This window comes from Phocoena phocoena, chromosome 8 (assembly GCF_963924675.1).
Source record: "Phocoena phocoena chromosome 8, mPhoPho1.1, whole genome shotgun sequence".
Taxonomy (NCBI): domain Eukaryota; kingdom Metazoa; phylum Chordata; class Mammalia; order Artiodactyla; family Phocoenidae; genus Phocoena; species Phocoena phocoena.
This window is the reverse complement of record NC_089226.1, coordinates 18,142,409-18,214,497: the sequence shown is the minus strand read 5'-3', so window position 1 is coordinate 18,214,497 and position 72,089 is coordinate 18,142,409. Positions and strand designations below refer to the sequence as shown.

At 37.3% G+C, this 72,089-nt stretch overlaps 1 protein-coding gene and 1 non-coding gene across 2 annotated transcripts; both read left to right on the top strand.

Moving 5' to 3' along the window:
- The first annotated feature begins 39,457 nt into the window (after positions 1-39,457).
- LOC136127094 (NXPE family member 2-like) lies at positions 39,458-47,937 on the top strand. The gene is given in 5 exon segments (XM_065882509.1): positions 39,458-39,558; positions 39,560-39,862; positions 45,164-45,233; positions 46,820-47,033; positions 47,411-47,937. Coding segments are annotated over 5 exon segments (1,215 nt in total).
- Positions 47,938-53,448: 5,511 nt separating this feature from the next.
- LOC136127674 (small nucleolar RNA SNORA3/SNORA45 family) lies at positions 53,449-53,578 on the top strand. Its single transcript, XR_010656134.1, has one exon. It is a non-coding gene; the product is annotated as a small nucleolar RNA SNORA3/SNORA45 family (small nucleolar RNA).
- The last annotated feature ends 18,511 nt before the right edge of the window (positions 53,579-72,089 follow it).

Below are 72,089 nucleotides of genomic sequence, written 5' to 3'. Positions count from 1 at the left end.
CTGGGGGAGACAAGCTGAGAGGATCTGTGTGCAGAGCTAGCATGTCACTCTGAGAAAAGTGGGCCACTGTCCCTGCCTCAGTTCTGGAGCAATTGCAGAGGTTTTGGAAAGGCAGGACATAGAACAGAATGCTTCAAAGGTCTCCCTGAGAGAACTGACTTTATTTGGGAAGTTCAAGCCTTAGGCCACTCTCAAAAACCAGTGGAGATATTGGAGGTAGGCAATTAAGAGGAGGCTGGTAGTTACTTGAGAGCAGCAAGCTAAACCACAGACTGACTAGTTTGCCAGAGAGAACCCACAGAAAGAGGAAGCTAAGAGCCCTCTGGAGTTGGAACAAACCTCAACGACTCATCTCAAAGATTGCCCATGCAAAGTGGCCCACATTTAATTGGATTGGTCAAAAATAATGGAGCAATCAGTCAGCAATTACTGGAACCTAACAGCTGGATGTTATACCAATAGATGCAGACAGCTTAACAGAGAGATCAGGATAAAAGATGGTCAAAGAGAGCCTTGATAAAACCACGGTCAACTCAGGGTGATTGTGTGCACGCCCAAGGTTACACCTTCTGAGGAGTAACACTAAAGGCTGCATACTCCAGGAGAAATAGACTTTACTAAAATAGTCAAGCAAAAAACTAAACAATAAACAAGCAAACAACAACAACATCCAGCTCCAGATGGGGAGATCAGTGTATACAGTTACTACAATATATTATCTGAATTTTTCAGTTTTCAACAACACCAACAAAAAAGAGACATGCAAGGAAACAGGAAATTATGACCCCAAAACAGGAAAAAAAAATAAAAGCAAACAACAGAAATTGCCCTAGAGAGGACCAAGGTGTCAGATCTAGTAGGCAAAAACTTAAAAACAACAATTATAAATACAGGCATACCTTGGAGATATTGTGGGTTTAGTTCCAGACCACTGCAATAAAGTGCATATCACAATAAAGTGAGTCAAATGATTTTTTTTTGGTTTCCCAGGGCACATAAAGATTATGTTTACACCATACCAAAATCTATTAGGGGTGCAATAGCATTATGTCTAAAATATGTACATACCTTAGTTTAAAAATACTTTATTGTTAAAAAATGCTAACCATCAACTAAGTCTTCAGCGAGTCATAATCTTTCTGCTGGTGAGGGGTCTTGCCTTGATAGATATTGACCGAGCAGGGTTGCTGAAGCTTGAAATGGCTGTTGCAACTTAAAATAAGACAACAGTAATGTTTGTCACATTAATTGACTCTTCCTTTCATGTACGATTTCTCTGTACCATGCAATGTTGTTTGGTAGAATTTTACCAACAGTGGAACTTCTTTCAAAATTGGAGTCAATCCTCTCAAACTTTGCTGCTGCTTTATCAACTAAGTTTATGTAATATTCTAAAACTTTTGCTGTTATTTCAACAATCTTCAAGCATCTTCACCAGAAGTGGATTCCATCTCAGGTAACCACTTTCTTTGCTGGCCTATAGGAAGCAACTCTTCATCTGTGGAAGTATTATCATGAGATTATAGCAATTCAGTCACATCTTCAGGCTCCACTTCTAAATCTAGTTCTCTTGCTATTTCCACCACATCTGCAGTTGCTTCCTCCATTGAAGTCTTGAACCCCCCAAAGTCATTCATTTGGGTTGGAATCAACTTCTTCCAAACTCCTGTTAATGTTGATATTTTGACCTTTTCCCATGAATCACCAATGTTCTTAATGGCATCTAGAATGGTGAACCTTTTCCAGAGATTTTTAATCTGTCAGAGGAATCATTATCTATGGCAGCTATTGCCCTACAAAATGTATTTCTTAAATAATGAGACCTGAAAGTCAAAATTACTCCTTGATCCATGGGCTGCAGAATTGATGCTGTCTTAGCAGGCATGAAAACATTAATAATTTTGTTCAGCTGCACCAGAGCCCTTGGGTGACCAGGTGCATTGTCAGTGAGCAGTGATGTTTTGAAAGGAACCTTTTTTTTTTTCCTGGACAGTAGTTCTCAACAGTGTGCTTAAAATATTTCGTAAACCATGTTGTAAACAGATGAGCTGTCATCCAGGCTTTGTTATTCCATTTATAAAGTACAGGCAGAGTAGACTTAACATAATTCGTAATGGCCTTAGGACTTGGGGAATGGTAAATGAGCATTGGCTTCAACTTAATGCCACCAGCTGCATTAGCCCCTAACAAGAGAGTCAGCCTGTTCTTTGAAGCTAGACATTGGCTTCTCCTCTCCAGCTACAGAAATCTTAGATGGCATTTTCTTCCACTATAAGGCTGTTATGTCTACACTGAAATCTTTTGTTTAGTATAGCAACCTTCATTGATTAAGCTAGATCTTCTGGATAACTTGCTGCAGCTTCTACATCAGCACTTACTGCTTCATGTTGCACTTTTATGTTACGGAGATGGTTTCTTTATTTAAACCTCATGAACCAACCTCTGCTAGCTTCAAACTTTTTTTTCTGTAGCCGTCTCACCTCTCTTAGCCTTCATAGAATTGAAGAGAGTTAAGGCCTTTCTCTGGATTAGGCTTTGGCTTAAGGAAATGTTGTGGCTGGTTTGATCTTCTATCCAGACTATTAAAACTTATGCCATATCAGCAATAAGGCTGTTTCATTTTCTTATCATCTCTGTGTTCACTGGAGGAGCACTTTTGATCTCCTTCACGAAGTTTTCCTTTGTATTCACAGCTTGGATAACTGTTTGGTGCAAGAGGCCTAGCTTTCGGCCTGTCTCAGCTTTTGGCATGCCTTCCTCACTAAGTTTAATCATTTCCACCTTTTGATTTAAAGTGAGAGACATGCAAATTTTCCTTTCACTTAGAAGCCATTGTAGGTTATTGACTAGCCTAATTTCAATATAGCTGTGTCTCAGGGAATAGGGAGGCTTGAGGAGAAAAAGAGAGAGAGCAGTATGGTGGAGCAGTCAAAACACACACATTTATCAATGGAGTTCACTATGTTAAATGAGTATGGCTCTTGGTGACCCAAAATAATTAAAATAGTAACATCAAAGATCACTGATCACAAATCACCATAACAAATATAACAATGTTGAAAAAGTTTGAAATATTGCAGGAATTACCAAAATGTGACACAGAGACACGAAGTGAGAAAATGTTATTGGAGAAATTGTGCTGATAAACTTGCTTGATACAGAGTTGCCACAAACCTTCAATTTGTAAAAAGCACAATATCTACAAAATGCAAAAAGTGAAGTGCAATAAATGGGGTATGCCGGTATATTCAAAGAACTGAAGGAAATTCTGCTTAAAGATGTTAAAGAAAGGTATTATGACAATATCTCATCAAAGAGATCATCAATAAAGAGAAATTATTAAAAAATAAAGAAACAAATAGCAAAATAGAAATTTTAGAGTTGAAAAATACAATAGTAGAGTTGAAAAGAAAAACTCAATAGTATATTTGAATTGACAAATTACTATATTTGAAGATAATAGAGATAATAGAGGAATAGGGAGAAATATCATGAGAAAAATAGATAGATCCTCATAGACATGTGGCACAGTTTAAGCACACTGACATACACATTCTGGGAGAGCAATAGGAAAGGAGAGAGAGAGAAAAGAGTAGGAAAAGTATTTGAAGAAATAATCATTGAAAATTTCTCAAATTTAATGAAAAACACTAACCTACACATGCAAAATGCTCAACCAACTCCAACTAGGATAGTATAGAGATCCACATCCAGACATATCAGTGAAAGTGCTGAAAAACAAAGTGAAAATCTGTAAATCACAAAGATAAAAATGAAAAGAAAAAGGTGGAAGATTTTTAATCACAGTTTCAATTTCAGTGCTTGTGATTGGTCTGTTCATATTTTCTATTTCTTCCTGGTTCAGTCTCAGAAGGTTGTGCATTTCTAAGAATTTTTCCATTTCTTCCAGGTTGTCCATTTTATTAGCATATAGTTGCTTGTAGTAATCTCTCATGATCCTTTGTATTTCTGCAGTGTCAGTTGCTACTTCAACTTTTTCATTTCTAATTCTATTAATTTGAGTCCTCTCCCTTTTCTTCTTGATAAGTCTGGCTAATGGTTAATCAAGTTTGTTTATCTTCTCAAAGAACCAGCTTTTAGTTTTATTGATCTTTGCTATCGTTCCCTTCATTTCTTTTTCATTTATTTCTGATCTGATCTTTATGATTTCTTTCCTTCTGCTAACTTTGGGGTTTGCTTGTTCCTCTTTCTCTAATTGCTTTAGGAGTAAGGTTAGGTTGTTTACTTGAGGTGTTTCTTATTTCTTTTTCTTTTTTTTTTTGTTGTATGCGGGCATCTCACTGTTGTGGCCTCTCCCGTTGCAGAGCACAGGCTCTGGACGTGCAGGCTCAGCAGCCATGGCTCACGGGCCCAGCCGCTCTGTAGCATGTGGGATCTTCCCGGACCAGGACACGAACCCATGTCCCCTGCATCGGCAGGCGGACTCTCAACCACTGCGCCACCAGGGAAGCCCGTTTCTTAAGGTAGGATTGTATTGCTATAAACTTCCCTTTTAGAACTGCTTTTGCTGATCTCATAGGTTTTGGGCCATTGTATTTTCATTGTCATTTGTTTCTAGGTATTTTTTTATTTCCTCTTTGATTTCTTCAGTGATCTCTTAGTTATTAAGTAGTGTGCTGTTTAGCCTCCATGTGTTTGTATTTTTTACAGATTTTTTTCCTGTAATAGATATCTAGTCTCATAGTGTTGTGGTTGGAAAAGATACTTGATATGATTTCAATTTTCTTAAATTTACCAAGGCTTGATTTGTGACCCAAGATATGATCTATCCTGGAGAATGTTCCATGAGCACTTGAGAAGAATGTGTATTCTGTTGTTTTTGGATGGAATGTCCTATAAATACCAATTAAGTCCATCTTGTTTAATGTATCATTTAAAGAATGAAATTAGAACACTCCCTAACACCATACACAAAAATAAACTCAAAATGGATTAAAGACCTAAATGTAAGGCCAGACACCACCAAACTCTTAGAGGAAAACATAGGCAGAACACTCTATGACATAAATCACAGCAAGATCCTTTTTGACCTACTTCCTAGAGAAATGGAAATAAAAACAAAAATAAACAAATGAGACCTAATGAAACTTAAATGCTTTTCCACAGCAAAGGAAACCATGATCAAGATGAAAAGACAACCCTCAGAATGGGATGAAATATTTGCAAATGAAGCAACTGACAAAGGATTAATCTCCAAAATATACAAGCAACTCATGCAGCTCAATATCAAAAGAACAAACAACCCAATCCAAAAATGGGTAGAAGACCTAAGTAGACATTTCTCCAAAGAAGATATACAGATTGCCAACAAACACATGAAAGAATGCTCAGCATCATTAATCATTAGAGAAATGCAGATCAAAACTACAATGAGATATCATCTCACACCGGTCAGAATGGCCATCATCAAAAAATCTAGAAACAATAAATGCTGGGTAGGGTGTGGAGAAAAGGGAACCCTCTTGCCCTGTTGGTGGGAATGTAAATTGATATACCCACTATGGAGAATAGTATGGAGGTTCCTTAAAAAACTACAAATAGAACTACCATACGACCCAGAAATCCCACTATGGGGCATATACCCTGAGAAAACCATAATTCAAAAAGAGTCATGTACCAAAATGTTCATTTCAGCTCTATTTGCAATAGCCAGGACATGGAAGCAACCTAAGTGTCCATCAACAAATGAATGGATAAAGACGATGTGGCACATGTATATAATGGAATATTACTCAGCCATAAAAAGGAATGAAACTGAATTATTTGTAGTGAGGTGGATGGACCTAGAGACTTTCATACAGAATGAAGTAAGTCAGAAAGAGAAGAACAAATACTGTATGCTATCACATATATATGGAATCTAAAAAAAAAGAGGGCTTCCCTGGTGGCATAGTGGTTGGGAGTCCGCCTGCCGATGCAGGGGACATGGATTCATGCCCTGGTCTGGGAAGATCCCACATGCCATGGAGCAGCTGGGCCCGTGAGCGATGGCCGCTGAGCCTGCATGTCCGGAGCCTGTGTTCCGCAATTGGAGAGGCCACAACAGTGAGAGGCCTGCAAACCACAAAAAACAAAAACAAAAACAAAACAAAAAATAAAAATTAAAAATAAAAGAAAAAATCATGGTCAGAAGAACCTAGGGGCAAGACGGGAATAAAGATGCAGACCTACGAGAGAATGGACTTGAGGATACAGGGAGGGGGAAGGGTAAGCTGGGACAAAGTGAGAGAGTGGCTTGGACATATATACACTACAAAACTTAAAATAGATAGCTAGTGGGAGGCAGCCACATAGCACAGGGAGATCAGCTTGGTGCTTTGTGACCACCTAGAGAGGTGGGATAGGGAGGTTGGGAGGGAGGGAGATGCAGGAGGGAAGAGATATGGGGACATATGTATATGTGTGACTGATTCACTTTGTTATGAAGCAGAGGCTGACACCCATTGTAAAGCAATTATACTTCAATAAAGATGTTTAAAAAAAAAAGAAATAAGTGAAGGAGATTAAGAGGTACAAACTTCCAGTTGCAAAATAGATGAGTCATGAGTATGAAATGTAGAGTGTGGGGAATATAGTCAATAGCTATGTAATATATTTTTATGGTGACAATTTGTAACTAGACCTGTCATGGTGATAATTTTGATATGTATAGAAATATTGAATCATTGTGCTGTGCAACAGTAACTAACATAGTGTTTTAGGTCAATTATACTTCAAAAATAAAGTCATAGCAGAAGAGATCAGATTTGTGCTTACCAGAATCGGCGGTGGTGGTGGGGGGTGGAGAGTGAACTGGATGAAGGCAGTCAAAAGGTACAAACTCCCAGTCAAAAAATAAATTAATGCTAGGGATGTAATGTACAACATGATAAATATAATTAACACTGCTGTTCATTATATATGAAAGTTGTTAAGAGAGTAAATCCTAAGAGTTCTCATCACAGGAAAAATATTTTATTTTTTACATTTCTTTAATTTTGTATCTATATGAGATGGTGGATGTTCACTAAACTTTTTGTGGTAATCATTTCATGATGTATGTAAGTCAAATCATTATGCTGTTCACCTTAAACTTAAACAATGCCGTACATCAATTATATCAATAAAACTGGAGGGAAAAAAAGAAAAAGAAAAATGACTAGTCATGTGCAAGGAAGCCACAGTAAGATTAACAGTCAACTTCTCACTAGAAACAATGGATCCAGAAGACAGTAGGATAAATATTTAAAGTGCTAAGAGGAAGAGAAAAAAAAAACCCCAAAACTCATCAACCAAGACTTTTATCCAGCAAAACTATTTTTCACAAATCAAGGTTGAGAAAAAAAAAGACATTCCCAGATGAACAAAAATGGAGAGAATTCATTGCTAAGGGGAATTCTTCAGGCTAAAAGTAGGTGACCCAGAGAATAATTTGAATTGATACACACTCATAAAAGGTGACTATAGAACTTAACTACCATGAATATTGAGAATCTACTGTATATGGTAATTGCTAGAACAACAATTAAAATTTTTTATATAGTCAAGATACCATCAAGAGAATTAAGAGTTATACTAGAAAATATTCATTTAATACAAACAAAGCAGTAAAGAAGGAACAGAGGAACAAAAAGATATGGGACACACTGAAAACAAAACAAAACAAAAAAGCAACTATCTCAATGATAACATTAAATGTGAGTGGATTAATCAGTCCAATCAAAAGACAGAGACTGCCAGATTGGTTAATAAGACAACATCCAAATATGTGCTGACAAAGTAGCTACACTACACTTAATGATTCAAACAGAATGAAAGTAAAATGATGGCAAAAGACATATCATTCATATAGCAGTGATAAGAAAGCTAGAGTTGCTATACCAATACTAGACAAAATAGATTTTAAAACAAATAATGTTAATGGAGATAAATAGGAACATTTTCTAATGATAAAAGGGTCAATCCATCATGCATATATAACAATTAGAAAAATACATGCATCTAATAATAGAGCTCCAAAATACATGGAACAATAACTGACAGAATTAAAGGGAGAAATAGACAATTCAACAATAATGGAGACTTCAATATCCCACTTTAACAATGGTTAGAACAACTAGGCAGAAGACTGACAAGGAAATATAAGACTTCAATGTTATAAACCAACTAGACCTCACAGATATCTATAGAATGTTTCAACCAACAAAGGAAATCACACATACTTTTTAAGAGCATGGGTAGTATTTTCCAGGAAAGAACAGGTACTATGCCATAAAAACAAGCATATCTATCTATCTATCTATCTATCTATCATCTATCTAATGTCATACAGGTGGCCATGGGTTTACATTTGCAGATATGGAGGGCTGACTGTACAAGACTTGAGCATCTGTGGATTTTGGTATTCGTGGGAAGTGGGGGATGAGGGGGTGCTGAAACCAATACTGATACTGAGGGATGACTGTAATTAGTGGTTTAAGATTGAAAGCTTCCCCTAAGATAAAGAAAAAGGAAAAGATACATGCTTTCAACACTGTTATTCAGCATCGTACTGGAGGTTCTATGCAGGGCAATTAGGCAAGGAAAAATAAGAGACATTCAGATTGGAAAGGAAGAAGTAAAACAATATTTGCAGGTGATACGACACTTCATATAGAAAATCCTAAGCAATTCACTAAAAACTATTAGAAAAAATAAATGAGTTCAGCAAAGTTGCAGAGTATAAGTTCAATATGCCCAAACCAATAGTATTTCTATAAATTATCAATGAAAAATTTGAAAATGAAATTAACAAAACAATTCTATTTACAGTAGCATCAAAAGAATACTTAGGGATCAATTTAATAAAATAAGTGAAATTCTTATATTCTGAAAACTACAAAACATTGTTGCAAGTAATTATATAACTCCTAAAAAAAAAAATGGAAAGACATCCTATGTTCATGGATCCGAGGACTTAATATTGTTAGGATGACAGTTCTTTCCAAATTGATCTGCAGATTCAACACAATTGCTATCAAATAGCTTTTTTGCAGAAATTAACAAGCTGATCCCACAATTCATATGAAAATGCAAGGGACCCAGAATAGCCAAAACAATTTTGAATAAGAATAACTTCAGATAATCCATACTTCCCAGTTTGAATCGTTCTGAAAAGTAACAGTAATCAAGCCTGTGTGGTATTGGTATAAGAGTAAACTCATAGATCAATGGAATGAATTCAAAGTTCAGAAATAAACGCTTACAAATATAATCAATTGCTTTTTGGCAAGAGTGCTGAGACAATTCAGTGGGGAAAGAATTGTTTGAATAGTCTATTTGACAAATGATGCTGGGACAACTGGATATCCACTTGCAAAACAATGAAGTTGGAACACTTCCTCACACCATATACAAAGATTAACTCAAAATGGATTATAGACCTACATGTTACAACAAATCTACAAACCTCTTAAAAAGAAAACATATAATTGAAAAGAATCTGCAAAGAAATACATATATATGAATCATTCTTTTGTACACCTGAAACAAACACAACATTGTAAATCAACTATAGTTCAATAATAAAAAAAGAAAATATATGATTAAATTTTTGTGACCTTAGGTTAGACAAAGCCTTCTTAGATTTGACCAAAAGTACAAGTAACAAAAGAAAAAAGAAGATACATTCAAATTCATTGAAATTAAAATGTTTTGTGTTTCAAAGGACACTATTTAAAAATGAAAAGACAATCTACAGAATGGGAGAAAACATTTGCAAATCATATAGACAATCAGGGGCTTGTACATAGAATAGATAAAGAACTTTTACAATTCAATAATAAAAAGACAAGTGACCTAATTAAAAAATAGACAATAGATATGAATAAACATTTCTCCAAAGAAGATACATAAAAAACCAATCAGCGCATGAAAAGATGCTCAACAGCATTAGTCATGAGGGAAATGCAAATTAAAATGACAGTGAGATACCACTTCAGATACACTAGAATGGCTATAATGAAAAAGATAGATAATACCAAGGGTTCATGAAGATGTGGAGAAATTGGGATCCTCATCCATTGCTAGTGAGACTATAAAGTGGTGCATTTCCTGACAGTTCCTCCAAATGTTAAACACAGAGTAACCATATACCCAGAAATTCCACTTCTGGTATATACCAAGAAAAATGAAAACATATGTCCACACAAAAACTTTTACATAAATGTTTACAGCAGCATTATTTCATAAGAGCCCCAAAGGGGAAACAACTTGAATGTCCATAAACTGATGAATGGATAAATAAAATGTGGTCTATCCAGACAGTGGTATATTGTCCAGAAATAAAAATGAATGAAGTACTGATTCATGCTACTACATAGAAAAAACCTCCAAAATCTTATGCTAAGCAAAAAAAAAAAAAAAAAAAGCCTGACATAAAAGACCATATATTGAATGATTACATTTATATGAAATGTCCAGAAAAGACCAAGTGACTGAAAGCAGATTAATGGTCACCTGAAGTTGGAGGTGGGAATAAGAAGGGACTGAATATGGAGACAAGGGATCTTTTGGGGATGATAAAAATGTTCTAAAATTGATTTTAGGTAATTGTTTCATAATTAGGTAAATTTATTAAAAGTCAGTGAATGGGTTTTATGGTATGGATATTATAGCTTAATAAAGCTGTTAAAACTAAATACAGTTATGTGGGATATATGTTCAAATACTGGAATGCATCACATACTAGAAACATATTGAGGGAAAATCAGTGCACTCTGTTTGGGGTTGAAGGGTACTAAACATGAAGCATAGAATGAAAACCATTCTTGGTTTTGTTTATACCTGAACAACCCCAAAATCCACTAAATACAATTACTTGTAGTCTTTCTAAAGTTAGAGTTTAAGCCAGTCCACCATGAGGTTGGTGCAGAGAAGGGGTTCACATAAATGCTGATGGTAGGAGCCAAGGGTGCAGAATCCACATTTTGGCACTGCTTTGTTATTTTCTCCTAGTGTTATGTGAATATTTTATGTGGAAAGCTGTATGCGACAATAGCATTTGGAAATGGGGAGATTCTCAAATGCCATCTCAAAGGTCTCCTTCCTATACGTTCCCTTTAACAACAATTTTTTTTTGGCCAGACACATGCTTTTTTATTTGCTTGCAGATTCTCACTGAAGTTTGTGCAGGTGGAGCAGCAGATGCTGTGATGCTTGGTAAATGCCTTTTTGTTGTTATTGTTAAAATTTTAATTTTATGAGAGTATAATTGATTTACAATGTGTTAGTTTCAGGTGTACAATAAAGTGATTCAGTTATAAATATACATTTATTCATTTTTTAAGATTCTTTTCCCTTATAGATTATCACAGAATATTGAGTAGAGTTCCCTGTGCTATACAGTATGTCCTTGTTAGTTATCTATCTTGTACACAGCAGTGTGTGCATGTTCATCCCTTGCTCCTGATTTATCCCTCCCCACCACGTTTCCCCTTTGGTAACCAGAAGTTTGTTTTTGATATCTGTAAGTCTGTTTCTGTTTCGTAAATAAGTTCATTTGTATCATTTAAAAAATTATGTTCCACATATGAGTAATATCATATGATATTTGTCTTTCTCTGTCTGACTTACTTCATTTAGTATAATAATCTCTAAGTCCATCCATATTGCTGCAAATGGCATTATTTCATTCTTTTTTTTTTTTTTTTTTTGTGGTACACGGCCTCTCACTGCTGTGGCCTCTCCCGTTGCGGAACACAGGCTCCGGACGCGCAGGCTCAGCGGCCATGGCTCACGGGCACAGCCGCTCCGGGGCATGTGGGATCTTCCCGGACCGGAGCACGAACCCGTGTCCCCTGCATCGGCAGGCGGATTCTCAAACACTGCACCACCAGGGAAGCCCTATTTCATTCATTTTTATAGCTGAGTGATATTACATTGTATATATATACCATATCTTCTTTATCCATTCCTCTGTCAATGGACATTTAGGTTGTTTCCATGTCTTGACTATTGTAAATAATGCTTCAATGTTCATCGTTCATTGCAGCACTGTTTAGAATAGTCAAGACATGGAAGCAACTTTTAACAACAGTTTAAATAAAAATGCCTAGAAATTTGTTAGTGATACCAAAGGACATGTCAGCTAGTAGGTCACTATGACCTCTGATGGCCTAACGTGGGTACTGAGTATCAGGTATTTCAATATAAGTGGCAAGGATCCAGCGGACAATGAGGGTTGCCATCAACAGAGCTGCTTTCAAATAATTAAATCTCCACCTTCCTCTGTAGAGTTCCTCCTCTTTTTGAGGATCATTCTCTTCTGCTAATACCCATCACCACTCTTTTTTATTTGCCATCTATCAATCTTTCCCTTACATTGTAAAAGATTTTAGTATTGAGTTCATGACCCTCTTTCCCACCCCAAATCCTGCTCTGATTCTGTGTGTTTTTAAAAGTCACATGGATGACACCTCTGACATCTAAATCCTCATAGTTTCTTGTCTTTTCAATCCAGTGATCTTCCTCTTTACACCACTGTAATAACAGCTCGTCATTAGCCATAATTTCTCTGCCACTTCACTACTCCCGTTAGTGAGTACATCCTCCTTTTCTTCCTGTAGCCTCCACACTTTTTCACTTTTACTAATCTAATAAGTTATTCGATTGCTTAGACTGGGGTTCATAGGCAAATTTTTCTGTCAAGGGTCAGATAGTAAAAATTTCAGCCTTTTGGGTCGTATGATCTCTGTCACAATTACTCAAATCTGTTGTTTCAGGGAAAAAGCAGCCCTAGACAATATGTAAGCAAATGGGCATGGCTGTCTTCCAAGAAACACTTTATTTACAAAAACAGGTCACAGATCAGATTTGGTCCATGGTCATGGTTTATATTCCTCTCCTCTGAGCTTAGACTCAGGCCTAGACATGGACTTATACAAGAATAAGCAAAAAAAAAAAAAAAAAAAGAAAGAATAAGCAAATTATTTTACTTTTCTGAGTCTCCCTTTCTCCATCTGTGTATTGGGGATGATGCTTTCTAACTCTCCAAGTTTATGAGAATTAAATTAGACGATGTACTACCAGCATCGTGTAATCGATAGCACACAGTACTCAGGAAATCCATGTTTTTTAAAAGGGGTACTAATAAAATCTTTTTTGTAGGCTGAGTTCTGAATGAGTTGAGGAATTAGAAAAAAGCAAATGGAGAACAATGCCTCACCCCAAAATTCACTGTTACTTATAAGAATGCTGTAATTGGAGACGGTGTCTTATATGGTGTCTTATATATATACGGTGTCTTATATGTCCAAATGGATGGAAATATCAGGAGTGGGTTCTTAATGTTCTGCCTAGAGCAAATGTTCGTTGCCTTCCCCCACTGTTCCCAGACTGGAGGTTTATGTTCATGAAGTCAAGGCAACCTCTCCCACAAGGGTGTTGGCAGCACTTTCTCATAGTTTCCTGAGTGTGTGCCAGGGGAAGTTCTCTGAGTTTAGCTCAAACTTCTCTGTGAATGTATTCCAAAAGCAGACTAGAATAGATTTTAACCTCCCAGGGCCTATGCATGTGGCTAAAAAAGACCCTGCTAAGGGATTAAGATTCCTTGGCCATCTTTTCTTTTATCTTAAAAAAACTTTATGCCAATGTTGCATTTCCCAAGGGGTATGCTGCAGTTTAAATTGACAAAGTTGTCTAAGTTATTTACCAATTAAATGGCTTTAATCACCCCCAGACACACACCAAATCATTGAGTAAAATTAACACTATTGGAAAATGTACTCTTGGAGTACCTAAGTACCCTCTTTCCCGCAAGTGTGGCCTCATACTACCCACGCCTTTGGGCAATAATTTTTAATTTGAGAAGTAAAAGCCAAGACTGTTATGTCAACCAAAAATCAGCTTTCCTTCACTACATTTATTTCTTCTCAAATGAGTCTCCAGGATGCAGAGCCATACCCTGAAACCACCATGCCCATTCCTGTGGGCTGCATGCCCTCACAAGTCAAGGAAGCTCTAGCCTCAGCTCAATTGCTGACACAGTGACCTCAGGCCACTTTTGTAGCCCTTCTCCATATCCCAGGCTCTTTGTTACACTGGCGTGGTAGTATTTGTCCTGACTAGCTCAGCAAGTCTTATGAAAACAAAATGAGTTAATTATGTATTTTAGGGGTACAAAGCATGTGTCTGTCTACTATGCTATTATCTATGGGGCTATGGTTATTATGCTGTGGCTCAGAGCACACATTTATCATCAAAGATTTAGGGAGCCAAGTATTTTCACTTAGTTCTACACAAGAGAGAAGGTTTTTAGGGTTTAGTTTAAGGATACTGGACCCACTGTTATCATTGTCACAATACAGTAGTACAAGGCAGTAGAGAGAAACATGCCTTATGAGGTGTGGGGAAGGACTGCCGGGGTCTATATCTCTTTTCTTTCAATACATTCCTTTAGAAATTATCTACTGTATCTCTGTGCCAACCTTCTGCATGCTGTGATCACAGCCCTGATATCCATACAGTTATATGGATACGTGCCTGGACAGATTGGTACAGATGCAAACAAACAAATGTTATATGTACATACATATATCATATATGTGAAATATACATATGCATATCTATATACATATGTATATCTATATACATATCTCTACCTAGGTATCTCTATCTCTATAGCTATCTCCATGCAGAGCAATGCAAATTGAGCATGGCTGATATAATATGGTGGTAACAGGCCACCTGGTAGGTGGCTGCATTGTGACTACTTTACCACTGTTAGTGACAATGATTCCCCACTTCCATGGAATTTGCTCTTTTGGACTCTCTCCTATCCTGTTACAGATGCAGGGTGCAGTGAGATTTAGACCTATGGCTCCTCCTCTTATGGCCTGAGATTGATTTTATTCATTCATTCATTCATTCATGCCACGGCTGCGCCCCGCCCCGCCGTATGAGGGATCTTAGTGTCCTGACCAGGGATCCAACACGCGCCCCCTGCAGTGGAAGCGCGGAGTTGTCGTAACCACTGGACAGTCAGGGAAGTCCCCTGAGATTTAATTTAAATCATCATTGTTGGAGTGCTTAATGGATGCAGTTGTTTGGACCAAGGGAAAGTGTTTACAAAGCACACACTACAGGGCTTCCCTGGTGGCGCAGTGGTTGAGAGTCCGCCTGCCGATGCGGGGGACGGGGTTCGTGCCCAGGTCCGGGAAGATCCCACATGCCGTGGAGCGGCTGGGCCCGTGAGCCATGGCCGCTGAGCCTGCGTGTCCGGAGCCTGTGCTCCGCAACGGGAGAGGCCACAACGGTGGGAGGCCCGCGTACCGCAAAAAAAAAAAAAAAAAGACCACACTCCAAATGTTGAGAAGAACCAACCAAATCAAATCTCAGTCATTCAAGAACCGTGGACGAGGACTTCTGTTTTCCTTCTTTCCAGTTTTTCCGATACTTCTGCTACTGTGGAAGTGACTAATTCCACATGACAGCGAAACGAGGGCATAAGCAAAGGAAATTCACTACGTAAATAAGTAAATAAACAACTACGTAAGACCTCAACCAAAGGTGACCCTGCGCTGGGATTAGATATGTCCGTTCTCTAAAACGAACTCCCTCCTGGCTTCTTTCCCTGGCTCTGTGGAGTGAGCAGGGTCAGTTCATCGCTGGGGAGGGCTGTGATTCTACCTGGCACACTCTGGCCACAAATGGCATTTCAGCTTTTGATCAGTGAAGCTTATAGGGAGACTCCAGTCCCGAAGTAAATGCAAAGACTGCTTTATCCAAAGAAACTCTGGCCGGCTGTAATTCCTGTGAGAAAATATGAGAATATGATAGAGGAGATATTCATCCATAGGTACCGTACTGACAGACAGGAGGGAGAACCATAGACCAGTCAGTGCTTTTCAAATGGCGCATTGCAACCCTTTAGGGGATAGTAAACTTATCTTATTTGGGCCTGAAAAATACTTTAAAAATGGAATAGAGTGGTATAGAGTAAAATAGAATAACTAGAAAATATCACAGTACATTGCACGCAGTAAGGATAAGGATTGTTTTATGAAACTTTGGGATGTGTGTGTGTGTGTGTGTGTGTGTGTGTGTGTCTGTGTGCCCTGAAACGAGATTTGATATGATGTTCTTACTGTGGGTCCCAGGAAAAAGAAGTTTGGGAAACACTGCTGTAATTTAACTCTTTGGCACATACTTTTGGTATTCTGGGTTTGCAAAACAAAAACTAAAATTCTGGCCACTCAACAATGACCTTCTCTAAAGAATACACTCTTGCCCTTTATGGCAATGTTTCTCAACTACTTTAGCATGAGGTGATTAAAAACCTGAGGTGGAAACAAGCTGCCTAAGAAAACAAAGGGGAGATTTAGAAGGAAGCCCCCAGAAGCATGTAAGACCAGGGAGAGTGGATACCAGATAATGCATATGTGCGTGCATGCGTGTGTGCGTGTGTGTGTGTATCTGAGAGAGATTTAGAGACCAGAATTCATCAGAAGGCAACAGAAAAAAAGTGCTTCTTAGGGTAAATAGTCACTAAAACCTTACTACACCTGCTGAGCCCTCCATGAGAGAAAAGGCTCAGAGCCCTGATGTGACTCCAAACGAAAGAGTTCATCTGAGAGTCAGGAACCAGGAGTTCTTTCCTGCCTCACCCAGTTCAGCTCTCTGCTTTGGGGAGGACAGTTGTTTCTGATTTCTAATAGAACATATGATGGAATTTCCTGGAAACCCAGAAGAGAGCAGTTGTACAGAACATAACCCTATTCTGGAAAAGTACTGAGGAGGAACCTAGGTATACACAGCAATGTTATATTTATTTGATTTTTTAACATGTGATTATTTCTCCTGTCTTCTCTTACAAGATTCTTGCTTTGTTTCCAAATGCTGTAGCTCATAAATTACTGCTGACGTTGATGTTTATCTTGGTTTTCTGGGTCATTTACTTCTCTTCCAAAGACCTTGAAAAGGTAGGAATTGTTTCCTTTTTCAGAATTTCAGAAAGGGTGACTTTGAATGCTCAGTGTGATCAATGCAAGAATTAAAAGTTAAAAGCATGTTATCTTAGCAACAGATGTGGATGAGAGGGCCCTCTGTTCAGCAGTTATTCCTTTGACACCACGTATTCTATTATTATTATTTTTTTTTTTTAGTGGCAGGTGGATTTACTGCTGTCTCTGTAGTGTCTGGCCCTGCTAACCATCCCTTCTAAACATTCTCTCCGACCTTGGCCTCTGAGCCTCCAATCCAATTAAATCTCTGTGTCAGCCCCTGCTTTTTTCACAGGGTTTTTAAAAATCCTTTACATAGTTCAGTTCACATTTTTTGATTTTTCCCTTTCTGCAGTCTTTTTAAAAAACTGATTTTGCTTTACTTTCTCCTCTTCTCAACCATTTAGTACAAATCCAATCTTTCGAAAATTCTGCTTTCATCATCTTCTTGGCCTGATCAAAAACTTTCACCAATGGCTTTCACAGATGGTAGTGCTGAGGAGATCAACTCCTTAGTTAGCCATTCAACCTTCCTCTAAATTTGAACCCAACTTCTTTTCAAAGTATCTATTTCACCTTTGTCTAATACAAACCCTCAGCTCCAAACAAGACAGACCACAAATCTAGGATGTTCAGACAATGATGTGAACTGATAAATAGTAGAGCTCTCAAACCACAGCTCAGAAGCTTTCTCTCTGTGAGCCCTCTCTGTAAATATGTGTTTTCTAGATTTCTTCCATCAATCCTCTTCTCATTCATGCTTGTACCCTTTAATTCATAGGCTCAGGTCCCACCCACCAACAATATTAGTGTTTCTTAAAGTGAGGTCTGGACACTCTCTGCACTGGAACACCTGTGTTTGTGCATGTGTGTGTAAAATGCAGATTCCTGTGCCCTACTCCAGAGCTACTAAAAAGAAATCTTTGGACTTGAGACTAAAATAATGAAGTTTTGAAAACTCTAATCAGAAAAGATACATGCACCCCGATGTTCATAGCAACACTATTTACAATAGCCAAGACATGGAAGCAACCTAAGTGTCCATCCACAGATGAATGGAAAAAGAAGATGTGGTACATTTATATAATGGAATATTACTCAGCCATAAAAAAGAATGAAATAATGCCATTTGCAGCAACCTGGACAGACCTAGTGTTTATCATACTAAGTTCACTTTAGCAAGTCAGACAGAGAAAGAGAAATATTATATGATATCATTTATTTGTGGAATCTAAAAAAATGATACAAATGAAGTTATTTACAAAACAGAAATAGGCTCACAGGCATAGAAAACAATCTTATGGTTACCAAAGAGGAAAGTGAGGTCGGGTGTGGGGTAAATTAGGAGTTTGGGATCAACAGATACACACTACTATATATACAATAGAGTGTCCAGTGGTTAAGACTCTGCGCTTCCACTGCAGGGGGCACAGGTTGGATCCCTGGTCGGGGGACTAAAGATCCAGCATGCCGTGTGGCACAGCCAAAAAAGAAAAAATAGATAAACAGCGGGACCTACTGTACAGCACAGGGAACTATATCAATATCTTGTAATAATCTATAATGGAAGAGAATCTGAAAAAGAATATCTATATATAACTGAATCACTTTGCTATACACCAGAAACACAACATTGTAAATCAACTATACTTCAATAAGAAAATAAAATGATCAAGTTTTAACAAGTCGCCCAGCTGATTCACACGTCCACTGAAGTTTGAAAATCACTGCCTATGTACTTCCAGAGCTGAGATCTCTTCTGTGCCCCACTATTCAATACGTTCATCGGTTATCTCCACCTCAGTTCCACTAGTGTTACCAACACAAAGAAAAGCACACTGAGTTAATGCTCCTCTTCAACATCCTCCTTGGCAAAACAGGATCACACAGAAACAAATTCTCTGCTCTTTCTCTCTCTTTCCTCTGTTGCCACAGCCCATTAGTCAACCAAGCCAAAACTCTCTCCACAAGCAATCAGCTGCTAATCTCACAAATTCTACCTCCTAAATCTCTCTCAAATCTATCCGTTTATCTCCATCCCCAGAGTCTTGCTTTAGCCCAGTCCTTTGTCATTTCTCATCTATGGTGTGGAAATAGTCCTCTAATTAGTTTCCCTGGCTCCCAGTGTAGGCCTGCTCTAATCATTCATTCAGCAAATGTTTGTTGAGTATAGATTGTGTGTCAGGGCTGAACTAGGTATTAGGGATACAGAGATATAGGACATCATCTTTATGTTCAGGAGTCTAAGATTATATTTCTAAAATAAAAATGCCATGCTCCCCACTTCAGTGGGAACATGGCAGGGCCCAGACTTCCTGGCACAGTGTCTCGGTCAGGCATTTTGATTAAAGGGTACAGAAAGCCTGGCCCACGGCATTCTTGCACTGGCTGTTTCCTCTGCCCGTTCTTCCTCCAGGTTTTCACATGGCTAACACTCTTCCTTCAGGTTTTTGCTCAAATGTCATCCTCTTTATTTAGCACTAGAAACAGCCCCCACCCTACCTCTTAGTGTTTCCCTCATTCTGCTTGACTCTTAACTTTCTAAAATACTATATAATTTACTTATTTATGTTCATTGATTATTGTCTATCTTGGCCTGCTATAAGGTGATCTCCATAAGGGAAGGATTTTTATCTAAATTTATTTGTTGGTATATCCCAAGTGCCTAGAACAATGGCTGGCACATAGTAGGTGCCTAATAAATAACTATTAAATTACAAAATAAGGACTGTTCAGTGATCCAGGTGAGAGGTAATGGTGACCTGAAATAAGGTACTAACAATGAGGTTGGAGAAAAGTTAATGAATTTGAGATAGAATTGACAGAAATATATTGACTGTGGTGAGGGGGTGAGGAGGTGGAATTAAGCAGGAATTATTCTAGATATGTACAAGTACATGGCTGGTGATGCCATTCACTGAAGTATAGAACAGAGTAGGGGAAGTAGTTTTGGGGAAAAAAATGTAAGTTTAGATATGAACAGTTTATGTTTGAGGTACTTTTATGTCATCTAAATGGAAATGTTTCTTCAGTAGACTTGAATATAGAAATTTGAAGCTAAGAAAGACGTGGTTTAGGAAAATGGATTTAGGAATCATCAGAATATAAATGACAGCTTAACTCATTGGTATCTGTGACAATTCCTTGAGTGAGCTACAGAATGAAAAGAAAAGGACCTACTGTATAGCACAGGGAACTCTACTCAATACTCTGTAATGGCCTATATGGGAAAAGCATATAAGAAAGAGTGGATATATGTATATGTATAACAGATTCACTTTGCTGTACACCTGAAACTAACACAACATTGTAAATCAACTATACCCCAATAAAAATTTTAAAAAAGAAAAAAAAGTTGTTCGTGCTATTGCCCTGAAGAACAAAAAAAGCACTGGTCTGAGAAGCGAGTGGTAGGAAAGAAAGTGATTGATGAGAACTCCTGAGAAGTTTAACTGGGTAGGGATAGGGAATAAGGAAAAGTTAGTAGAGCAGTTCTTTTTTTAATATGAGAGATACGTGAATGCATTTAAATTCTTATGGAAAGAAGTTAACAGAAAAAAATTGGAAGCAGAAAAAAATGCCATGGTACAATTAAGTAGGGCAGGGTGACAGAAAGTTGAATTACCATATGACTACTTTTTTAGATTTCTAAAGCTGAGGTTAAGGATCAAAAACAATTAGGTGTTAGAGGAGTTGCCTCCTGGACATTGAGGACTACTTGGAGGATATCAGGATTTTTAATGATGAAGACTATAAGTCAGTTTCTCAAAATTTTAAGGCAATGAGTAGAAGGTACCAATGACTAGAAAATGATGGATAAGATTATGTAGTAATTAGTGATATTTGGTCAGATGTATCATGGAAAACAAAAGATCTTAGAGTTTTCTGAAAAATACTGTATGTATCAGTGTCTATATATATGAAATATATACGTATTTGAATTATATATTTATATTTATATGTATTTACTATATATTTATCTCTAATATATATTTGAAATATATATACCTCTAATATTTATATTTGAAAAAAATATAGTTGAAACAGGTTGTTAAAAGAATGAGGCAACTGGGCTAAGAGAAATTGAGCATTGAATCCTGATCTACTATTATTGAATTATTATTGAATCCTGCTACTACTATTTTGAAGAGACTTTCCCCTTTATATGACTCATTTTAAGGGTCAGGCACAAAATTATTTGTTCTTCTTCACTCATATTTATGGTTCATATACTGTGTGGTTCCACTGCATAATATTCTTGAAATAATGGAGGAATGGCAAACAGATAAATGGTTTTCAGGGGTTAAGGGATTAAGGAGGGGTGGGCCTGGAAAGGAAGTAAGTGTGACTAAAAAGGGATACATGAAGGAGGCTGGTGGTGATGGAAATGTTCTGTATCTTGACTATATTCAGTGTCAATATGCTGGCTGTGATATTTTACTACAGTTTTACAAGACGTTATCATTGTGGAAACTGGATAAAGGGTATATGGAGTCTCCCTATTATTTCTGACAACTGCATATGAATTTACAATTGTCTAAAAATAAAAAGTTTAGGTTGTCCCTCATTGCTATACTACTGCTCAAGTTAAAAATCTCATTACACACGGAATCTTACACAAACCATATTTCCCTTAAGAGTTTAGAACCTCAGGTGGTGGTCAGCTTGCCTTTATCAGACCTTGTCCAAATGTTCCTGCCTGATCTCAGGTGCCACAAGAATTCTAGGGAAACACGTTAGGTTTCCCACTCAGGCTGAGAAACCTTCTTCTTGCCCCATTTGTCTGGCTGAAGGACCAAAAGTAGGGATCCCATAGAATGGGAAGGTTTGGGGAGATTGCAAAGACAAAGCTCAAAAGAGTTATCCCATAAAGTGGTGGATGAACTTCTGGGCTCAACTCTGCGTTTAGCATGTGTCACTCTTACCCTAAATAGCACACTGAAGGCTTAAGGAATTCAGTTACAGACTGGACCATTGCCCAGGTCCCAGAATGACCACTGGATGTTACATGCATGGGACAGATTCAAACAGCACAGCCAAAGGTTTTGAGAACTGAACAGACCTTGAAACTAGAGCCCACAAAAGGTGGGTTGGAATTTATGGCTTTAACCTAACTAGATCGATTGCCTGATTTAAAAAAGTCAACATTATCTTTAGGGTTTAAACAAGATCCAGGATCTCATAGCACAGCACTTAAAATATCCAAATATAAGCCAAAACTATTCAACATATGAGGAACCAGGAAAATTACAACTTGCAGGAGAATAAGCAAAGTCACCAACCATGAGATAATGTAGATGTTGAAATTATCAAAAACTTTAAAACAGTAGTTATAATTGTATTAGTTTTCTACTGCTGCTGTGACAAATTATCACAAACTTGGTGGCTTACAAATGTAAACACCACACTTTGATGATACAAATGTATTATCTAATGTTTCTTGAGGTCAAAATTCCAGAATGAACCTCACTGGGTTAAAATCAAGGTGCTGGCAGTGTGCACACCCTTCTGGACACTCTATGGGAGAGTTCATCTCCTTGCCTTTTCTAGCTTCTAGAGCTCGTCTGTTTTCTCTGACTCCTCCATCTTCAAAGCCAGCAACTTTGGGCCAAGTTCTTCTCACACCACCATCTCTTTGGTTCTCCCTCTTCTGCCTTTCGTTTTTACTTTTGAGGACCCTTGTGGTTACTTTTGACCCACCTGGATAACTCAGGATAATTCAGTGTTCCCTATTTTAAGGTCAGCTGATTAACAACCTTAATTTCCCTTTGATTTTAATTTCCTTTTGCCATGTAACCTAACAGATGCATAAGTTTTGTGCAATAGAAACACAGATACCTTATTCTTTTTCCTCAATAGGCAGGATTTTTTTCTCCCTCTGGCTTCTATCATGATTTTTCTCTTTGTCTTTGATTTTCTGTAGTTTGAGATGATATGCTTAGGTGTAGATTTTTGAAATTATTTATCATCTGTGGTGTTTTCTGAGTTTCCTGGGTCTATGGTTTGGTGTTTGTTATTAATTTTGGATAATTCTCAGCCATTATTATTTCAAATATTTCTTCTGTTCTTTTCTCTTTCTTTTGCTTCTGATGTTTCTAGTATGTGTATGTTAACTTTTTGTATTTGTCCCATAGTTCTTAGGTGTTCTGTTCCTTTTTGCCTTTGCTTTTCAGTTTGGGAAGTTTCTACTGACATACCTTCAAGCTCACTGGTTCTTTTCTTGGCTGTGTTTAGTCTACTAATAAGTTCATCAAAGTCATTCTTTGTTTCTCTTACAGTGTTTTTGATTTCTAGCATTTCTTTTTGATTCTTTCTTAGAGTTTCCATATTGTCGGGAGCCGCATAAGAAGTGCCTTTGAGTCTCAGCACGGACGAGACCCATAGTGCCTAGCAAAGCTGGTACTATCAGGTACAAATATGGAGAAGCAAAGCTCTCCTCTGTGTGGTTCCCCTTGTTTTCCCCTGGTTTTGCTTAAAGTGATTTTTATAGGATTACTATTAATGTTAGGAAATATCCCCAGTGCCGACGGAGGGTTTAAGGAAAAACCCCAACTTAGGGTAAAACCAAAAAAGACTCCGGCTCCCCCAATGACTACACCCGAAATCCCCACTCCCAGGCCAGGACATTGGGTGCAGGGAAACACAACAGGAGCATTTGTATGGCAAGAGCTTACGTTAGAAGAAAAGCTAGATGAACTATGGCCCCCCTGGGGAGTAATAGATATGCTGGGAAATATTTGGGTAAGGTGGCGAGGAGGATTTATGCTACGTTGGGTGTATTCAAAGCTGGATGAAGTAGGCTACATGGCAAGCTTATACAAGTTACATTGCTCTTTGTGCAGAAATGCTTATAAAGGACAAATTATATATTGTAAGTATTTTGCAAAGAAATTTGCTAATAGGTTTAAGGTAGAATGTCCACCCCCAAAGCCTCCCAAATAATTATAAGGAAAAATGTGCGATGTCTGAAGGATAACGGTGAACGTGTAAAGCCTGTGGGAGAGAATTTTTATTACTGTATGGGTTTGTAATTGTTAAGAGAAGAATGTACTTAAGTTTTGGGTTTATAATTGTTAAGAGAAGAATGTGCTTAAGTTTTGGGTTTGTAATTGTTAAGAGAAGAATGCTTAAGTTTTGGGTTTGTAATTGTTAAGAGAAGAATGTGCTTAAGTTTGTACCTTGATTAATGGCCTGATTGAATAGAATGTGCAAATACAAGAACATCTGCTTTTAAGAAAGGTGAAGAAACCGCAAACAGAATTCCAGACCTAGATGTGACCAAGATATACCTAACCACAGGGGATGAAAAAGACCACAGGAGATAAGAAGATTACCTGATCATAAAACCTGCCTAACCTGCTGATATAATCTTTTGATGTAAATGACCTTTGGTTTTACTGTTGTGTACCTTTATTTTGTGGCTTTGGTATGAGAACTAGAATGTTAAGATTGAAAGTGAGATTGCCTCACAGTATAAAAAGCTTCGGAATTGTAACAATAAATTGGCAGATCCTTGCATCCTCTGAGGTGTCTTGCGTTCTGTCCACGCCGACTCCGTCTCCCCTTTGGGAGAAACCTGTTCTGCTGGGGCTGGTCCCCGGCACCATATCTCTGCTTACATTACCTATTTGTTCCTGTATGTTGTGCACTTTCCCATTAGAACCCTTAGCACATTAATTATAGTTATTTTTAATTCCTGGTCTGATAATTCCAAAGTCTCTACTATAGCTGAGTCTGGCTCTGATGTCCATATTGTTGCTTCAGACTGTGTGTTTTTTTTGTTTGTTTTTTGCATGCCTTGTAATATTTTATTGAAAGCTGGACATGATCTATTGGGTAGCTGGATTTGGGTATTTTCCTTCCCTCAGGTTGATTAGGCTTTGGTAAACCCAAGTAATTTAAGTTCTGGTGAAATAGTTTCCCTTGAGGGCAAAGCTTGTTAAGGAGAAGAGAGTACTCTGGGTGTATTTCAAGATTGTTATAGAAGAATTAAAAAGAGAGAAAACAAATAAAATGGCAGCCCTAAGTCAAAACATATCAATAAATACATTAAATATAAGTAGTCCAAACATACCAATTTAAAGACAATGACTCAGAATTGATTAAAAAAACAGTGACCCAACCATAAATTATTTATAATACACCCATTTTAAATACAAGTAGGCTAAAAGTAAAATGATGGAAATAGATATGCCATGCAAATATCAACCAAAATAATGCTTGTATGGATTTACTAATAACAAAGTAGATTTCAGAAAAAGAAAAACTACCAGAAGTAAATAGGATCATTACATAATGATAAAATAATAAATTCATCCTAAATTTATAACCACCATACATTTGTATACATCTGACAGCTTCAAAATATTTCAAGAAAAGCACATAAAAATGAAAGAAAAAAAGGACAAATCCAAAGTTAAATTGTTGACTCCTACATTGCTCTCAGTAATTGATAGAACAAGTAGACAGAAAGTCAGTGTAGTGGGTTGAAAGGTGGCCCTCCCTTCCAAAAGATATGTCTGCCTGAAACCTCTGAATCTAACCTATTTAGAAAAATACTCTTTGCAGATGTAATTAAGTTAAAGATCTTGGGATGAGATCATCCTGGATTAGGGTGGACCCTAAAGCTAGTGACAAGTATCTTTTTAAAAGAGGAGAAGGGAGAAGACACACAAGGGGAAGGTGATGTGAAGATGATGGCAGAGATTGCAGTGATGCATCTATAGGTCAAGAATAGCAAGGATTGCTAGCATCCACCAGAAGCCAGGAAAGAGGCATGGAATATACTCTCCCTCAGAGCCTCCAGAAGGAATCATCTCTGTTGACATCTTGATTTTAGAATTCTGGCATCCATAACTGTGAGATAATAAATTTATGTTGTTTTAAGCCACCAAGTTTGTGACAATTTGTTTTGGCTGCCCTAGGAATCTAATAGAGTCAGCAAAAATATAGAAGAACTAAGGAATACAATAACTGGATCTGCTTGACATTTGTATAACATTTCACCCAACAACAGCAGAATACATGATTTTTTCAGTGCACATGAAACATTCATCAAGACAGAACATATCTAGAGTCATAAAACAAACCTTAACAGATTTTAAAATAATTGAAATTACACAAAGTGTGGTGTTTTTGTTGTTGTTGTTGTTGTTTGCGGTATGCGGGCCTCTCACTGTTGTGGCCTCTCCCGTTGTGGAGCACAAGCTCCAGACGTGCAGACTCAGCAGCCATGGCTTGTGGGCCCAGCCACTCTGTGGCATGTGGGATCTTCCCGGACCAGGGCACGAACCCATGTCCCCTGCATCGGCAGGCGGACTCTCAACCACTGCACCACCAGGGAAGCCCCAAAGTGTGTTTTTTGACATAATGAAATTATACTGGAAATCAGCAACAGAACAATAATTGGTAAATCTCTCAACATTTGGAAATTAAATGACACACTTCTATATAATCAACGAATCAAATAATAAGTTTCAAGGGACCCTAGAGAACATTTTGAACTAAACAAAAATGGCGATATAACAGTAATATTTGTTGTATACAGCTAAAGTAGTATTTAGAGTGAAATTTATAGCATTAAGTGGTTGTTCTAAAAAAGAAGAAAGGTACCAAATCAATAATCTAATTTTCCACCTTAAAGAACTATAAAAAGCAAGCAGAAAGAAGGAAATAATAAATATTGATATTACAGTAGAAATCATTAAAATTGAAAACAGAATACAATAGAGAATACAATAGAGAAAATCAATAGAACAAAAGTTGGTTCTTTAAAATGATTATTAGAAATGATAAAACTTTAGCCAAACTTATAAAGAAAAAAAAAAGAGAAGGCATAAATAACCAATATCAGAATTGACAAATGGAAGTCACAGACATTAAATGATGATATGAGAAAAACACAAAGAACTTTATGAATATAAATTTGAAAACTTAGATAAAATGGATGAATACTTTAAAGACCACAAACTACCAAAAGTCACCCAAGAATAAATAGATGTTCTGAATAGTCCTAAATCAATGAAATAAATAGAATTCATAGTTAAAACTCTTCTGAAAAAGAAGTATCTAGGCTCAGATAGTTACATGGGAAAATTCTATCAAATACTTAAAAAATAAATAACACCAATTTTACACAATCTCTTTTTCCAAAGGATAGAAGAGAAAGGAAAGCTCCCAAATTATTTTATTAGGCCAGCATTATCCTGATGCCAAAACCAAAGACAGTACAAGGAAATAAAATAACAGACCAATATTCCTTATGAACATAGGTGCAAAAATTCTCAACAAAATACCAGCAAATCAAATATAGCAATATATAAGAAGAATAATATAGCATGACCAACTTGGTTTTATGCCAGGAATACAATTGCTGGCTCAATGTTTTAAAAAGTCAATCAGTATAATCAACCATGTCAACAGGCTACAGAAAAAGAAATACCTGATCATATCAATTTATACAGAAAAAAATATTTGACAAAATTCACAGTCATTTGTGACAAAACCTTTAGGAAGCTTGGAATGAAAAAGAGCTTCCTTAATTCATTAAAGGACATCCATAGAAAATATATAGCTAACATCATTCTTAATGGTGAAAGATTGAATATTTTATCCTTGAGATCGTAAAGAAGGCAAGGATGCTCCTTTTCACCACTTCTGTTTAGCATCGTACTGGAAGGGCTAGCCATTGAAGTAAGAGAAGGAAAATGAAGTAAAGCACATGTAGGTTGGAAATGAAGAGCTAAAACTGTCCCTATTTGTGGATGACATGATTGTCTACATAGAAAATCCCAAAGAACCTACAAAAAAATTCTACAAGTACTATGCAAGTTTATCAAGGTCATAGGATATAAGGTCAACTAAAATTCAATTGTATTTCTATATATTGTATTTTCAGCAATGAAAAATTAGAAATAAACAGTAAAAAATACCCCACGCAATGCCATTTACAAGAAATTAAAAAGTGAAATCCTTTGATAAAATTCTAACAAAATGGGGCAGAATCTGTAGTCTGGAAACTATAAAATGCTGATGAAAAAAAATTATAGACATATAAATGGAGATACATATTATGTTCATGGATTGGAAGACTCAATATTTAATATGTTAACTGTCTCCAAACTACAGATTTTACACAATTTGAAACAAAATATTCACAGGAATTCTTGTTGATCTAGACAAGATGATTCTAAAATTTATATGGAAAAGCAAGGGAACTAGCATAGACAAAACACGTTTTAAAAAGAAGAATAAAGTTGGAGGCCACACTAAAAAATTTCAAGACTTACTATAAAGCTACAATAGTTGACACAGTACAGAATTAATGAAGGGATGGATACAAAGACGAGTAAAACAGAATAGAAATTCCAGGAATGTAGCCATACAAATATGGCTACTTGATTTTTGATGAATGTAGAAAGGCAATTCAATGGAAAAATGAAAATTTTACAATATGGTTAGAACAATCAGCCATCCATATGGTAATAAATGAATATCAACCTAAACCTCACACCTTATACAAAAATTAACTCAAGTGGATCAGAGATCTAAATATAAAGTCTAAATCCACAAAAGTTTTAAGGAAAACAGAAAATCTTAACAACCTGTGGTTAGTCAGATTTCTTAAGTATAAAACTAAAAATGCAACCCATAAAATTAAAAAGTGATAAATGGGACTTCATCAAAATTAAAACATTTTCCTTTGTGAAAGACACTGTTGAGAGAATGAAAAGACAAGCTACAGACTGGGAGAAAATATTTGCAAATCACACAATCAACAAAGCACTTGTATCCATAATATACAGCGAACTCTTAAATAACATGGGTTTGAACAGCACAGGTCCACTTACATGAGGATATTTTCAACAGTAAACATGACAGTACTACACGATCTGCTGTTGGTTGAATCCATTGATGTGGAACCAAGGATGTGGAGGAATTGCATATACCAAGGGCTGACTATAAGTTATACTTGGATTTTCGATTGTGTGGAGGGTTGGTACCCCAGCCCCCACATTGTTCAAGGGTCAACTGTATAAGAAACTCTCAAAATTCAACAGTAAGAAAGCAAACAATTCAATTAACAATTGGGCCCCAAAACTTGAATAGATCATTTACCAAAGAGGATATATGGCTAGCAAATAAGCAAATTAAAACATATATAATCAATATGGTTTGCCATTAAGGAAATCCAAATAAAAACTCTGATGAGCTGTCCCTATGTACCTAGTAGAATGGCAAAAAATGCAACTAAAGAAAACCCTGCAATATCAACTGCTGGTAAGAATGTGGAACTCCTGGAACTCTCATTGCTGGTGAGAATGCCAAAAAATATACCCACTCTGGAAAACAGTCTGGCTGTTTCTTGTAAAGTTAAAAATACACCTACTTACCATATACCCTTGTAATTCCCACTCAGGTATTTCCTGTAGAGCAGGTCTCTCAACTGTAGAACTATTTATATTTTGGTCCAATCAGTTTTTGTTGTTGGGGGCTGTCCTGTGCATTGTCAGATAATGCACCTTGACTTCTACCCATTAGATGATAGTAGCAACTCTTCAGCCTCCCCACCCCCCCAACAAACTCCCACTCTGCTTTAGTTGTGACAATCAAAAATGTCCCTCAGAGATAGCCAAAAACCATATGAAAAGATGCTCAACATCATTAATTATCAGAGAAATGCAAGTCAAAACTACAATGAGGTATTACCTCACATTGGTCAGAATGGCCATCATCAAAACATCTACAAACAATAAATGCTGGAGAGGCTGTAGAGAAAAGGGAACCCTCTTACACTGTTGGTGGGAATGTAAATTGGTAACAGCCACTATGGAGAACAGTATGGAGGTTCATTAAAAAACTAAACATAGAACTACCATATGGTCCAGCAATCCCATTCCTAGGCATATATCCAGAGAAAACCATAAATGCACCCCAATGTTCATTGCAACAGTATCTACAATAGCCAGGACAGGAAACCAACCTAAATGTCCATCAATGGATGAATGGGTAAAGAAGATGTGGTACATATATACATTGGAATACTACTCAGCCATAAAAAAGAACAAAAAATTCCACTTGCAGCAGCAAGGATGGACCTAGAAATTGTCATACTAAGTGAAGTAAGTCAGATGGAAAAAGACAAATATTATATGATATCACTCGTATGTGGAATCTAATTTTTAAAAAAAATGATATAAATGAACTTGTTTACAAGACAGAAATAGACTCACAGATTTCAAAAAAAAACTTACGGTGACCAAAGAGGAAATGTGGAGGGGAGGGATAAATTAGGAGCTAGGGATTAACATACACACACTATCATATATAAAATAGATAACCAACAAGGACCTACTGTATAGCACAGGGATATTCTGTAATAACCTATATGGGAAAAGAATCCGTAAAAGAATGAATATATGTATATGTATGACTGAATCATTATGCTGTATGCCTGAAACTAACACAACATTGTAAATCAACTGTACTCCAATAAAATTAAAAAAAAATAAAATGAAGAAAAAAAAAAAACTCCCCCAACAAAACCCCCCAAACCCAAAAATGTCCCTCAGGCATTGCCAAAGCTTCCCTTCAGGGCAAAATCATAGAGCAATGAGAACTCATATTCACACAAAACCTGTGCATGAATGTTCATAGCAGCTCTATTCATAATTGCCCCAAACTGGATACAGCCCAAATGTTCTTTAGTAAGCCAATTGATAAACAAACTCGTACATCCATACAATGGAATGTTGCTCAGCAATGCAAATGAACAAACTACTGACACTCAGCAATATGGACAAATCTCAAGGGCAATACGCTGATGGAAAGAAGCTGGTCTCAAAAGGTCACATAGGGACTTCCCTGGTGGCGCAGTGGTTAAGAATCCACCTGGGAATGCAGGGGACTCGGGTTCGATCCCTGGTCTGGGAAGATCCCACATGCTGTGGAGCAACTAAGCCCGTGAGCAACAGCTACTGAGCCTGTGCTCTAGAACCCGCGAGCCACAGCTACTGAGGCCATGCACCACAACTACTGAAGCCTGCACTCCCTAAAGCCCACATGCAGCAACTACTGAGCCCGCGTGCTGCAACTACTGAAGCCCTCGTGACTATAGCCCATGCTCTGCAACAAGGGAAGCCACTGCAATGAGAAACCCATGCACCACAACGAAGAATAGCCCCCACTCACGGCAACTAGAGAAAACCCGCGCACAGCAACGAAGACCCAACTGCAGCCGAAATAAAAAAGATCACATACATGATTCCATTTATGTGACATTTATGGAAAAGAGGTGAAACTATAGCTATGGAGAATAGATCAGTGGTTGCCAAAGGTTAGGGGAGGAGGGAGCATGTTATTACAAAGGGCCAGTGTTTGGGGACGATGAAACTGGTCTCTTTTCTGATTGTGATGGTGCTTACACAAATCTAGACCGTGTCAAAACTCATAGAATTGTACATTAAACAAAGTCAATTTTACTGTATTTTAGTTAAATGAAACAAAACAAAAACAGCATATATACCTGAGATCTGCTCACACCAGTTCCTGTCTTACCTAAATTTGGTGAATCTAGTTAGAATCAGGATGTACTTGAAAATGAGGTGATTGGAAACAAGACAAAGGTGTAGAATCTGCCCTTGTCTCTCAACATCATGCCTTTCCATGACTCTTGCCTCTAACACTTCCTTTGTTACCCCAATGCCTTATGCAAAATACCAAGGTATGCTTGAACTAAAAAGAGAAATTGTATCCCAATTTCCAAAGAGATGATAGTTAGGGGTAGGTAAGGTTCTCATTCTGGAGTAAAAAATTTTTAAAGAGCCAGTGATTTGCTATTTTTAAAAGGCACACCTGAAACTAAATAAGTCTATTCTATTATTATCTCTCAACACAAATGTCCCATGTGTAAAGAACCCTACTTTAAGAGTGAGGAAATGAAGCTTCATCGAATGCATAATCACAAAAGTAGTAAATGGTGATACCAGGAATCAAAACTTACTGCTCTTTTTATGGTAGTATGTAATCACTGTATCAGGGTTGAAGGAGACGTTTTTATTTTCTAGGAATATCTCATGTCTTATTAAGCTATCTATCCTGAGTCCTCAGCAACCTCACTCTCAGAATGATACTAAGCCTGGGTTCCAGCGTCTCAGGCATGACCTCTGGCTAGTGGAGAAGATCCCCACCTCTTTAACTTCAGAGTTTGTCTCCTCAATCATTAAGCACCCAGTGTTGGGAAATGAATCCTGAAAACAAGAATCCTAATAAAACCAAGAATAAACACATCTTAGCCCTGAGTAATCAGATGAAAACTCCACTCTGGAAGTCCCATGTCAAGAAGAATGTTACAGTTCTTCAAAATCTTCCACAATGTCTTTATCATCTGTTAGCCTAGACTCTCCTTTAATTTGGTTGTTATTGGGATCTTTTTAACATAAGAACTGTAGGATATTTGTTTTTATAAAGAACTCAGGAAGCAGAATTGCATAGCTATAATTAATGAAAACCATTGTCAGAAAGAAGGAAACCAGGATGGCTGATTCTGCTTATTAGTTTGCTCCTCAGAGCTGCTCCAAGCCCTTTAAATATTTAGGTTAGACTTTTTGCTCTTTTTTCTTTTCTTTTTGACATTAATTTCCTTCTTGACTCAAAGAATTGTTCTTGATGGAAGATTAATGGTTCTGGACGTATGGCCACAGTTTACAGATATGTAGTAAAGATAAAGTTTTTTTTCTGAAAGGAAAAAAATCTCAGTGCCAAGAATAGCTCTGCCTAAAAATCCTCCTCTTTATCTAGTAACCTTCCTCTCATCTTTTGAGAATCAAATGTCATCAGCTCTGTGAAGCAATTCTTTTAAAAAAATTATTTATTTATTTGTTTGTTTGTTTGTTTATTTATTTATTTATGGCTGTGTTGGGTCTTCATTGCTGTGCATGGGCTTTCTCTAGTTGTGGCGAGCTGGGGCTACTCTTCATTGCAGTGCATGGCTTCTCATTGTGGTGGCTTCTCTTGTTGCAGAGTACCGGCTCTAGGCATGCGGGTTTCAGTAGTTGTGGCACGTGGTCTCCGTAGTTGTGGCTCACGGGCTCTAGAGTGCAGGCTCAGTAGTTGTGGCACATGGGCTTAGTTGCTCCGCGACATGTGGGATCTTCCTACACCAGGGCTCAAACCCGTGTCTCCTGCACTGGCAGGCGGATTCTTAACCACTGCACCACCAAGGAAGTCCCCGTGAAGCAATTCTTTAAGGAAAAAAAAAGCTTTATTGAGATATAACTTACATAACATACTATTCATCTATTTAAAGTATATAATTCAATGATGTTGGGTACATTACATTATTAATTGTAAAAATTGTGGTTAAATATGACATAAAACTTTAACATTTTCACCATTTTAAAGTGTATAGTACAATGGCATTAATAACATTTATAAATGTTATATATAACATATATAACATTTATAGTACAATGGCATTAATAACACTTCCAAAACATTTTCATTGCTCCAAATAGAAACTCTGTGACCATTAAACAATAATTCTCATTTTCCCCTCACGAAGCCATTTTTAACAGTCTGAGGCCAAGTTTGCAGCAATCTCTTTTAGATGCCCATGGAGTTCTACTTATATATCTTTCAAATTATTCACTTTTTGTAATAATAAGTTTACACATTTGTTCCTTTCACTAAATTGGTTTTTATGGGTATATAATCATATCAGCTGCAAATAATAATTGTGTACTTCCTTTCATAATTAATCAGAAATAATTAGTTAAATTAAAATTATTATTAAGATCAGTATAGAGGGCAAAGAGTATCTTTACCATAAGAACCAGTAGAGTAGATCTTTCTATCCACTTGATTGAATCTAGATAGACAAAAGAATGACAAAATCCAGTCATATAAAATATGAAAAACTGATTCTAAAGTTTATATGGAGAGGCAAAACCCCCAGGGTAGACAAATCAATATTAAAGAACAGAGTCAGAGGACTGACACTACCTGACTTCAAGAATTACTATAAAGCTACAGTAATCAAGGCAGTATGATATTATTGGTGAAAGAATGATGAACAAGTCAAGGGAACAGAAAAGAGACTCCAGAAACAGACCCACATAAATAAAGTCAGCTGATGCTTGACAATGGAGCAAAGACAGCCTTTTCAATAACTGGTACTGGAACAACTGGTCACCCATCCATACAAAAACAATAAATAAATCTAGACACAGAGCTTACACCCTTTCCAAAAATTAACTAAAAATGAATCATAGACCTAAATATAAAATGCAAAACTATAAAACTTCTAGGAGATAACAAAGGAGAAAACCTAACTGACCTTGGGTATGGAGATGACTTTTTAGATATCATACCAAAGGCACAATCCATGAAGGAAATAATTCATAATCTGGACATCTTTAAAATTAAAAACTTGTGCTCTATGAAAGGCAAGGGAATGAGAAGAAAAGCTGCAGACAGAGAAAGTATTTGCAAAAGATACATCTGACAAAGAACTGTTATCCAAAATATACAAAGAACCCTTTTTTTTTCCCCTCTAGGATAATTTGGCACATTTTCATGTGAAAAAAAAATAGAAACCACTTGATACATATATAATACACACACACACATGGAAACTGAAGCATCTATCTGTAGAATCTGAAATATGAGCTTTTAGATAGGGCTGTAGCTGTAGATAGCACATCAGTTCCCACACTGAAATATTCCCTTATTTATCTCAAAATTGCCGTGGGAAATGCTAGCTGTGCAATACTAACCATCCTTTCCCAAGGGAAGAGTCTACCATTGCTTAAACATGAAATTTATCTTTACTACACACATATCCTTTGCCAAACCCATCTGAAAAGCTATTTATTTGGAAGGTTTATTTGATCAATCTACTTTGTAGCCAAAGCAACTTCTAGTCCTGCAGTCAAATTTTGGAGCATATTTTCAAGCAGAACTGGATTCCATACGTATAAATATGAACTAAAACTTAGTAAAACAACCCATAGTAACCACATTAAGATGAAAGTTTCACTGCTAAGCTACGTCAAAATTATACTTATGTAAAAGGCACAAAATACATATATATTAAAAATTTATGGTCAAAATAAACCAGCTAAGCTGTTTAATTTATTCCCTTCTTGTCAACCAAAGAACTTCTCTAGTGTGTATTACAATTTAGTGGTTAAGACTACAGGTTCTGGAGCCCACCTCCCTGCTTTTGAATCACACTTCCCACCACTTACTAGCTCTGCATCCCTGGCCAAGTTATTTAACTTTCTCAGGGCCTCAGTTTCACTGTCTGTAGAAGAGGGGAAGCAGTTCTACTAGTTTCATAGGGTTGTTGTGAGGATAAATTAGAAAATACAATTAAAATGGTTAGAACAGCATCAAGGCATAGAAAACATTTGCTAATCATTATTGTTAATAATACTGTAATGTTTCATTTTATTTCCCAATTTCCATCTAAGTCTTCCAATTTAAAATATAAAATTGTTGTTAAGAGGAGATTGGGTGTGTCTTGCTTTTGTCTCCACATGTCTCCACAGCTAACACAATACAGGGTGCATAGCATGGATTCACTACATATTTTATGGAAGAAGAAAGGGAGGGAAGGAAAAAAAGAGAAATGAAGGAGGGAGGGAGCAAAGGAGGGAAAAAAGAGGAGGGGAAAGGAGAAGAAAGGAGAGGAGAGAAAATAAAGGAGTAAAACTGAAAATGTATAGTCAGGAGTAGAAAACTAATAGTAATATGGCATGAGTTCATGTTTGGTAGTAGAACTCTCTTAATAATTTCACAGGTAACTTGATTGTTCTTTATCTAAATCTACTTACTTAATACTTTTGATATATATGTATGATCACAACTGTTTGAATACATTACAAGTGTGCTTTCTGGTTAACTTTCCAAATATTTTAAAGCATTTAGTTCTTTTGGTTTATATACACACATTGAAAGGTATGAGGAAAAACACAGAATGAAGCATAAATTCATGTACACAGGCTAATTCAAAGTTAAGCTTTTAGACTTGTTTACCCTAAAACCCACTTCCGGCTTTCCGACCAATACAGAGGTGCCTGAAGGCTGGTTGGATTGGTGAGGACTGAGGCAGTTTCTGGAATTTCTGAGCAGCTCTAGTCAGTACAAGATTGCTCCAGTAGTCTTCAGTTACATGGACAGTCTGCTGTGGCAAACAGATGTCTCACTATTGGATCCTCCAACCTGGCTCAGTGACCATATTATTGGGTTTGCCTTTGAGTACTTTGCCAACAGTCAGTTTCATGACTGCTCTGACAACGTCTGCTTTATCAGCCCTGAAGTCAACCAGTTCATCAAGTGCACGGGCAACCCAGTTATTTTAAAAAAAAATTTCATAGGTAGATATTAACCAAACCATTAGGTGTTTAATTTGTTAATTTAAATATGCTATGATCTTAACAAGAAGTAACACAATTGTTATTCTATTTAAGAGAAAAAACTTTTTGGAAGCAATTATTTACCAGATAGTGAAATTATGATCATACATGATAATAAAAAAGGATGACAATAATGTAATAAAATGTAAAAATAAATTCAAAACATGTAATTATCCTGCTAATTTAACTAAATCTAATTAGAATGAATTTGGGTAGTCTAAGTGATCTAGCTTGGCTGACCAGATTTTTCCTTAATAAAATAGTCGATTTCTCTCTTCACTTTGTACCTGATAAACTTAGTACAAATGTACTTGTTTATAATTTGAAGTGATGTATTTTCATGATTTTCCAGTAGTGCTAATTCCTATAGAACAAATATTTTCTCAAAATATTCCTCCAATATTTTCTCAAAATTGATAGTGTATTTTTATCCACTAAATAAACATTTTCTTGTTTAAAAAAATAGAATTGAATACTTAGATAATGAAAGTTTGGAGAACCGTCTAAGATTAGAAGCAATAGAATTATGTCACAAAGGAGTTTTTCAGTGGTTTAACTATAAATTTAAATACTTTAAAAAATGTCAAGATATGAACTGATAAAATATTTTCTGCAAAATTGAGAGACTAAATATTAAGATGTTTGTTATATAAAGAATTGATGTCAACCGAGAAATTTAAAAAACATTGAAATCAAAATTAAAAAATCAACAAAGGAAATACACCATATTGAAGAGAAGGGATATATTAGTAAAACCAGTGTTTGAGGGAAAATAAAGTTGAAACACACTAGTATTAAAATAAATGTAATTTAAAACAATAGTACATCTCCATTTTCACCTGTCACATTTGCAAATAATTTATTTTATTTTTTTTAACATCTTTATTGGAGCATAATTGCTTTACAATGGTTTGTTAGTTTCTGCTTTATAACAAAGTGAATCAGCTATACATATATATATATATCCCCATATCTCCTCTCTCTTGCGTTTCCCTCCCACCCTCCCTATCCCACCCCTCTAGGTGGTCACAAAGCACCAACCTGATCTCCCTCAGCTATGTGGCTGCTTCCCACGAGCTATCTATTTTACATTTGGTAATGTATATATGTCAATGATACTCACTTTGTCCCAGCTTACCCTTCCCTGTCCCCGTGTCCTCAAGTCCATTCTCTACGACTGCTTCTTTAGTCCTGTCCTGCCCTTGCAAATAGTTTTAATGACAATGTTTTACAATTTAACCACCAGTATTTAAAGTGATGAATTTTGTAAGGGAGACTTAATTGAGATATGCAGCTCCTTTCTCTTGGTGAGCAGACAGCTATCCAAACTCGTCAGTCAGAAAATGGATTTTGTATGACTCTTTTATTCAGGCAACGATCCAATTATTAGAATATGATATATGTGATGTTATATAATTGTTTTGGCATAACTAGATATCTTGTTCCAGAAAAATCTTTGACTATAGTTATGACAGGGGAAATAAGACACCTGGGCTTCAAGCCTTTCTGTATAAATATTAAACAGCAGTCGACTTAAAAAGCAAAACAAAGCAAAACACAAACAGGCCAATTAAGAAACAAACAGGGGTGGTTTCCAGATCCAGCTTCACCTATGTCATTTTAGGCCATGGCTAAATGTACTTCCATGGAGCTTGAGAGATTCCTGGGACCTGAACAGACTTAAATTGGTAGTAATATTTCCTCCAATTACCTCATTGTCCAGGTGAATTCATGGCATTCATTGTCAGCTAAACAAACTTTGGATATGACTAAATATGTCTCTCAGTACTCTTGTTAAGGAGCATTATACATAACTCTTACACTTTGCTGCAATGATAAAAGAGACACTGGTGTGGCATGACAGCTAGTCTTACATATTGCTGGTGGCAATATAAACTCTTGAGAATATATTTGACAGTCAAGAAGAATAAAAATGTTTATATTTATACTTTGGTTGAATGATAACTTAATTCAATAATATATGATCTGGTACTTCCATCCCTGGGAATCCATCATAAGGAAGTAATCCATCATAAGGAAGTAATCTTGTACATGAAAAGTTGGAAAATATCCAAATGTGATGTAAAATGGAGATGAATAGCTATAATCCAATTGTCCAATATCATTGGCCACACGACCCATTTTACATCCTCTTGATGGAGTATCATGTAATCACTAAAAATGATCATGAAACGTATGTAACAATATTAAAACGTTTATAAACCATGGTATTATCTGCAAAAAAGTATTAGAACTATATTTTTAGTATGATTACAACTAGATAAAATATATGTCTAGAAGGAAAAAGAAAGGACATAATAATTAAAAAATACTATAAAGATAGCAAAGCTTATGTAGGATCATATTTTTAAAAATATGCTGTTTTCCATATTGTCTATAATATGGCTATACGATTTGCATAAAGAAAAATAGGCCAGATAAGGAGATGGTGAAGGGAAACACAAAAATCCAATCATCAAATAGTATATAATTATTCTATATATTTAAGTTTTAAGCCAATGACTTCTAGAGGAAATCATCAGCTGGCAGCACAGGAAGTCACATTTCATGGAAATTAATCCTGTGATTCCAAAACGGAAAACTGGTTAGAATCCATTTTTGATATGTGATTGCATCTACTGAAATGTATGTAAACTAAACCATAATAATTTATGTTGAAAACCAAGCCATATTATTTGCTGATAATATAACCCTTTTCTCTTAGTACTTCAGTTCTTGTTCGGCTTGAGAAACCCTATCTCTCTGAATCATTGGAACACCTTCAGAAAGTCCTTCTACCCAGAAGCACCACTGGATCCAGAATTTTCACCAACAGAGACTGAGCTGAGAATAAAGGGGATCATGGAGAAGCTAGACCAGCTGATCCCACCCAGACCCTTCTCCCATGTGAGCTCCACCACCAGCGCCACACACAGCAAAGCCACCCTCCTCAGCCCTCAAGACACATACTGCAGGGGGGATCAGCTAGACGTCCTGCTGGAGATGAGGGACCACTTGGGATGCAGAAAGGAATATGGCGGGGATTTCCTGAGGGCCAGGATGTCCTCCCCAGCTCTGAAGGCAGGCACTTCGGGAAAGGTGACAGACTGCAACAATGGCACCTACCTTGTCAGCTTCACCCTGTTCTGGGAGGGCCGGGTGTCTGTCTGTCCTGCTCATCCTCCCCAGTGAAGGGGTGTTGGCTCTCTGGAGGGCAAGGAACCAAGGCTATGACAGGGTGATCTTCACAGGCCAGTTTGCCAATGGCACCTCCCACGTCAATACTGATCGCGCCCTGGTTTTAAATTCAAGTGCTGAACTGTGCGAGAACCTGCACTATCGTGACCAGGAAGCCTTCTACTGTGTGAAGCCTCCATGTGTTCCCTGTGAGGCACGGACCCACGTGACCACCAGGAATGCAAATATTTCCTATCTTAGAGAGAAAGAATGGATCATTTTCCGCAGGTAAACGGGCCTTCAAACACAATCATCAATACAAAGAGGGAGACTTAGTTTCAGAACAACACTGCCTAATAACTTTTCTTAATCAAGCTCCCTTATGTTGACTAGTTTATAATCAGAGATTCAGTGCAGATGGTAATATATTCACAGGGTCCCATACAGGTCACCTCTACAGCTGTGGTTTTATTCATCCTGAACTATTTGCTAAAAGGAGTACAACCAATGAAGCAATTCATGTAGGTCTATAGTTCTCCAGAGTTTGTAATACTTCCAGATTCAGGACTTTTCTGGAGACCAGTATTTTCTATAATGTGTTCCATGGAATACCAATCCTATAGAGTGTTAATGGATGCTATGCAAAAATAAAAAAAAAGAACAACAACAAAAAAAAAAAAACCCCAAAACAAACAACAAACCCAAGAGGAAGGAATGCTATCATTATTTAGTCTACCTCACCCTTTACATCAAATGAATCACCAAATCCTGTGAATTGTACCTCCCAAGTATCTCCTGAACCAAGCCATTTCACTCTATTGCTGTTGCCTATCCTTGTATAAACTATCATCCTACCTCAATTAGATTATTACAACAATCTCCAGAGATGTTTCCTTGCTCACAGCCTTGTTTCCTTCCTATCCACTCTACACCCAGACTAATGTTTTACTTGCTCAAAACAATATGATCCCATTGCTCTAAGGATGAAATTCAAACTCTTTAATATGTTTACAAGGACTTACCTAGCTCTGAAGCCCCTTATCTCACCTTTCTGCTGCCTTGCTCTCTGTCAAATTGAACTCCTTTAATTTCACAAACGGACTGTGGTGTCTCTAAGCTCTGGCATTTCACAAGCTTTCATCTAAACACCATTTCCTCTGTGTTTGGGTAAAATGCTAGGCCCATACTCTTCCACTGAATTCTATTCTTCCCCAATCATAATACTCATTACACTATTAAATTTCAGATATATATTTTTATACCCTCTGTTAAATTGTAAGCTCTGTGAGGCAATAACTGTAACTATTTTTTTCACCATTCATTCATTCAATTTATAAATAGCACATTTTATATTCCAGACACAGCTCTAGGGGTTGATAATTTAACATTGTAGTTGGGTAGAAAGACAACAAACCAATAAATAAATAGATTTGTAGTATAAAGTCATCAGAATAAGAAGAGATCTGAATGTGACGGTGAATGCTATTTTAAAAGCGTGGTCAGGTAAGACCTGTCTTGAGCACCAATCTGAGGATGGGTCACTTGAACAGTAACCTGAATGAAGTGAAGAAGAGAGTCTTGTGAATTACGGGGGGAGCACTATTTCAGGAAGAGGAATAGAACCTGAAGCAATGGCATGCTAGAATGTTCCAGGAACCATGAGGAGGACCAGGGAGGCTGGAATGCAATAAGAGAGGGAGAAAGGAGGTCAGGCGAGTAGGCAGAGCCTTAGAGTATCTCTTAACTTTAGTCTCTATTCCTTCAAGTGGGGTGGAACACAAATCATTTCCCAAAATTACTTGACTGTGGACCACTTATTTATTTATGTATTTATTGGCTGCACCGTGCGGCATGCAGGATCTTAGTTCCCCAACCAGGGATCAAACCTGTGCTCCCTGCATTGGGAGCACAGAGTCCTAACCACTGGACTGCCATGGAAGTCCTGGACCACCTATTTAATGGATCATTTTCAGGGATTGTGGTTCCATAGTTGTAGAAAGGCCTTGGTTTTCGAGAAGAGCAAGTTGGATATCACAATATCCTGGAAATTCAAGTTCAAATCCAATTCAAACATTATGATGACACAAGGGGAGGGGGTAGGATACAACAGACCTTACCTGGCTACAGGATTTCCTTTCCACTCCTAGGTCACCTTTACTTCTTTTTGTTTTCTTGGTCAAGTTGTGAAAAAACCCATTTATCCTATGGCTCAGCCAAAAGAGGCTGGACTTTTTCAAATAAATATTTTACTGAAAACTGAAGGAGACATAATCATGGAGACATAAAGGCCTAAATAATTGCAAAGACAGAGACCTCCCTGCCTTGAAGGTCTCAGAACCATGTCTTAACGCTATGGGCAGAGACTACCTGTGCTGATTCCATATTCCTTGTTGACCACATCTGCTCCCTCTTGAGATGGTCCTCCTTGCAGCTTGGGTTGGAGGAGCTCTCCTTGCACACTCTCCTGGCCGCTCTCAGGAAATGCTAAGTCCCTGGTCTGGCAGATCTGCAGATCTGTATTTTGGGTCTAATCATGCTTCTCAAGTGAGCTATGTTCATGACAATAATCTGCCTGACCCCATTTTACTTCCCAAAAGACACATTTACTTCCTGGATCCCCTGCTCTATTCAAACCATCTATTCTCCCCTGCCTCCATCCCCCCCCGCCTGCCCCCCCCACCAATGCATGGAAGTAGATATCTCAATCTTCTCAAAGGTGATTTAGTGCCCACACAAGGAACAGTTGGCTTCATTGGTGATTCTGGATCCAAGAACTCTCACGGATCATTCTATCACTAAGCTTTAGTGCCCCTTCTTAGGCCCACGCCAGGTTCTGTGGCATCTTTCTTTCCCACAAGTCCAGGGACTAAGCCTGTTTCTCTTTCATTTGTCACAAAGTAAATACATTTTCCTACCAGGGTTCTCTCTCCCAACCCTAACTGCAGAATCAATCAGATGCTACCTCCTCAGATAGTCACTTCTTCAAAGTTAAAAAAGTCTTTTTTCTTCTTAATTTAAGAGTTTTATTGAAAATCATGATAGGAAAATAAACAAGGGGTATCACATGAGAACACATCACACAGGCAACAAGTTGTTGACAATTCTTTCCGTTTCTGTTATGTTTCTAATACTATGGACCCCTTCTGAAATGTGATACACAAGCACACTCAATACTAAGACAAGACACATTGAAATGATTGCCTTTATACCATGAGTACATATTTTTTTGTTGTTTTTTTGTGTGTGTTTTTGCGGTACACAGACCTCTCACTGTTGTGGCCTCTCCTGTTGCAGAGCACAGGCTCCGGATGTGCAGGCTCAGCGGCCATGGCTCACGGGCCCAGCTGCTCCATGGCACATATGATCTTCCCAGACTGGGGCACGAACATGTGTCCCCTGCAACGGCGGGTGGACTCTCAACCACTGCGCCACCAGGGAAGCCCCATGAGTACATATTTTTAATCCTAAATTTAAGGTCCCATCAAAGTTTCGCTTTGGTAACCAAATTTACGAGGTAGCTTGCTATTGGTCTCTTTTGTCAACTTCAACCTTACCTGGAATGGATGTAGAAGAATCAATGTTTCAAGTTCAAGTTTTCCACTGAGACAAATTTTAATTTGTGCCAAATAGAGGTCTGATAGGCGCCTCAGTAAGATACTCTGGAGTGACTATGGTTGGCCAGTGTCGGTAGCATCTAGTAAGTGGCAGTCAGAACTGGAATCCCTCTATCCCCTATTCTAAAGTCGGTAGGCTATAGCACAGTCTCCCATGACTCCATCGCTCTATGCAGCCATCACTGTCCAGACACCCCAGCCTCTCTGCTTTCCAGCCCTCAGATGCCCTTGATAAAGAAAATATTTTTCACTTGACCTAAAAGAATCCTTTCCTGGGATTCCAGCAATCCCTCTCAATTTTTGAAAATGTGTCCTTTGTCCCTCCTGGAGATCTCTGTGGCTCTGGGCCTGGAAGTCCTTCCTTCCCCCAGATGGATTTCATTCTGATGAAATGAATTTGATTGATCAGTAAAGTGACCATCTTAATTGGTAAGACCTATACCTTGAGGTGAAACTCACTGTGCCAGGGCCTTGAAATATTATAGTGAATAAGATTTGACCTACTTATTCACTATAATATTTCAAGGCCCTGGCACAGTGAGCTCTCAAGGAGATAACAGAGAACAGAAAATAGACTCCTGGGGGGATTTGTGAAGGAGAGTGCAGGGAGGAGAGGCTGGAGAAGTAGATACTCGTAGGAAGTGTTATGCCAGTTGAGGACCTTGGTCCTTATCCTGCAGGTTGATGATGGAAAGTTATGGAAAGATTTGGTGTGCGGGAATAAACAGGCAGCACAGAGGATGTATTTAGGTGGGATAACCCAAAGGCGCAGAAAGGCAATATTGTAACAATCTAGGACATAGTTCTCAAAGTAATGTCCTTGTATCAGCAGCCTCAGCATCACTTGAGAGTTTGTTGGAAACCCAAATTTGTGGACCCCGCCCCAGAACTAATTTTTTCTAGCTTCATTGAGGTATGATTGATAAATAAAAATTGTATCTATTGAAGGTGTACAACATGATGTTTGGATACACGTGTACGTTGTAGAACAATTACTAAAATCAAGCTGATTAACATATCCATGACCTCACATAATTTGCATTTTTGTGTGTGTGGTGAGAACTCTTAATATCTACTTTCTTAGCAGATTTCAAGTATACAATACATTATTATTAACTATACTCACCATGCTGTACATTAGATCCCCAGAACTTAGTCATCTTCTAACTGAAAGTTTGTACCCTTTAACCGGCATCTCCCCGCTGCCCCAACCCTCAACTCTTGGCAACCACCATTCTGTTTCTACTCTCTGAGTTCAGATTTTGTAGATTCCACATAAAAGTGAGATCATGCAGTATTTGTCTTTCTATATCTGGCTTATTTCATTTAGCAAAATGTCCTCCAAGGTCATCCATATTGTTGCAAATGGCAGGACTTTCTTTCTTAAGGCTATGGTACATATAAACCATATTTTTCTCTACCCACTTATCCATTGATAGACACTTAGGTTGTTCCCATATCATGGCTATTGCGAATAATGCTGCTATGACCATGGAAATACAGAGATCTCTTCAAGTGCCCAGAACTATCGAATCAGAAGCTCTGAAGAGGAAACCCAGCAATCTGAGTTGTAACAAGCACTCTAGATGATTTTGATGCACGGTCGAGTTAGAGAAGTACCTGCCTAGGAAAATGTCCATGAAGAACTGAATTACTACGAGTGGTAAATGTGGAAAGGGTGGCTTGTGGTAGAAAATCATTTGGAAGGTAAAATCAAAGAGATATATATTTGATGAATTGCACAAAGAAGGTGAGTGACTCTCTGGATCTCTGCATTCTTGTCATCAGTAGGAGAACAGTTTTATAGAATCTTGGCCCGTCTGTTTCCTGCAAAATATCTAAAATATATCAAAATAAAGAAAAAAGTATTTGTAGAGAGTTGAGAGTGGTTTGATCCCTCTAAGTCCCCCATGATTCATTGTTACTTTAATGTCTGGACAGCTATCAGGCTCTTTTACTTTCCCATTTCTTGAAGGTCCAACATGGGGCTTGAAATAATGAAGGACTTTACCTCCATCAAGGTCTTGCCATGTAACAAGTCTACTGTGTTCATAATTTGTCCATTTAAAGGACATTCTTACTTTAAGAGCTATTTCTTGAACATTAACCATTTCAATCTTTCATTTCCTGAAATAAATAGTATTAATCATCTTGGGTTTTGCAGAAGGGGTTTTATTCTTGGAAATATTTTCATATCAATTTAAACCAATTTTCATCTTGAGTCAGATATAAAAGGCTAGGTAACTCTTCATTTCAGCTGCCTTCTCTCAAAATGTACCGGTTATTTGTACTTGTATTTCAATTTGGGATTTGTTCCTGAAAAGCCAATAATTGGATACTGGTGAAAATGTCTCAAATGAACTACAGAACTAGAAAATCTCTCTTTCAGCCAAACCATCTCAGTTAAAGTTCTATGAACTAGCAATTCCTGTGAATATTTTAAATTTTATCACATAAACTTCAGTGGGCAATACAAAGCCATCTCATTTATCAAAGTGATGTTTCTGCTATCCTGAAAGTAAAGTCAACTTCAGAAAAGCAAATTACTTCTGTTTTAACAGTCAATGGGGTATGCATTTATCCATTGCCCTTTTCTCATATATTTAGCACATGTTTATTGAGGACCTACTATAGGCAGAGAACTTTGCTAAATCCTGTGGAGATATAAATGGATCAGGAACCCAGACCTAAAGCTCACGGTCTATGGGAAAGACAGATCCCTTCTCTGCCATGGCAACCATTGTCCATACCCAGCATTTACACCAAAGAAAGTTCTTTGACCCTTGAAGCCACTTGAGTCCTCTTAACACCCCTGTGGTTTCTCTCTTGCCTGGACAGTAATTTCTAGTAAAGTCAGGCAGTTTCTTATAAGACAGTGCCAGACTTATTTTAGGAGCCTTTTATAAACCTGATATAATTCGATATGGATAAACTTAAGTCCCTAAACATATACCCCAAATCTGAACAATGTAGGTAGATGACAAAAAGATGTGTTTTTAAAGTGGCAAAATAAAAAATGGCCTGAGCCACACATGGATGGAAAGCTTGGTACGAGTCAGTGAATTCAGCTTAGGCCACTTCAAAGTGGAATATTCAGAATAAGCAGATAATGTTTCTCTCTTTTTCTGCACTAATCAGACCACACAGAATATTAAGTTCAGTTCTGGGCACAAGAAAGAAACATTGAAGGAGTTTTCCTATTAACTAGAAAACATGGTTCTGATACATACAAAATAAACAACGTGTAATAGTCATTTTGTAAAGGTGTTCAAGCTTTCTCCTGCTCTTTTGCCACCACACATTTCCCCCTGATTTTGGCTAGCTGTCTCACAACTGAGTGACATTAGGGACAAGATGAAGCCCTGGGAAACATTGCAAATGCACAAAGAAAAAAATTTAACCCCAGTCTAGGAAATACCATTCATTATTGGGGTTATTCAAAAGTGAGACATTTTAACTCATCCCTTAACATGAACTTATTAAATAAATATTTGGAAAGAGAGGATGGCAGAGACAGAGAAGGGTGGAGGGAAAAGGCGAAAAAGAGGAAGAAAATGAGGAAAGTGTTTCTGAAATAATTTGTGATAATAAAAGTTGCTGACTGTGGGAGTTTTTATTGCCAGAGAGTGAGAACATAGAAGCAAAATGTCAGCTTGGCAGGAAGATGACTTTTCCCAGTGGTAGCGGTTATACTGTAAAAAGAAGGTGGATTGCAGCATTTTGCAAACAGATCGAGTTAAATGAAACAAAAAATATAAATGACTGCTTGAAGAGAAAACTTATTTACCTCATGGGAGATTCAACACTGCGTCAGTGGATTCACTACTTACCAAAAGTGGTTAAAAAGTATGTATTTTATTTTTATTTTGAAACTATAGTTGCCTTCAGAGGTTATTTTTATAGTAGAATTCTTTGCTTCCCTTTTCTGACATTTATTATTTTTCAAAATTTGCCAAATATTTGGATTTGGGCTTTTAAAAAGTTAAATTTTATTTTCTTCATTCACAAATATTAACATTTTCTTCCTCTTTCTCTATGCTGATAATAAGTTCAAAATTTTGTTAAGATTTGAATGCATCTGTTAAAGTTCCCTTCCCCCCACAGGCAGCAGTGCTCTTAGAGTTAGAAGTGATCTTGGCTAGAATTTTACAAATACGTGCATTAAAAATTATATCATTATTTTCCTTTTGCTAAAAGATTTATTGATTTTTTTTCCCGTCAGCCTTAAAATGTTTTGATCATCATGGAGCTGGGATCTTTAAAACACATGTGCTTCTTGATGCTGAAAGACATATTTTGATTCAGTGGAAAAAGCATGGTTATCCATTTATTACCAAAAATCTGTTCTCAGTGAAGGATGAAAATTATATCCCATGGGAAATTGACCGGGTAGCAGGAGACAATGACACAGCCATTGTCATCACTCTCGGTCAGCACTTCAGGACCCTCCCCATCAAAATCTTTATCTGTAGGGCCATCAATGTTCAAAAGGCCATTGAACATCTATTCTTGTGAAGCCCAGAGATCCTGAAAACTGAAAACACCAGGGGGATGTCTCAAAATGCAGAGATGTTTAGTGACTTTCATGGTTATATTCAGAATCTTATCATGAGGGATGTTTTTGTGGATTTCAACGTGGGTATTATTGATGCCTGGGACATGACTATTGCATATAACACTGATAATGTTCATCCACCTGATTATGTGATTGGAAATCAGATTAACATGTTCTTAAACTACATTTGCTAGAGGAAAAATACAAAAAAAGCTAGTACCAGCCATTCCCTATAGATGACCTCACTTATACTGCAAGGATGGTTTAATGAAATCCAAGGTAGGAGGAAAGAAAATAAAAATAATTTTTGTTAAAATATGCGTAACATAAAAAATTACCATTTAAACCATTTTAAGTGTACAATTCAGTGGCATTAATGACATTCACAATATTGTGCAACCACCATCTTGATCTATCCCCAGAATTTTTCATCATCCCAAACAGAAACTTCGTATCCATTGAACAATAATTCCCCTCCCCCCAGGCAACCACCATTCTACTTTCTGTCTTTATGAATTAAACCATTCTAGGTAGCTCCTATAAGTGGAATTGTATAGTATTTGTCCTTTGTACTGGCTTATTCCACTTAGTATAATGTCTTTAAGGTTCATCCACGTTGTAGCCTATGTCAGAATTCCCTTCCTTTTTTAAAGCTGAATAATATTCCATTGCATTATGTGTATATCACATTTTGTTTATCCATTCATCTGTTGATGGACACTTGGGTTGTTTCCATCTTTTGGATATTGTGAATAATGCTACTATGAAGAGGAAACCAAATTTGTAAGATTGTTTCCAGTACTGAGTATGATGACAGAACAGCAAAACATCATCATTCATAGTTTGATTTTAAGAAATGTAAGGCCTGGAAAGGAGCAGTCTAAATGATTCAAGTTTACAGAAAATGTGAAATGTAGGAGAAAACTTAGTGAAATCATAATAACAGTCTTTGTGCTTAAGATAATTATTTGAAATTTGGTAAACAGTTTTTCTCTAGATTTCAGTAAAATCAGGGATCACAGTCCAAACCCACAAACTCATTGAGACAAACCAACTAGTATTATGTCAATGTACAGACCCTACAACCCTGGTTCTTGCTGATCTTAAAAGTATGAGATGAGATCCCCTCCAGAGGACCTCAAATGACTTTATAAGCTTTGTCTCTAAACTGTCCTCTCAGAATAAAAGTATCCTCCATTTCTATTAATATACTTGAGGTCACATGAGTGGAAATATTGTTACTCCAGGGTGATTTCTTTGTTTGGACTGTGTTTCTTAGGGAGAGGAAGTGAAATTATAGCACTGTAACATCAGTATAAAGGTCAATCCATACAGCTTAGGACGAGGCTCCTCTAAATAAGGGAACACACATTAGAAATCTTTTCTTTTGGTTCTAATTCTTCGCCCAGGAAACTTTCAAAATAAACCTAATCGTTCTTCCAATCATTGCACTCTTAAATGCTTATATGACTTATCATTGTCCCACCAAAGTTACCTTAAGTTTGTTTAACCTAGTTCTGAGTTGATAGAGTTTCCAGTTTTGTTACCATTACTCTTCTCTGATTGCACTGAAGTGTGTCTGTGTCATTCCACAGCATGTTTCTACCCCATCTCTCTCCTCAACAAATTGAATGCTCTAATTTAAATGTGATAAATAAGCATCGAAAAATGAGGGTCTATTACTTCACTTGTTCTAAAGCTGAACTGTACAATATTATAGCCATTAGTCACATGTGGCTGTTTAAATTAAAATTAAATTAAATTAAAAATCATTTCCTTGGTTGCACTAATCATATTTCATGTTCAGTAGCCACATGTGGCTAGTGGTACTGTACTGACAGCACAATATTTACTTACATTTGTTTCTGGAGACTATTTTTTAACGTTTTGTTGTAGTATTTGAATGTGTTTTTAATAATAAGGCCAATGATATATTGTCGTTTTTTACGGTGAGTAAAAGAATTATTAAATGTTGCTAAGTGTCAAACTCTTGACTTTTAAGCCATTTTCTTCTGGTTCAGTCTTTTAAAGAAATCCTGGTATCTATATAGTTCATAATTCTTTGGCCTTGAAGTGATAGCCTCAGATTATTACAGATATTGACTATGTTGCTTGTGTATTTACAAGACTTGTGCAAGCCATTTGAAATGTAAAGATGTTCTTTACTGGTATTATCAAGTCTCTTTCAAAAGCCCATGTATGTACAAGGAATGAAACTAGAAATCAATAACAAAAGGAAAACAGGAAAATTCACAAATACATGGAAATTAAACAGTGGACTTATTTTTTAACATCTTTATTAGAGTATAATTGCTTTACAATGGTGTGTCAGTTTCTGCTTTATAACAAAGTGAATCAGTTATACATATATATATGTCCCCATATCTCTTTCCTCTTGCATCTCCCTCCCTCCCACTCTCCCTATCCCACCACTCTAGGTGGTCACAAAGCACTGAGCTGATCTCCCTGTGCTATGCAGCTGCTTCCCACTAGCTATCTATTTTACGTTTGATAGTGTATATATGTCCATGCCACTCTTTCACTTTGTCACAGCTTACCCTTCCCCCTCCCCGTATCCTCAAGCCCATTCTTTCTTAGGTCTGCATCTTTATTCCTGTCTTGCCCCTAGGTTCTTCTGACCATTTTCTTTCTTTCTTTCTTTTATTTTTTAGATTCCATATATATATGTTAGCATATGGTATTTGTTTTTCCCTTTCTGACTTACTTCACTCTGTATGACAGTCTCTATGTCCATCTACCTCACTACAAATAACTCAGTTTCATTCCTTTTTATGGCTGAGTAATATTCCATTGTATATATGTGCCACATCTTCTTTATCCATTCATCTGTTGCTGGAAACTTAGGTTGCGTCCATGTCCTGGCTATTGTAAATAGAGCTGCAGTTAACATTTTGGTACATGACTCTTTTTGAATTATGGTTTTCTCAGGGTATATGCCCAGTAGTGGAATGGCTGGGTTGTATGATAGTTCTATTTTTAGGTTTTTAAGGAACCTTCATACTGTTCTCCATAGTGGGTATATCAATTTACATTCCCACCAACAGTGCAAGAGTGTTCCCTTTTCTCCACACCCTCTCAAGCATTTATTGTTTCTAGCTTTTTCGATGATGGCCATTCTGACCGGTGTGAGATGATACCTCATTGTAGTTTAAACAATGGACTCAAACGATTACTGGATCAAAGAAGAAATCACAAGGGGATTTAGAAAATATTTGGAGGCAAGTGAAATAGAAACCACTATATGTCAAAACTTATGCAATACAGTGAAAGCAGTGCTAAGAGAGAAGTTTATTGTGGTAAATATTTACACTAAAATAAGAAGGAAGTTCTCAAATCAACAAACTAAACCCAAAGTGAGTAGAAGAAAGAAAAGCATAAGGACTAGAGCAGAGATAAATGAAAGAGGTAAAAGGAAAACAATAGAGAAAAAATCAACAAAAGCAAGAGTTGATTTTTTTTTGAAAATATCAAAAAAGTTGAAAAGTGCTTAGCTAGACTAAGAAAAAAAGAAGAATCAAATGAAGTTAGAAAGGAAAGAGAGGACACTACAACTGATGTTACAGAAATAAAAAAGATTATGAGACTGCTATGAACAATCATCAACCAACAAGTTGGACAACCTAGAAGAAATAAATAAATCCCTAGAAACATACAACCTACCAAGACTGAATCATGAAGAAATAATAAATCTGAACAGACCTGTAACTACGCTGAACAAAAACAGTTCTTTAAAGCACTAATCAAAAACTTCTCAACAAAGAGAAGCCCAGGACAAGGTGGCTTAACTGGAGAATTCTACCAAAGATTTAAAGAAGAAATAATACCAATCCTTCTCAAATCGTCCCAAAGTATAAAAGAGGAGGGAACATTCCCTCTGAGTGTTCAATGAAGCCAACATTACCAGATACCAAAACCAGACAAAGAGACAACAACAACAATGACAACAGAAACCACTACAGATCAATATCCTTGATGAACAGTAATACAAAAATCCTAAACACAGTAGTAGCAAACCGAATTCAACAGCATATTAAAAGAATCATACATCATGATCATACATCATTTATATCTGGAAACAAGGATAGTTCAACATACAAAAATCAATCAGTGTAATGTACCACATTGATAAAAACTTGATTTTCTCATCAGTGCAGAAAAAATATTTGACAGAATTCAACACCATTTCATGATAAAAACATTAAACAAACTAGGAATAGAAGGAAACTACTTCAACATAATAAAAGCCATATTTGAAAAGCCCACAGCTAACACCATATTCAACATGGAAAGACTGAAAGCTTTTCCTCTAGAATCAGGAACAAGGCAAAGATTCAACATAGTATAGGACATTCTAGTCAGAGCTATTAGATAAGAAAAAGAAATAAAAGGCATACAAATTGGGAAAGAAGAAACAAAATTATCTCCATTTCCAGATGACATGATCTTATATATAGAAAATCCTAAAGATTCTACAAAAATACCTGTTAGAACTAATAAACAAATTCAGCAAAGTTGTAGTATACAAAAATCAACACTCAAAAATCAGTTGCAGGCTTCCCTGGTGGTGCAGTGATTGAGAGTCCGCCTGCTGATGCAGGGGATGCAGGTTCGTGCCTCGGTCCGGGAAGATCCTGCATGCCGCAGAGCGGCTGGGCTCGTGAGCCACGGCCGCAGAGCCTGCACGTCCGGAGCCTGTGTTCCACAACGGGAGAGGCCACAACAGTGAGAGGCCCGCGAACCCCCCCCCCCAAAAGAAAACAGTCCTATTTACTATAGACTCAAAAAGGAATTAAATATTTTGGAACAAACTTAATCAAGGAGGTGAAAGACTTGTACACTAAAAAATAAAAAACATTGTTAAAAAAAATTCAAAGAGGTTACAGATAAATGGAAAGGCATTGCATACTTGTGGATTGGAAAACTTAATATCAAAATGTTCATACTTCCCAATGTAATCTACAGACTCAATGCAATACTTATCAAAATTCCAATGGTATTTTTTTGTGGAGATAGAAAAAAATTCTAAAATTCATATGGAATCTCAAGGGACCCTGAATAGCCAAAACAATCTTGCAAAAAAAAAAAGTTGGAAGACTCAGACTTCCTGATTTCAAAATGATACTACAAAGCAGTAATAATTAAGGTGGTGTGGTACTGGCATAAAGATAGATATATAAGCCAATGGAACAGGATAGAGAGTATAGAAATAATCCCTTGCATATATGGCCAAATGATTTTTACCAAGGGTGCCAAGCCTAAACAGTAGGGAAAGAACACCAAGGGTGTTGTGGAAACTGGATGTCCACATACAACACAATGAAGTTGGACCCTTACCTTACACTGCATACAAAAATTAACTCAAAATTGATTAAAGACCTAAACTATTAACCTTCTAGAAGAAAACATAGGGGAAATCTTTAGGACTTTAGATTTGCCAATGATTTCTTTGATGTGACACCAAAAGCACAAATAACAAAATAAACAGACAAATGTGACTATACCACGAACTTAAAAACTTATGCATGCCAAAGGAAACAATGCATGAAAAGATAGTCTAAAGAATGTGAGAAAATAATTGTAAATCACACATCTGACAAAGATTAATATCCACAATATATAAGGAATAGCTACAACTCAAAAAAAAAAAAAACAAAAAACAACCCTGATTATAAAGCGGGCAAAGGATCGAGGCTAGAGTCACGCTTGGGTATCAGCCATTGTCTTAGTGTGCTAGAGTCCTCAAAGAGTAGCTGCTGACCTTATTCACTGGCTGTGGCCCTCATGGCATAGTCAGTCACCAGGTTAGTGACATGCATCAGAGAAAAATAATGGGCAAAGGAATCGAATAGATATTTCTCCAAAGAATATATACGAATGTCCAATAAGCATATGAAAAGATGCTCAACATCAGTGATCATTAGGGAAATGCAAATCAAAACCAAAATGAGACATCACTTCACACCTATCAGGATGGCCACTATCAAAACAAGTGTTGGTGAGGATGCAGAGAGAAGTTGGAACTCTTGTGCACTCTTAGTGGGAATGTAAAATGGTGCAGTTATTGTGGAAAACAGTATGGAGGTTACTCAAAAAATTAAAAATAGGTTTACCATATGACCCACTGATCCTGTTTCTGGTTATATCCAGAAGGACTGAAATCAGGATCTCAAAGAGATATGTGCACTCTCACGTTCATTGCAGCATTATTCACAATAGCCAAGATGTGGAAACAATCCAAATGCACACCAGCAAATAAATGAATAATGTGATATATACACGCAATGGAACATAATGGAAGTCTTAAGAAAAAAAGCAAATCCTGTCACATGCTACAACATGGATGAACCTCAAAGAAATTATGCTAAGTAAAATAAGCCAGTCACAAAAGGACACATAGTGTATGATTCCACGCATATGAAGTATCTAAAGTAATCAAAATCATAGAAACAGAAAGTACCAATATGGCTACCAAGGTGGGAGGAGAGGGAACCAGTATTTAGTGGGTGTAGAGTTCTGGTGTTGCAAGACAGAAGTTCTAGAGACCTGTTATACAACAATGTGAATATAATTAATGCTACTGAACTGAACATTTAAAAATGGTTAAGGTGGTAAATTTAATGTTATGTGTTTTTTATCTGACGTATGTTCTTTCCCTTTCATAGCAAATAAACAATGTTGAGATCCAGAGCAGTTCATTTCTTTGCTTAACATGTTAAAATGAAATAGTCTCAGTTGCTCAGTAGCTGTTAGTGACTTGAATTCTTAATTTTCTTTCATAATAAGTCAACATTAGGAGGCATATTGTTAAAAAAGAAAACTGTTCTGTTAGTAAAGCAGCATGTGAATTGGCTTCAGGTAAAGTCTTGTTGCACACATAGCTGCTGTCTTAGTAGGAGTAATCCCAATGCCCTTTTCCATTCTACACCACAGCTCACAAAATAACTTATATGAAAATTCTTCCTCTACAGCACATTTTCAATGACAACCAGAAGCAAAAAATCATCAAGTGCTTCAGCCTCTTAGAAATGTTGCACAGATGCCAAGAGCTTATCATACCCTACATATCAATCACTTCAACTTACTGTAAAGCAAAATGTGTTCTAATATATACCATACAATTCACATTATATGCTATTGATATTGTGTTTGCACAAGAGTATCATTTGACAAAGGAATTTTGCCAACAGTTCCATCTGATTTAGCACTAACCATATTTGTCATTAACTTGTGGTTGGCTTTATAAACTTCTCATCAGTGGTTTGACATGTACCTTTTTTCATTATCAGGAGTTCAATGCTGAATGATACCTTAGTAATTCTAATCTTTCCTTTGACTTCATTGATAAAATTCATCAAGTTTGTACTGGAAGGCAATATTTTGTTCCTACTCTGGAAAAAAGCTGATTGCTTTAGCAGAGAGGTGACTGTGCTTTCTCTGACGATCATATAAAATCTTTAATGGCTTTAGTCCTCTGTGTTAGACAGGAGCTTTTTATATATATATAGGTGATAGAAATCCACCTCAAAGTAGCCTAAGGAGGGTGGGAAGGAACGTATTGACTCATAACTAAAAAGTACAGAAAAGGCAGAAAAATTGAGGAATGTTGCCTCCAGATGCTTAAAGAGCATTGTTAGGACTCTGTCTCTCCCTTACCACTTCTTGGCTCTGTGTTTCTCTGGTGGTTTCATTTTCAGGCAGGATGTTTACATGTGATAGCTGAAAGGTTGCATGATCCTTGTGACTTGGGATCCCAGAAGAATAGAACCCTCTTCTAGTGTCTATATATAGATAAAAAACATAGAGAAGACTCTGGTTGTCCTGTTTAGGTCACATGTCCATGTTGGACCCAATGACAGTGGCCCAGGGTATAAATGATTTTGATTATCAAGCCTAGACCATATTCTCACACTTATGGCCAGATTCTATTGCTAGAAGTGAAGGAAAGAATATAAACACAACATATTTTTCTTTTACTGCAGATGTATTTTTTTAACATCTTTATTGGAGTATAATTGCTTTACAATGGTGTGTTAGTTTCTGTTGTATAATAAAGTGAACCAGCTATACATAAACATATATCCCCCTATCTCCTCCCTCTTGCATCTCCCTCCCACCCTCCCTATCCCACCCCTCTAGGTGGTCACAAAGCACCAAGCTGATCTCCCTGTGCTATGCGGCTGCTTCCCACTAGCTATCTATTTTACGTGTGGTAGTGTATAGATGTCCATGCCACTCTCTCACTTCCTCCCAGCTTCCCCTTTCCCCTTCCCCGTGTCCTCAAGTTCAGTCTCTACAACTGCGTCTTTATTCGTGCCCACTGCAGATGTATTTGATGAAGTCTCATAAAAAATAATAAAAATAATACCCAAGGGGCAAATAGATTATTGATTCTGTAAAATTTAATTATCAGAGATTTGTGGTTGTATTTTTTTGTACTTTCTTTTTTACTTAATTGCATAAAATCACCACATTTGCAGATATTTGGAAAGAAGCTCTTCACTTTATGTCTAAAATTATTTTGAGTTGAAGTATTTGTCACTAATTTTTCCACTACATTTAATTTCAATAATCCACTCTTAAACTTTTGAGTTATTTATTTGTGTAGTGAGAATCTAAAATTATATAATAGAAACCAATAAAATATAAATTTAACATAAACAAAAATACTCTGAAATGATATAAAAATATGTTCATGAATCCCAAACTGCACCATGTTAACTGAATATTAGTCAAAATTCAGTGACCAAACAGACCTTATGACTCATGCACCACCTTTGAGTAAGAGATTTTTATTAAGAATATGGAGAAATTTGGGGAAAATCATAATTTTGCCTGATAATTATATCAAGTCTTTCATGGCTTTAGTCCTCTCTATTAGACAAGATTTTCTTTAAACGGGTGATAGAAATCAACCTCAAACTAGCCTAAGCAGGGGTAGGATAAAATGCATTTCATTTCAAATCTATGAAATATAAGTAAAGAAAATATCTAAGTGTTTTTCTTTGAGAACTACTCAAACACCTCCTGACCTCTTGCTAAACTACCGCAAGCCACACTCTGAGAATTAGTGCTTTCTCCTACAAGGGTATTTTCAAAGTCGCCTCCTCCAAGAGCTTGGGTACCACAACTATCTGTGAAGCTTATAAAAGACGTTGATTGACAGACTTAATTCTGACTAACCAAATAAGGCTTTTCCTGGGGGATGCTCAGAAGTCTCTATTTTTAAATAGTCACTGTAACATACCCATCTTGGCATCTGGCAATGGGATTAATTTAGGAATCACACCCTAAAGTATTCTCTCTCCACTCTATTCCCTGAGGTCAAGCCACTTAACTTGTCCATTTGCCCTGTCTGTATCCCTCCTCGGTTCTCATCTAAACCTATCACATGGCTGAGTCCTCACCACAGGATACTGTGGGAAGCAGTCCCCCAAAGAGGTAACTCATGATCCTTGTGGAAGTTTTATCAGCAGGTAGGACAAGGAAAAGCAGCTTTAGTGGGGCCTGATCACCAGGCAGTTTGTCTCTACCCTCACCTGCTCTGGATCCAATTAAACTAGTTGTCTATGCCTCCTCTTCTACTGCACTTCATGAAAAAAGGAATTCTGGTGCTCAAGGAAGGTCACTCCATTTCCTACATAAAAGTTACCCTAGGAATAAGGGAGGGGTGATGAGGGATGAAATAAAAATGCTCTGAAATATAGGTGGGTATATGTTTCTTGTCTCTTCTATGCATCTCTGTCTTCATTATCGGGGTCTCAGATATATTACACAATATGTCCTTCCTGCAAAGTACAACCTGGGCAGAGAAATGAGTAAGCGGCACTTTTCAAGGATTTGGCCAGCATATATTGAGATGCAAGCTGAGGGCTTCCTGGTGGCCAAGCAGGGAATGGTCAGTGCTGCTTCTATAGTCTTAAGCAATTCAGCTCTGACCCCCAAGCTGCAAATCTCACTAAGCCAAATGAGAGCTCTGTGATTGAAAAGATCTTCCCTACTCAGAAGGCTGTTTGGTATCAGGTCATTGTCACTAGGTTATACACTTAGGGAGGAGGTAGGTGGTGTTCCATACTTTAAGCAGTTGGTGAAAGTATTCTTTCCACCTGCAAAGAGCCCTTTCAATAAGGAGAATGGAAATAAATAAATAGGTTCTGCCTTTTTGCATATCTGCTGTTAGGTTAGGAATCAGCAAATTGATGGCTGTCAGCCAAACCCAGCCTGCAGCCTGTATTTATACAGCCTGGGGGACAGGGGCTAAGTATGGTTTTTGCCTTTTTAGGTTTGTAAAAATAAAACAAAGAAGAATATATGACCCACAAAGCCTAAGATAGTTACCATCTGGCCCTTTACCGAAAAATTTGCTGACCTTTGGCTTAGAGTCCTTTTAGACTGGTGTACCTGGTAACTTCCTGGCTGGCCCTCCTCTTAATTGGACTCTCCCTGGACCTACCATGAAGACCAACGGAGAGTCATTTCTGACCTAGTTCACATACCTGTCCTCCATTTACCAAATCCCACTGGTGTGCAAGTAAATGTTCAACAACCAGCAATCAGAACAAAAAAGCCCTGATTTGTAGCATCTGCCGGTTTCTGTGGTGTAAATACTCCCCTCCACGGCTGGTTTCAAGCTATCAGCATGATGTTACTGAGCACAGAATTGGGAAGAAAGGCACACATCAGATCTCACTAGATGGTAGGAGCTGACTCCAGCAACCACTGCCCAGTCCTGAGAGGTGTGAGGCATCTGGAGTACTGGAAAGAGAATCATTCCCTGGTTAAATATTCTTAAATTCAAATCAAGTCATCACTACTTAACTAGTTGGATGACCTTCAAAAATTCACTTAACATCAACGAGCTTGTTTTTTCGTGTGCAAATTTGAAATAATGTGACATTATTATCTCAGAGAGAAGGATTTGGGAAGAGTGAGAATAGGTACAAGCAAACATACCACACAGCATTTGGGACACACCTTCCCCACTTTTCCTCCACTGGCCCCATAGTAGGGTGGAGGTTTCCTCTTCCCTTCTCCATCTTCTCTACAGCTCACTCTGCTTAGGCCAGGACTGGATAGGAGTCCAGTGGACCCTCCTTCTGGGTCTGTTGTGGAGGTGTTTGGGCCCCAGGAAATGTTTGAGGTCTGAGAGAGTTGGCTGGGGCCTTATGAGCAGGACAAGCGCAAAACTTTGGGTGGGTTGTCCTGAGGATGTCCTTCAAAAGAGAAAATAGTCACTGGATTCCACTTTAAGGGCTGAGTTCCAGTCTTATTTTGCTCTGTATCTACCATGGCTGGCACAATTGCATGGAAATAGGAGCCATTCAATATATAATTGCTGGATGAGCGAATGAATGCTGATTGTATCTGCCAATAAATGAATGCAATCCTGATCAAATACTGCTTAAGAGACTGGGCTGTGAATAGTCTGAATTTGAATACAGCTTTGTCCCTTACAAGCTCTGTATCTTTGGACAACTTACTTAACCTCTCTGGACTTCAGTTTCATCATCTATAAAACAGATAATAGTATCTACTTTCAAGAACTGATTTAAAGTATTTACTAAAATAAGTCTGGAACAATATAAGTGCTCAACAATGTAAGCTATTATTATCTTTCTCATCAAAGTCAATGTTAACAACTAACATTCATTGATACCCCCTATGCCTCATGCTCTTCTTTTAATCTATTAGTCGGTTCATCATTTCAAGGAAAGGAGGCCACAATACAATAGAAACACTCTAATATGTCATGATGCCTAATTTTAATAGAACAGATTCATCGTAGCCAAATATTTCTATTCTTTTGGTCTCTCATGCTCATCCGATTTAAGAAGCAAAGGCTGTGATGAAATCAAAACAAGTCTGAATTATAGCAGCAAAAGGTGTTAAATCCTGATGCCCACTCTTGCCTCTGAAATGTTCTCTGCCTCACAGACATGTCTGCTCTTATCTCATCTATGTCACTATTCTTAATTCTTAGACTTTATACCTTGGGTAAGATATAGGAGAGATAATGGTTAAGAAACAGAATGTTCTTCTGTAAATATTATGATATGGTCATTTTGATGCTTTGTGGAACCGGTAGTATGGGGTAGCATTCAACTTTTAGCCTTTATGTCTCCCAGTAACTAATGCGAGAAATGAATCTTCTCCCAGGATGGCCAGCCTTCACCCCACACCTGGACATAGTCTCATTCCTGACCTCTTAGATAAAGTCTAAGAATTAAGAATAGTGACATAGATGAGATAAGAGCAGACATGTCTGTGAGGCAGAGAACATTTCAGAGGCAAGAATGGGCATCAGGATTTAACATCTTTTGCTGTTTGTAGTCCAAATATTTTACTAATGCCAACTTTATTGTGGGCAACTTGCTGTTAAATCCTGCAATTAATCTTTGGTTTATAATTAAGTAACTGGATTTAGATTTTGGCTTAAATTTGTGGCTTTCTTGCTTTTGAGTTGGGCTGTACCTCGTGTAACAACTGGCACCATAAAATACCCAATGTCTTGAACCACTTTGGCTTAGGACAATTGCCTTGCTCCATTAGCAAAACAGTAGACAATATTCTGGGAAATGTGGCATAATTCTTCAAATTTTCATCCATAAAAATAGAAGAAATAATCCTTATTGATGTCACTAGTGGAAAAAAGTATAACAGAATCAAAGGCCATGTCAAAACTAAGAAATGAATCAAGAGTCGGACATGGAATAAAGTAAGGGCAAGGTAACTCTCAGAGTTGGGACTTGCAGATAGGTTACAGGTGATGGATGAATTTGGTAGCAATTTTACTCACAATAAAAGCTTTTGAAAGAACCAAGCTAGTCTGCCTCTGTTTCTTTCTTTCTCTCTCCCTCTCCCTCACCCCTTTCCTCCCTCTCTCTCCCCTCTCTTTCTCTGTTTCTCTCTTTTCATCTCTGTCTCTCTGACTCTCTCTCTCCTCCCTTTTGGTGGACAGGGATATGTAAATGTCAAAATGTAGCCTAAAACCAACTTTTAAAAATTTTATCTACATTCTAAAAATGGTCCTGAGGTTATTTGTGTTTGCTTTTTGATTTACTTATATCCAATACTTTTCCATCCCTGCAATGTCTGACATTTCTTAACAGTTCTTTTCCTAGTCCCCTACACTCAATATCACACACTATCCTTTTTACGTTGGAAGGTAATTCTGAGTTCACCTCTCTCCTGATTTTTTTTTGCAGGCTTCTAGCAGCCATGAATAAACTTTCACATGTAATACTTAACTCTTTTTATAAACAGAAATTGTACAATAAAAACTGAGGTCCCCTTCCATTTAGGGGTCCGAAAAGGAATTCAAGGGGCTCTCACTGGTCAAATATGGGGCAATGTGAACTCCGAAAAGAATGACTGCAATTGTTTGAAGCACATTGAATATATAAAAGTCTCCGAGTTTATGGGACAGAGGGAGAGGGAGTGAGAGAGAGAAGAAATCTCATTTATCATCACTGGAGGTAGGAAGCACAGAAACACCTTACTCTAAATGTTGATAATTAAAGTTAAAGAATTCGCATTCATCTTGCTTTTCCTTTGTGAATTATATTCAGGGAAATCAAAGAGCTTGAACTGATGAAGGAAAGTTCTACTTAACAGAATTGTTCCAGGGAATAAATGTGGAAAGAATTAGAAAATCACCAGCTTTTAAGCTCCCAATGAATTTGTCTACTTAGATAATAATTATTAATAGATGTTAAAGTAATTACAGATATTCACAAAGTGCCCAAACATTGCCCCACAAATTACTTACTGGCTGTAAGAGGAAAGTGCATCTACATAATGGGGAAGTCAGCCTGCCACCACCCAAACCCACTCAGCATCACTACAAGCGGGACAGTAGGCAACTACATGCCTTCTGAACACGTCATGCAACATGAAGTGTTTTTGTCCAAAATGTTGAACCAGAATCTAATTGAGCCTTCAGATCTATTTCTAGTTTATAGGAAACCTAGAAGTGTAATGAAACAAATTAACTAACACCTTGGGGAAGCAATAAGAAAATTCAGAAGATGGGTTATTCTGCAGAACAATTGCCTCATTTTTCAACAAGTCAATGTCAAAAAAGCAAAGGAAGTTGTGAGATAACTGTTCTAGACTAAAAGAGATTTAAGATGTAGAATGGTGGTTGCCAGTGGTGGGGGGTGGAGCAATATGAAGTTGTTCAGTGGGTATAAAGTTTCAGTTACACCAGATGAATAAATTCCAGAGAACTTCTGTACAATATCATGCCTATAGTTAATCCTACAACGTGCAATTAAAAAATTAAGAGAGTAGATCTCATGTTAACACACACACACACACACACACACAACACAAACTAAACAAAAATAACCAATTTGCACAAGGAAACTTTTAGAGGTGATGGATACGTTTATTACATTGATTTTCGTGATGGCTTCATGAGTGTTACACATTTTGTTCCAGATAAATTTATAAAGTCTAGTCGAAACAACCCCCATTATACTCTGATCTAATTCACTCTGACTTGTTTTTTAAAGATGACTTGTTTTTCTGCTTAGTTGCATATCCACACCTGGTATTTTTCTCTTTTAAGAACACTCCCCTTTACACTCCCTTCTTTGTAAGCATTCTTCATTCCAGAGAGAAGGTCACAGTTCGATAATCTTGAGAACCACAGAAGCCCATCACAAGACCAAGTCCTGACGGTCTCCAGATGATCTCTGGATGGAAGGAATGCAGGCCCTGCACATACCCTGATCCTAATCAACAGTCCTGTTCCCTGAACCATTACTATAAGACTCCTCAAAACAGCCCCCTTCCCCGGGCTGGGACACACAGTTTTGAGTGCATTAGCCTGCTGTGGCCCCCCTTTGCCTGGCAAAGAAATAAAGCTATTCCTTTCTGCTTCACCCAAAACTTTGTCTCCAAGATTCAATTTGGTGCTGGTGTACAGAGACCAGAATTTGGTCACAATATGTCCAAGCTCAAATTGTACACATTAAATATTTACAGTTTTTTGTATACCAATTATACATCAATAAAACTGTTTAAAGAAAGAAAAATTTAAGAGTTGTAAGATCCAATTATTAAAATGTATGATTATTTATTGAATCCTGGCTTGAACTTGTAAAAGATGTTTTGGGGACAATTGGGGAATTTTGAATATGAACAGGATACTTGATAGAACTAAGATAATACTGTAAATCTTGTTGGGAATGATAATGGCATTGATCTTAAGTAAGAAGTGCCATGTTTTAAAAAGGAGAGGCATACATACACATTTGGAAATTAAGTTTCATTTGTCTGACACTTACTTTAAAATACTTTTGCCAAAACAAAACAACTGGAAAACAAATGGGACAAAACTAAATAAATGGAAAAAATGTAGTAAAATTCTAATCATTGTTAAAACCAGATGATAGGCACCTGAGAATTAATTATATTAGTCCATTCTACCTATTTATATAAATGTTTGAAAATGTTCAATAAAAAGTGAAAAAGAATATGAAGGTCCATAATCCCTTTGTTACAAGGAAATGGATGAAGTCACATCCATCATTGCTTTTCTCATGGTGAGTTGAAATCCACAATAAAGGTAGTAAATCTGGCAGAATTTCCAATGAAATTGCTGTGATTATAGGTACATATAGTCATTAGTGTAACTGAGATGTTCAGGCTTCATTTATCTGTGACAAAAATTACATGTCACAAATCCTATTTTTAAAAAATTTGAAATAAAGATATATATAAATATATAACACATATATACATTAAAACAAGGCTAAGTACAATAGAATGGTATCACATGGAATACCACTCCCTCCAAAGAGTTAATTATTTCTGTTTTAGGTTGGCAGGTGGTATACCATACATTTAAGTTCATACTTCTTATTGATTATACTGACATTAGATGGAATTCATTGAGTTGTTATTGGGAAAGATGAGGAATCTAGATCACTTCCAGCTTCTTTCTTCCACTGTAAGATTTGTTCCTTATGTTACTACTTTTAGTGCTTCTGTGGATTGTTTTTTTTATTACGTTAGATAATACAGTCAAACCTCTATTTCATGTTAGATCACCTATAGTCAGTATGTCTTCACTGCCAGCAGGTACGATAAATAATAATACGTCACTACTTCTTCCTTCCTTTCACCCCTCTCCCAACCCAACCAAAGAAATGGCAGAAATAATATTTTTAATGAATAAATTAATAACAATTTTAAGAAACAAGGAAGAGAACCAATAGCAGATGGAAAATTTTTGAGCATTTTCTGAAAGTCAGAAAACAATGTCACTCCTCAGGGGTATGGGAGGCAGCAGCTTAGTGCAGAAGAAGCTTGGGTGCCATGGATCCTGGGAGGTGGGGGAGCTGTCTGGTTGTGCCTTTGTTCTTCTCTACATTGCTTTGGGTGGACTTTTGCCCATTCTGTCATCACTACAGGTATGAGTCAGGGGTGACAGTGCCCATAAGAACCATTGGATCCACTTGGTCAGGGAAAGTGTTTAGAAGAGTTACACACAGTTTCTGCCTCCCCAGACCTGGTGGAGGGCCTGCAGAGTGAGTGCATCCAGCCTCATGTGACCACCTGACACAGGGCTCAGCCTGCTTCCGGTGGCTGTGGCTGCTGGGGGTCTCGGGCCACAGCGTGCACGTCACGTGTCTCCTCTCAAGCAGTTTCCTGGCCTTGCTCCTCGGCTGAGAACCTCTCAAGACAAGTAGTCTGTGGTCCCAGCCCTCTCTGATGCCATCCCCTCCCCCCCAACCACAGGTCCTTCTGGAAGCCCCATACTTCTCATTGGTATCCGAGTGGCTCTCCCCTAATGAAGGTGACACACTAGAGACAGCCTGGCTGTGACAGCTATGAGTGAGCCTGTGCCCCGTGTCTGACCCCCCATGGCTTTGCACTGTTCCTGACAAAGGAGGAAGCCTGCAAGGTCAAGTGGCTGCCCAGGATGCCCAGGGTGAGTTCAGGCCATGGGGGGCCTGGGGAGTTGACTGCATACCTACCACTTATGAAAAATTTTTAGTATTGATATTATTTCTCTTCCCATAATCACCCCTGAGGGAGGTAGTAAGATCATCCCATTTTACTGATGAGAAAACTGACACAGAAGGAGGTTAAATAATCTGCCCCAAATCACAGCAATGATCAGTAGCTTGGACCAGATTTGAGAGGTCTGACTTTAGAGTGTTTTCCTTTAACGACTGTATTTCCTGCCCATGAATAGAATTAGGATAGAGGATTAAGTAGAAAAGAGAAAGTCATGCCAAAAGAAAAAGGAAATAGAGGGTACAAAATAATGGTATCCCAGAAATGCAAGCAACATAGAGGAAAAGTTTGACTAGAAGGAGATAGTATTAAAAAGAGGAGGAGATAGGAAGGAAGTGGAAAGAAAGTCTGCAGTTTCAACCCTTGTTTATATACTGTACCTGGAAGATCCCTGTTCTTGCATTTATCAGCGAAACTTCTATTTAAGCTTAATTTTCCTACATAGTTTAAGGAGTTCTGTTTATGAGACAACACATCATTCCCTAACCTTTATAGAAAATTTGCAATTTATTTAAGAATTGCGAGGAGGAAAGGAAGGAAAGAAGGAAGTGAAAAGAAGAAAGGAAGGGAGGGAGAGAAAAAAAAGGAAGGAAAGCATGGAAGGAAGGGGAGAGGGAGGGAAGGATTACTAATTTTTGAAATCCCAAAGTGTGGAAAGCATAGAGTTGGAAAAGTGTTACCAAAAACACAGTAATAAATGATCCATTTGGCCAGGAAGAGGGAGAACAATTCAAGGTTACATCATATGGCAAGATTTCCTGAGGGCTTCAGAAGGAAAGAGTCTCACAATGGATTTTGTACGCAGTTATTAATTCCCCTGGGCATGTACCAGCTATATCCCCAAATCTGAGTTATCTTCATAAGGTGATTTACTTTGGCCTGCCCAGAGAGATTGTTATGAAACTGGATTAAAACATCTAATATAGTGAGTAAGCAAACATTTCCTAACTTTACAAAGTCTTTGGGGGGCAAGGAAGGGGTCACAAAAATGATCCAGGCAACTAGTACAAACATCAGTATGGAAGATAATGTATGTTTCCTTCCAGTGTACAATACATGGTATGAATCTTATTATAGGTAAATATGAAAGAAATTTCATGAACAATTACAAGTAACATGACACCCCTTGGTGCTGACACTGCCCCTTTCCATTAGATCTCTTGTGCTCAGAACCCTCTCCTGACTGGTTCCAAGTTCTTCCCAGTTCTTCCCAGCTGTCATCTCTTTGTAGCTCTGAATTTATCAACAATGCTTTCTATAGAAGGGGAAAATGAGAAACGAAGAAACTTCCTAAATTTCCTCTAGAAAAATAAAATGTCAAACTGGTTGGAGACAACATACACAATCCTAAGGATGAGAGACCATTATTATCTCCATTTGACAGATGAGGAACTGAAAATTCAAATAGGATAAATAAAATAGTCAAGGTCACATGAAGGGCAAGTCAGTAACCTGAGATTTAATCCCAGATCTGTACAAGTCCTAACTCAGATCTTAACCACAACACTGTTCTGTTTCTCATGCCATTATGACAGCCCACTTCCCAGTTACACTCTCAACCTTGAGTCAACTGCAGAGTGGAAGTCTCTTTCCCCTTATCCCACCAGAGTGTGTGACACCATAGAGCTTCAACATGCTGACATTGAAAATATTCCATTCACTTCTGCTTGTAATGTTACAGCCAACAGCTAGGGTCTATCTTTGCATTCTTTTTCCACCATCTTTTTCCTACCACTCGGCCAGTCTTTTGCCATACACAGGTCTTTGAAGTCCAAATGTTACCTGGCTACACCAAATGAAGAGACTTGCATACCCTGTTACCATAGTTAAGTACCTCTGAACTTTGTACTAGCACAAGCAGGAACTTCATAATCCTCCATTGCACTACCTCTGAACAAAAAGTCTTCCCATCTATTTCTGAACATCCCCAAATAGGTGCCTCGTGTGTGCCTATGAACCATCTGCTGGTCTTTTCTGTGTTTGCCTCTTCCACCCCTCTCTGTTTTTGTTCATGCCTGCTGACAAGCAATGCTTGCAAAGCTACTTGAAGGAGCATCATTGGGACTTCCATGGCTTTATTTTACACTCTGGGTAATGTTGCCTTCAGAAACTGTCTCCTCCTAATGCTAATAAAGCTAGTGATCCTTGGCTTGCTGCAGTTGTGCTAGATTTCAGGTTCCAGGTCAGGAGAATACCCTAAAACTCTATGCTACACTTTTGCACTGGGGTCCTGTAGCAGCATTGTTTGTGCCATAGCTCACAAAAGTATTTTGTCCACACGACAACATCTGAGGTCTAGCTCAGCCAGGCAAAATTCCTTGCTGCATGTTATTAAATCATGCAATCGTAGGACTCAGAGTTAAAGGGGATGGTGAAGAGCTTCTGTGTTAACCTCGTAAGTGGTGCCAAATTCCCATTTAAATCAGTGGTTTTCAAACTTTAATGTGTATCAGAATCACCTGGAAAGCTTGTAAGTCACAAATGTTTCTTGCAGTGTGTACCGACAACAAATTTTCTTAGCTTATTTTACTTGAAAATGCTTTATTTTACCTGAATATGCTTTACTTTACCTTCATTCCTGAAGGATGTCTTTTGACTGGTATAGAATTCTGTGTTGACAGTTGTTATTCATAAGCATTTTAAAGATGTTGTTCCTCGGTTTACTGGCCTCTGTTATGTCCAATAAGAAGTCAGCTATCATTTGAGTCATTATTCACTTTTTATGTATTGTGTCAGTTTCCTCTGTCTACTTTCAAGATGTTCTCTTTATCTTTAGTTTTCAGCAGTTTATCTCTAATGTGCTAAGGAGTGGTTTTTTTCAAATCTATCCTGCCTGGGGCTCTGTGAAGTACTTGAATCTGTAAGTTTATTTCTTTTTCTAATCTTAGGACATTTTGGGTTGTGATTTCTTTACCACCCCCCCCCCTTATTTTCTTTATTCACTCTCTCCTTTCCTTATGGGACTTGTTAAAATAAAAAGCAAATGGAGACCAGCCTTGAAAATTCCCTGAGCAGACAAAACTACTTTAGTCATACAAGCAAAATTTAATTTAGCTTACTTTACAAGAATAACTTGACCTAGGTCATTTCTTGTTTATGACTTTGGAAATCATTAGCAAAACTTAAACTGTTGATATGAGGTAACCACTGACCAATTCCCTATCATTTAAGAAAATTCTAATGTTATAATTAATCACTGTGAAGAATAAACAGTCACTGTCTCCTTACCCTGGAGCCTCATTCCATGTTTGATTTGAATGCTCCAGGTTCACAAACAGTCTTTTTGCTGTGTACATAATAAACTTTTACTAATTACTACTTTGGTGATTCATTGGTTTTACCTTGACTGTTTCTGAACTTTTGACAGATTCCAACTGCATCTATGTTAAACTTTATGATACTGTCCCTGAGTCTTGGTTCATCTAAAAAATATTTTTAATGTACTGGATAACTATTGATTTATCTTTAAGTTCACTGACTTTCCTCTATAATCCTCATCCTGCTTTTGAGTACATCAGTGACTTTTTAAACAAATCTTAGTTCTAAAATTTACATTAAAAATTAGTGTCTATTTCTCTGCTAGTATTTCCTATGTTTTTATGTATTGCAAGAATTTTTTCTTCATGTCATTGAGAATAGTTTAAAATCTGCTCATTCCAACATCTGAGTCATCTTAGGGTTAGCCTCCACTGAATTTTTTTTTCCTCCTGAAAATGAGTCACATTTTCCTGTTCTTTCATGAATAGAAATGTCCAGGATTGAATTCTAGATATTGTAAATATTATGTTGTAAAGACTATGGATTCTGTTATATTCCTCTGATAAGTATTGCTTATTTATTCTTATTGTTTTAGCACTCAGTTGACTTGGTTGGATTCACACTGCAAACCTGTTCCTTGGCAAGCAGTTCAAATCTCAGTTCAGTTCTTTATCCTTTGCTAAGCAGCTTGGAATCTGCCTTGCACATGCATGGTCTGGGGACAGCCAGAGATTTGTTTAAAGACTGTACACAGCATTTGGGGATATCTCCCTCTATCTCTCTTATTTCTAGGGTTCTCCTCGCACTTTCCAGTTTCTTTCTATTGGCTATCTTTTCTGGCTCTTCAAGTCAGAAAAGTGGAAGATTTGCTTTAGGGGTTTTAGATGCCCTGTATAGTACAGTCTAAAATTTTCCTTAGGCTCAAAGCTGTGAATACAAGAAACACACCAGTACTGTTCTTGCTTTTCAAATATCAACCCCTTTCCAGAATCTGCCTACTTTTAGTTTCTCTTCCTTCCACGCTAGATTTTACAATAGTTATTTGTGTGAAAATCAGCTCATTATAAGCTTACTTAGCCATACTAGAACTAGAACCTCCTCTAGAGATTTGAAAGGTATGCGTTCTATTTCTCATTTTAATATTAACACTAAAAATGTTAATATACCTTTAATTTTTATTTAGGCATTAATATCTAGAGTTAATCAGTATCTATGGCTTGCCAAAACCAGAACAAACAAACACCAAGAACCTTAGCAGGGCTTGTTTCTATCTTCTTTCCTTCACCATCATCTATATTGAGATCATCTGGGATTCTCAATATAGATTATTAACCTTTTACATTTAGGCTTCTTTAGTTTCTTTGCTTGCCCTTGCTTCTTATAACCTGTGTCTTCTCTGAATTCATTTATTTCTCCTTTTGGAGTATATCCTCTAATAATTCTTTCAGAGTATGAAGTTGGTAACCTTTTTGATTTAGTTTTATTTTAATTTTTTAATTAAAATTATATAGATACATAGATTAATGGCATTTATCTGACAAAGCTTGTAATGCATAAGAGCAATCCCCTACATCCTTACTACTTAAGTTCTACTTTCTAGACTTATTATCTATTTTTGATATATTCATTAGCTTATTATATAGGGAGATAAGTGTTCATTTCTCTTACCCTACTGCCCTCCCATACACACACACACACACACACACACACACACACATCTTTCCCCTTCTCTTCTTCTCAGAAGACTATGATTTTGATTAATTACTCAGGATTTCATATTACTGGGTGTATTAGTTTCCTATTACTGCTGTAACAGGTTACCAGAAGCTAGTGGCATAAACGAACACAAATTTATTACCTTACATCCTGTAGGTCAGAAGTAAAATACCAGTCTCACTGGAGTAAAGGGAAGAAGTTAGCAGGGCTGGTTCCTTCTGGAAGCTCCAGCTTCTAGAGACCATCTGCATTCCTTAGCTCATAGTCCCTTCCTTCATCTTCCAGACCAGCAGTGTAACATTTTTAAATCTCTCTGACTCTTTGACCTTTGCTTTAGTTGCCCATCATTTTCTCTCATGCCAACCCTCCTGCCTCCCTCTTATAAGGATCCTTTTGATTACTTTGGGCTCACTTGGAAAATCTCCCATTTTAAGATCTTTAACTTAACCACATCTATAAGTCCCTTTACAGTGTAAGTTAATATATTCACAGGTTCCAGGGATTAAGATGTGGCCATCTGGGGCAGGGGCTTGGCATAATTTTGCCTACCATACTAGGATTATATAAATCTTTCTATAAATGAATCACATGGTATACTATGATTAAATTTTCATCACGTATATAATTTATTTTGACGTTGATAATTATCTTTTGTTGTTTGCTTAATTTTCTATGTACTTATACATTTTTTTCCTATACTCTATGTTAGAATAATAAAACTCTCTTTAATATGTCAAACACTTTGGGTAAACTAGTTCCTGTGATGGTTAATTTTGTGTCAGCTTGACTAGGCCACAGTACCCAGGTATTTGGTCAAACATTATTCTAGATGTTTTTTGTAATATTTTTAACATGAAATTAACATTAAATCAGTAGACTCTGATTAAAACAGATTACCCTTCATAATATGGGTGGGCCTCATCCAATTATTTGAAGGCCTTAATAGAAAAAGACTGACCTTTCCTCAAGAAGTGGGAATTTTCCAGCAGACTACCTTTGTCCTCAAACTGCAACTCTTCCCTGGGTCTCCAGCCTGACAGCCTACCCTGCAGATTTTGGATGTTCCAAGCCTGCACAATATTGTGAGCCAATACATCTCTCTCTCTCTCCCTCTGGCTATATACACATCCTCTTGGTTCTGTTTCTCTGGAGAATCCTGACTAATACAGATTTTTGTATTGACAGTGGTTCTAGAGAACAGAATCTTAAGGATGAGTCTTCTGAATTGGTTCTGGGGTATCTGGAATAGGTTCTCTGATCTGATTAGATTTAAAGACACTAATGACTCTTTCCAGTAATAAAGAATGATGTCTTTGTAAGAGGAGACTAGGACACAGGTTGGTATAGAGGTAAAACCATTTGAAGAGTCATAGAGAAGATGGCCATCTACAAGCCAAGCAGAGAGGCCTTAGGGGAAACCAACTTTGCCAACATTTTGACCTTGGACATCTAGCCTCCAGAATTTTGAGAAATAAATTTCTACTGTTTAAGCCACCCATCAATTAGGTCTTTACAGCAATTCTGTAATATTATTTCTTTATTCATTATTTTTTAGCCTGTTCTTATTTAATTGATATAATATTCTGTCATGTTCCTCTAAGAATATTACCTTGATTTTAAAAAAATGTCCGGTTCCTTTCATTATCTTCTTGAGTGTCCTGTTTGTTGAATTTGGTGCTGTTTTATGTAGTGAATTTCCAGAATTTTAGGTGCTTCTTGCTGCATACTCATCTTGTATGAGAGTTTCCCTATTCTAATTTCAGTGGATGCTAATTTTGGGGGTGAACAATGCTGCCTTAAGCGATTGTGGTACTGAAACAGTAGGCTATATTTCAAGGAGGTAAAAATATTTATTTGGGGGACATGGGTTTCCTGCTTCTTCCTGGATGCTGCAAGTAGCCTAATATGTTGTCCTTCCTCTCTTGCCCAGGTACCCATATTCATAGTTTTAGCCCAGAGGCTAATGTTCTGTTGGCTGTTCCTTGGTATAAATGGACATGGGATGTCATTGCCCTATGGTGTCAACTCATCTGGACGTTCAAAATCACCTAGGTGTTTCGCCAGGGATCCTTCCTGACCCCCGTGTCTACACCTTCAACTTGAAGTATTGATACTTCCAAAGTCATTGCCACCTTTCCTAAGAGTCCTCTTATATGTTTTGGACAATGATTTCTTCTGTTGATCCAACCCCATGTGTATATTCTAGTTTTCATGGCTTCCTCATGATCACTGGTATACATTTTTGTTTTATAGTGTGTTTATGAATTTATTCCTTTAAACAATATCTTTTATGACATTTTTAAGGATTTAGGTCAGGAAGTGG